General features: G+C 38.6%; 3 protein-coding genes across 5 annotated transcripts in view; 1 reads left to right on the top strand and 2 right to left on the bottom strand.

Moving 5' to 3' along the window:
- tox2 (TOX high mobility group box family member 2) overlaps positions 1-7,947 on the bottom strand; it is a 92,748-nt gene extending 84,801 nt beyond the window's left edge. Inside the window, exon 1 of one of the 3 annotated variants that reach the window (XM_034138988.1) lies at positions 7,899-7,947. Coding sequence is in view for 2 of the 3 variants with exons in the window: in XM_034138989.1 (XP_033994880.1) it covers positions 5,415-5,498 (84 nt within the window). In the remaining variant the exon portion in view is untranslated. Of the gene's footprint in view, positions 1-5,414; positions 5,577-7,898 lie in introns of those variants that run through there. The other 2 variants (XM_034138989.1, XM_034138987.1) reach the window with 2 other exon arrangements.
- A 30,839-nt stretch (positions 7,948-38,786) lies between these two features.
- st7l (suppression of tumorigenicity 7 like) lies at positions 38,787-53,765 on the top strand. The gene is made up of 15 exons (XM_034139424.1): positions 38,787-38,958; positions 39,385-39,467; positions 40,566-40,725; positions 40,811-40,865; positions 41,006-41,121; positions 41,358-41,436; positions 41,744-41,832; positions 42,191-42,291; positions 42,405-42,519; positions 42,632-42,704; positions 42,851-42,953; positions 49,117-49,267; positions 49,469-49,561; positions 49,689-49,828; positions 51,795-53,765. Exons 1-15 carry the CDS (start codon positions 38,790-38,792, stop codon positions 51,888-51,890), a joined length of 1,623 nt encoding a protein of 540 aa, XP_033995315.1. The 5' UTR covers positions 38,787-38,789; the 3' UTR covers positions 51,891-53,765.
- Positions 53,766-59,838: 6,073 nt separating this feature from the next.
- Positions 59,839-71,811, bottom strand: LOC117489356 (protein Wnt-2b-A-like). Its single transcript, XM_034138573.1, has 5 exons — positions 71,225-71,811; positions 67,220-67,440; positions 66,087-66,364; positions 64,340-64,604; positions 59,839-61,913 (listed from the first exon to the last, which is right to left on the bottom strand). The coding sequence occupies exons 1-5, from the start codon at positions 71,401-71,403 to the stop codon at positions 61,684-61,686; spliced, it is 1,173 nt and encodes a 390-aa protein (XP_033994464.1). The 5' UTR covers positions 71,404-71,811; the 3' UTR covers positions 59,839-61,683.
- Positions 71,812-72,089: the final 278 nt, after the last annotated feature.

Raw genomic sequence — 72,089 nt, 5'->3', positions numbered from 1 at the left:
TACGTTAGATTGCCATGCATGCCACCAATCCTGAAAACTAAGGCTCTCCGTCGTACCCTAAAAGCAGTTTTGTGATTTCTTATAATAAATTGACTTTCTGGCTGATAGATTGGGATGTGATAGCTGCATAGAAAGGATTTGGATAGCGTTAGTATATCACAAATGCGTATTTGGACGGGTTTTAAAAATGCAATGTCATGACTGAATTCTTTGCAGTTAATGCAATCAATCATCGGCATAAATAGCCCGTTTCTATGAACCTATGTGATTAAGTAGCTAACCAGGCAGGATAAACTATACTATCTATTTCCAGCCATACATGACTTATGACTGTCTTAACACCTCTAGTAGCTCTGAGTCAAGTCTGGTCTAGATTTTAAAGTACAGAGCAGAGAACTGTAGTCTTTGCTACCTTCACTATCGTGTAGGTGAAACCCGAGTCCACTGTAGTAAATCCCTCATACAGTATGGACAGTACAGTATCCCCTTGCATGTACTCTTAACAGTCAATTACTGTCCTCGAATTCCCGATGACATCTTATGGTGTAGCTACAGAATAGCAACCACTGTATCATTGATGCCAATTTGGGGATTTTTCCTATATGTGTTGTAACTGAAATAGGCAAATAAACATATTTCAAGAGAGGTGAACAATTCAAGTGTATGCAATTCACGTATTCACAATTTAGCCTTTTGATTCTGTTAAAAAATGTACTTCCATTCCTGTTTTTAAACAATTGATTAAAAAGGCAAATATGATAAATAGTTCAGTTTTTTACTACTCTAAGAGTCTGTGCACAGAACACAATATAAGCTCTGCTGCTCCAGAGAATAACACTGTAGCTACTTATCATTAACTCAAAGACACAATCAGCCCCAGGCGATCCGGCTTCCCTCCATAACCTTTTGACATTGCTGCTGGGAAGGTAAATGAGAGAAGAAGTTAGACACAAAGAGGGGGAGAGACGGGGAGACAGAAAGATTTGATTATGAATAGTGCCAGAAAATGGTTAGACCAAAAAACTTAACAAAGTAGACTGCTGAGGGGTTTTATAAAATACTAAACATTGTTTTCATGCCATGACTTCATTTTCGGTTATCTATTATTTGCTCTTAGTTAACTGCCTGGAACGGGATCGGAACAATAAACTGGCCACTTTGAGTATTCCCAGTACCAGCAGCTTTAGAATGTGTTTTCCTCTCTGGTGTGCATTAGTGCCATGCATGGGTTAACATTTTCCCAGTGAGAACGGTTGGGATATTGCAACTCGGACTGGCCAGTCAGCAGAATGTTATGAATGGGCACAATGAAAAACCCCAAGTCCACGCTGTCGACCCAAGAATGCTTGCCTCCATGTAATTAACTTTTCTCTGTGTACAGAATGAGGTACTGCTGGAATATCTCTTTATTGTTTTCTATTTCTATTACAGTCATGTTTTGAAGAGAAGAAAAAAAAAACACATTCTGAGAATTCTACATGGAAAGTATTTTTGCCTGTCCATACTTTGAAGTATCCCATGACTAATACAGTGATTATTAGGGTAGTGGTGGTAATGTAACGGACCATTTGAAAAGGGTTGGTACGTGCTCTGCAAAAGCCGGCCTCATTGCTCTTTGGGTGGACGAATGGCAGCTGCTTGTTACGTGCATTTATGTGAGGATGCAATATGAGGCAGTATGAAGTATAACATGTGGGAAAACCTGCATCAAGGTATAAACGAGGGTTATCTTGTTAAACATGTTTTATACATTCAGCCTCGAGGTATAAAAGCAATTAGGAATGCGTTAACTGCACACACACATGCACGCATACAGTCATACACAGTAATGCTTTGATTGAAAAATCACCTCTCTTAGAACTGCACAAACTGTGTATCAATAAAGAGTTTGCTCCGCACTGCGGTGAAAATGGCCCCAGCATATATAAATACGTACAGTAACTGGGAACAGACTTCAACTATGTAAAGAATAACATCTGCAAACCATTGGATTATAAACCTACAGAATAACTACAGTATAATTACTTGAGAACCTCTCTCTTGGGCACCATGTTGTTAGAGGAAAGAGGGATGAGGAGAAAGTGGAACAGCTACAGTAATCTATCCAACTTCATTTCACTGGAGTGATTCTGCCTGGGGGTATGCACAAGTCATAATGCATTTGACAAATAGTCTCTCGCTAAAACAGGCATTTGCGAAGAAGTGGCCTTCAGCGCTGGTATACACAGCTGAGTGTACGCTGAACAAACAAGCCTCCCACTCAGTGAGGAAAGATACAGAGAGCTTCAAAAAGATTAGGAGAAATCTTGGGCGAAAAGTAAAGATGACTCACAGTGATTGTGCAAGTGCAGGACAATGCAAGTTGGATGGAGTTGAGAAGAGCAACAGCGCCTTGGGGTTCACGGCAAAAATAAAAAAGCAACGCTTATCTCATGTGTTGTTCTTTGCGTTGTTCTGAAATGTGGATGCACAGGTTCTTTTATGAAATAATTTACAATGACATTCAGAGAAGTACAATGGCATTTTCATCTAACGCAATCTCATCATCATTTTGTAATTGAATCAAATTTGGGTTTGAAAAAGGAAATCAAAGTGTAAAGTACATTAGACTACCTTTGATTCCTACATTTAGAATGACTGTATTTTGTTGATGTTTAAGGTATAATTGAAGGAAACCCATTGCCTAAATTCGTAGGTCAAGTGCATTCATGGATTTGTGGTAATGACTTATTCTGTCAGTGTGATCCATATTCCTGGCAGCCATCAATCAATCATCAGACTGAATGTGGTAGATCAGTTCGAACTAGTTTCAACTTACACATTCCTTACGTTCCTCAATTATTAACCCCTTCAGGTAGAGAACAGCTTGAATATGAGCACACACACAAAGCCATTTTCACAAAGCCGAACAGTCACTGGCAGAAATAGATGTGTTTGCTAGAACAGGAAGTGCTGGGCTTTTATAAATGGACTGTCCCACTTAGTATTATACACACTTCCTGTTAGGTTAATTTATTACTGTACAGTAATGATGCAAAACCACACAAGTGAGTTTCATATAAGTCATTTATTCTAACTGTTTCAAGTGTAAATAAGGGTAAATGAAAAGCTAATACTATTTGAAAAAACTACATTTAAACCATGCATGCAATAGCTATAACCAACTTCATATAAAATGTGAAATACGAAAAAATTATATTTTCATCATCTTTATCTTTATCATCTTTGCAAGCTTCCCTATTAACACCTGCTCACACAGTGCAACTCCAGGGGGTCAACTCCATCTCGCTCACAAATTAAACTGCCATAGAGGATGAACTATTGGCCAAACGCCATATGAAGCTCCTGTATCATTATTCAACAGTTATGTGTGGTAGTCGGCACCGATCGGGCTCAGATAATGTGTCACTTTACATCTTAGTCACAGATGCTACTTTAGTAATGACAATGTTATACGATTCAGTCCTTGAAACCCAAATCTGCTTGGTAGCGGGCCAAAAACCTGAGAATCATGATAACTGCTGCAGTTCATTGTGTTGCGCTACAAGACCTGAGACATGGCCTCGGTCCGAGAGCCAGGTCTCATTGTGATCTTAAATACACATCCACAGCAGCTGTGCGTGCTTAATTTGCTTATAACATTATCACAAAGAGATTACAAAAACCCTTCAATGTGAGAATATTTTGCTTGTAATCACTTCATTAACAGGCTAATTTGAGGTGTGATTTAATATTATTCCACTTTAGGATCAGTTCATGTTGGGGTTTAAGTTGTTGTTACAGCAAGTTAGGGGTTAAGGAATGATTGTAGCCTCATATATTGTAATTCAAACCTCCCTCTGCAAAGTGGGTGTGAGAGTGTGTGTCTGTGTGTGTTGTTCGTTTATACATACAGGTGACTGTGTGTATGGACAGGGGAGATTAACAATTCAAATATTGTACTGTGCTATAATGTTTCACTTTGTCATCAGCAAATGTTAACTGCCTGCTGGCCTCCTTCCAGGTGCTAAGGCAAGCAAACCTATTTGTATGGCTGCGGGTATAATGCCTTCTTCTAGCTCTGCCAAATGTTTACACAAGTTTTACCCTGACCACATGAAAAAAATAGCCTTGTGGCATGTGACTTGTAATCTTGAAATATGTTGTGCATTTGCTTAAATGCAAAACCTTTATCAGTCAAAGTAAGGAGTCAGAGCCAGTGCACACTGCATTAAACGAGTGAGAAGGGGACAAAAAGTGATCTCTTTACAGTACCATGATGACATTCAACAGAAAAATCAGCAAAAATCAGTAAACTTGACAATATCCAAATATAGACTGATGTTAACTGATTTGGTGATTATTTTCCTCAAAAGGCAGCTTATCACAAATGATAATTCAACTGCAACTACTCCTACTTATACAAGTGACTGACGTTCCGGTAATATTGGATACGATTCCGTGCGTAAAAACGCATATGCAATTCCTAACTTCTCACCGATGTTGAGAATAGCTGATAAACAAATTCCAGTATGTGATACTTTAGAATTGCAAACCAAAACATTGGTTTCTATTTAGGTTGGAGGCGAATTAATTATTCCTAAAAAGTTATTATGTGTACTGTACAGTGATGAGATTGGATGTGTGCGCAAAAAGGTGTTAACCAAGCCTGTAGGCGAATGTATATTCTTCATGAAAAACACTTTTATCGAGCAATGAAACACATACAAAATATTATGCAGACTGTTCAGCTTATAACTGAACAATATACATCTTAGAATCACAAATACCCCGATCCCTAACCTGCAGTCAAGTTCACATTTAGAAGCAATCTTTACAGGTTTGTATTAGACTAATTGTGCATTGACCCATATGGGTACCTGTTTGGAGCAGATAAGATAGCACTTTTCCGCAGTTAGGTCTACACATTTTAAATAATATGGGTTAGATTGAGCTTTTTTTCATGTATTTAAGTAAGGGGAAAAAAGGCACAATCAATTTGTGTGTATTCAGTAGCTCCAGTGCGCTGGAGAGAGGGGTGCTCCAACTCAGCTCACAGGACAGCTACAGTACAACGTGCCCTTAGTTTATCCAGATTAACACATTACATTTATGCAAATTGAAGGGTGCACTAGCTCAGAACAGGTGTCATGTGTGCCTTTCTGCAGAGTTCAAAACAATCTGCTAATTAAAAATACAACAAAGTTCAAAGACAATGCAGCTCCAAGACGGCTCATTACATTCTAATTCATCCCGAGGGAAATACAAGTGCAGCACTCCCCAGTCATGCTCCTTCTACACATACATTATGCTCCTGCTCATATATATGGCACACCATGTGTAGGCTATGTAGCTACTTGTGCGCGCGTGCATCATCACACCAATTGCTGCACCTCTGACCGACTATAAGTCCGTAAAGTAGAAATCATTGTTACCTTGTTGGAGTGGTAATAGTCCAAACCGGAGTCAGTACATGAACCCACGCTTGAAGGGGGAGCTGGATAAAATCTGACGTCCATCTCAGAGTCCGCAAGACTGACGGCATGAAAGCGTAGCTCCACAAACCTGCGCGACTTCTCTCTCTCTCTCTCTCTCGCTCGCTCTCTCTCTCTCTCCTCTCTCTCTCTCTCTCTCTCTCTCTCTCTCTCTCTCTCTCTCTCTCTCTCTCTCTCTCTCTCTCTCTCTCTCTCTCTCTCTCTCTCTATCCCTCTCTCCTGCACACACTCTCTCCCTCTCTTTTTCTTTTAAATCGAACAAAAAGTAGAAGAAGAAAAAGAGGTCGTTCACACACGTCCTACACTTACTTTAGCACTATCTGGGCATTCAGCATGGTGATGCTCGGATATAACATCCCTATAAAGTTCACTTGGAAAGAGGGGGAAACAAGAGGGCAGCTGCACGCCTTAGTGGGCAAATAAAAAGCCAAACGGTCACTGAAGTTTGTTTGGTAGCGAGCCGAGCCGAGCTGGGCTGCAGGTAAAGGTGCAGAATGAGTCTTGTCGACGGTTTCTCCACAAAAACGCCCCGTGCTCCGTTCCCGGTTTCCAGACGCGCTGTAGCTTTGTCATGTGGGAGCGCTCAGACACATCCATGCGTTCCCGGACACAGAGGGGCTGCTCGGCTGCGACCTCTATCGGCCAGAACAGGGACAGCAGGAGAGGAGGTGTAGTGGACAATGATTCCCCCCACACTGGGGTCCCTCAGACTCTCCTCAGTTAGAGAGACAGTCTATTTGTTGTAGTGAAGACATCAACAATCTATCTCAAGTTCATTTAACAGTCTGATTTGTAGACATTTGTTGGCCATAAACGTGTTTAACTGTAATCTCTGACATTGTAATCAAGATCACGACCAATCAATCAATTGAAATTGGATGAATGGGTTTGTCCATTCCCTGTAATTTAAGAAATATACAGTAGTGGACGAAGTATTCCAATCAGTGAAAGTAGCAATACCACACTGTAAAGAATACTACTAATACTAAATAAGCATTTGAGAAAGTGTGTTTAAAGTATGGAAAGTACCTACTGTAAGGCAGCAACATGGCCCCTGTTTTTGATGCCATACTATTCTATTCTATTCTATTCTATTCTATTCTATTCATGGATTATCACTAACTTTCCTATAGTTGATCAAGGTCAAGCTACCTTTGAATGTTTTATATGGCGCTTGGTGGCTCAATTTAAAACAGGGCATTATATTTTATTAGATTAATATTTAGCAAGAAAATAGTTTTGTTTTTCTTCAAGGAAGCTTACTGTGGCAGTCATTAAATGTACTGTAGTTAATTTCCCTTTGAAGAGTTGTGGAATGATTTAGTTGTGAATACTTAAGTAGAAGTAGCTCAAAAATGTTCTACAGTAATTGAGAAAGGTAATAAAGTTACATTTAATTACTGGTCTACCACCAACATCACCACCACAGGGTAATTCTTGTTACATGTATAAGCTAAATAAACCATACAACACAAGAATATAACAAATGCAATATCTTAAGTTTAATTTGATGAAAATGTGAATATTTCTAAAACATGTCCCTCTGATGTAATACCAGGTTTGAATGCGTCACTCACGTAAACAGTATATATAGCTTCAGTGATGGAAATACCTGATAAATAATGTATCGTGTTACGTTGTTATACAATGTAAGCGGGAAAAAATGTAACTCTGAAGCTACTCAAAGGGAAACATTTTTAATAGAAAACCAAGGTTCAAGCTCTTAACAGCCTCATTAACTTTGTATGATTGGAGTGTGACTATAATCCAGATGAGAAAATCTAACATTTCCCTTTTGTTTCTTTATAATGTCACTGACTGGACTGTCAGGGATGACCATTAAAAGAGCTACAGGCTGAATGTTAGGAGGGATACAGCTAAAAAGGATAACCCTGCACATTTGGCCAGACATAGAAAGGCCAAATATCTTTTTATATATTGAATATAATAAGACTTCCTGTTTGTGATCATTTTAAGGCAACAGACTACGGGGTTAAAAAGCTAACTAATGTTTACATAAATGCAGACATTTGAGTTTTGCCATCCGTGTTAAACATTTAAATTACTTACATCACTTCCAACGCACTGGTTATGATGTGTAATACAGCTCTTAGTAAGACCATGAAGTTCACGCTTTGCTATAATTTATGGTAAAAATCAGTTTCACATGCTCCAAACCACTAAATCCACTGCCTTAAGCTATTTCGGAAATATACTTTTTCTACCTTACAGTATTTCATTTTGATGCCTGTCTTTCATCCAGCAGGCAGTTGAATACACACTGAGAATAGATATTCTCATGGTAGCTGACATAATATATATATATTGCTACTGTGCTCCAGCTTTGACCCTTACAGGCACACACACACACACATATACACATTCACATTTACACACAGCTGGACAAACGCAAAACATACTCACGCAGCGGTCGACACAACAGGATGTAAACACAGAACAATGTCCAACCAGAGCTTCAAATAGGTGCAGGGAGGGAAAATAACACCGCTCACAGCCAAATGTGTATCACACTGTTCCTAAGAATGGGGTGGAGTGGTGTTATGTGCTCACTCATACGTGTAGGGAAGTGTCATTAATTCGTTTTTTGCAAGGCAGAGCAACATGTAAGTTACGCATACCGGCCCAATTTGTGTATTTCTTGTTGTTCTGTGCTTTTGGTGCATATGTGGGAGTTTTTTTTTCTTTTTCGGTGTGTTTCTGTTACCAAAGCTGCCATTGTCAACCCAGTGGGTAACTTGTTGGCCCCCTCAGGACTGGGCCTATGTTCGCGTAGCTATTACGCAGCATGGAGGCTCTGGCCCTGGGGTGTGAGCTGCTTTAATACCAGGCACAGATGGGTCACACTGTGGGCTTGCTGTGGTGATCTGCCATCAGCTGCCAACTCAGCCTGTCCTGAATCCAAGCTTGTGAGGTTAACTGTCACAAAGACGCCGATTTCTCCTCATCCTGTACCTCTGTGTCGCTGTCTGTCTGACTCCTCTCTCCCCGTCTCTCACTGTCACTTGTTCACTCTGTTACTCAGTCACTGTTACAACAGCAGATACAGTACACAGGGGTATCTGGCACCGGCCCACTCATGGCTTCATGGGAAAGGAATGCGTGTCATTCTTTGTGTTGCAGCGCTGCGTTACACGAGGTATTGGCCAGACAGAAAGCAAATGATGCCACAGAGAAGGAAAGACGTTTCATCAAATAAAGAGGGGGTGTAAGATATTTAGTAAATGAAAAAAAAGAAAGAAGTGGAAGGGTGAAAGGATGAGACACCGGGTGGAATTAGTTGCGGGGGACTCAGACTGGTGTCACATGTAAATAAAGTGGAGATGACACAGTAACAGAAATATAAAGTCACACAAACTTTAAAGATGTGTAAAAAAGAACAACTAATTTCCAACGTGGGATGCAAATCATGTAGTCTTCCTTGCCATCTTGAAAATCATTTATCCACTAAGAGCAATTAGCAAGAACAAACACTTTTTATTGCCTTGGTAAGAGCTCCAGCTAGCACCAAAAAACGAGAGAAAATATAAAACAATATCTTCCATTAAGGGTTACGACCCAGCCGGTACTTGGATGATGTCAGCAGTACTGCTTTTATGACTTCTTCTGAGCTTAAGTGATTTTACTTTTCAGAAATATATAAGTATTTTTCTTTGAGACTTCTAAACGTGGTGACTCTGAGCCCTCAACAATTATTATCAAGTTAAAAGAACTCAGTAATACTCAGTAATGCTTTTTGCTTTCACAGGAGAAATTGGCTTTTGAGAGAAAAATGTCACTTTTTGTTAAATTGGTGTACAATTTACATCAGTGAAACATTTCCAGAGTGTGTCTCAAGACAAATAGAAAAAGGTTTTCTTCCGTTTCTACTTTGCACCTTACATTTTTCCTCTTGCACTTAAGTGAGCTGTTCATTTTCCTTACACTTGTAAATGTGCTATGATTACCTCCAACCAGCGATAAACACCAAATAAATCACTCTTCCCTCTATCTTAAGTGTGACTGTTTTTTCTTTGTGCAAATGTTCTGTCTTCGCTTGTTTGTTTTACATCAGTGTATATCATTAACGAGTGCTCTTATCACACTTTGAGATATTTGCTTCCCTTTCCTTGTCACAGTTTTTTTTGAAAATGTTAAGCAATATGTGTTACAAAGAACAGAGCACGAGTGTTAAATAATGTATATTAAATTGGTTGTGATAAAGACAAGAAGTCTTTTATCACAGAAAGAAGGAGACGAGCACTTACATTGGTCATAGACACTTCATACCGAAATTATTCATAATAACAAAATCCTAATTTAAATGTAATCTGTGTTTTTTTTCTGAAAATAATAGATTCAACGTTATATCTGCTCTTTATTATACTGTGGCATTGTGGAGCTTTGAGCTAGATACTAATGTCAACATGCTGATGTTTAGCAGGTATTTTTTAATTATAAAGTTTTAGTTCAAAAAAAGATAGAGAAGACTTAAAAGACAGACTCGGTTCTCTTGCAAGAACAGTTTCATAACAACTAAAAACACACATTATGTAAAATGTATGTTCATAAATGACATGTCTTTAATAAAGTGAAGTGTGTTGAACACTTCAACTATGTATGTAAAAATACTCAAGAAAGACAATTAAAAGCATAGGAAGTGGAAAAGAGAGGTGTCAACAGATACTGCAATGCACTGTACTTCAGAGGTACACTTATTCAACATGTCTTAAGTGGAATCCTTCTACTCTACACGAGAGAATACACATTAGCCTACTCTCTCATCTGTAAAAAAGAAGCAGTTATGCAAGTGTTATTTTTATGTCACTATAATAAGATCTTCAGTTCAGCGCTAGTTATGGGAAGTGAAGCTGTCAAGGTGCAGTTTCGTCAGACACAGCAGGACTTTCATTGTTGGTCATTTTGTGTAAAATATTAATGCTAATTCTGTTGTAAAACAGGTCAAAGCTTTCATGTTCAATAATTACTGTCAGGCGTTTACGAGGTCATGTTATTTCTTTGCTAACATCAGAGCAGCATGAGGTTATTTTTAACATGGATGTTGCATGGATGTTCTTTTCCTTTGAATCCAAATTGAAAGACCTAAATATTGCCTCTACTTTTGATTTAATTTAGCACTAATGTAAATGTTGTAACAGCGTCGCTTCCCTCCACCGATAGCAACTCCATATATGGTTGTTCTGAGAAAAGCAAACAGCAAAGTAATGGTAAACAGGAAATACATTAAGCAGAGATGATTCATTAATGACCTGAAAACACACTGTTTTCGCAGTACTGCAAAGACGCAGCAAATTTCTGGAAAAGAATATAACCCAGGGGAACTGATTATGCTGAAAAGATTGACCTTTGCTTTGATTTGTGTCATTTGTGTTATGTTGAGTATTGTGACAGAGCAGCTCATGAAAATGTTTTGTAAATGCCTCTATAAATGTCTTTGACTTACTTTATGTCAATTTAACCTAAATCAGACCGGTACTCAGGTGCTTAATATTTCACTTTCACATTTCCGCTTGTCTCCTGCTTCCTAACAATATTGAATGAAAAACCATTCAGCTCAGTAGGTTTGCTTTGTTCTCTTCAACCATGCACGTAAAATGATTTATATTACTTTGTTCAAAACTCTCATGATCATGAACGAAAGACAAGAATATGAATCTCAATTGGACTACGTGGAAGTTCTGTGAGGACAGACAATGAAAATGATGGCAGGACCTTGTTGGAACACAGTTCTGGGTTAACAAGGCAAATCATCTCTCCAGACGCAACATCCCGACAGACTTCATGTAGCCTCAACTGTCCCAACGACCAATGTCTTACAGAAGACCCCATTCTTGTCTGGGGACATTTTAATGCTGAGACCCACTGACCCCCAGTAAGTTTTTATTTGCTCCCCTATGAGATCATATTTCTGCACGTTCTTTCAGAGTGCACAACTGCCTATGGTAAGCAAAGACATACTCTACAAAAACCTGAAAGTAACTTAAGGAAACCGCAGACATTTCAAATGACAAAATGCAGGACTGAAATATTTTCTCGGGTGGCATCAACCACATTTCTATATTTATGCAAATAAACTAAATTGTGTGACAGTTCCAGAATAACAACAATTACATGGTGAATAATGCTTTGCAGAATTTGCACTTTTCTTTGCCCAAGCACAGTTGAGTTTTGTATCAAAGCTTGTGTGAATAAATTCTGTGCAAGGCCGTGGCAGGCTCTGCACAAAGGGCTGTTCAACGTTGAACCTTTGCTAACCTTTTCTAGCCACTGACCTTCAATAATGAGACTATGTTGTCTCTTGTTCCTTTGGACAATCGGCCATTGAAACAACTGCCATTCATGGAGTCTGCTCCACCCTCTGCGTGACCCTTTTCCATACTAGTAATTAGCTGCTGTTGCATTTCCACCAGATGCAAACCAACTACATACAATATTAACTATTCATATACAGATGTGACATTTTTATTAAATGATATATTGATTATTGTACCATTTCTATGACAAGTACAAGGACAACTGGGGCATCAAAAACGAAAATAATGTAAATCGAATTATTTTGACAATGTTGACTATTGGATAAAATGCTAACAGATGAGGGACGAAAACTGTGGAAATCTGGTTTTGCCTCTGATCGTTGCAGAACAATTCGAAAATGCATATTTTTAGCCTTTATATTTGTTCCTAAATAATGTAATTTCTAGTCATGTTTTCACAGCGCCATCATCCCCTCATCCTCCCATTCCACTCCTGAATAAACCCTCCTCTTCATCATCCTCTCATTCCCCGACCTTCTACTTATGTTGCACATGAGAAATGAGAGGGGGATGGGAGTGGAGATGAATGAAACAGGGAGTGGGGAATGAGAGGGAGGGGGAAAAGAAGAAGAGAGCAAGATTGGGAAAAATGCCCTTTGACTGGATTTAAAAGTCTGTGGCATTTCATTTTCAGAGAGAGGGGAGCTTCATCTCCTTCAGATCCTTTAAGGGCCAACCTAATTGATTAATGTTTCCATCTCATTGAGAAGAGGAGGGGGACCATTTGAAGCTTAACTGGAGCCTTTCACATTCCCAAGTCTTAAAACAGAACCACCACAGAGAGAGATGATGACAGAATGAAAGACAGAGTGATGAAACAAAAGTCTAAAATTCCAGTAGATGAGTGAAATATGTTGAAGGTCGAAATCGTTTCAATAATATACTGAACATAGAGGAATAGAGATGTGTCTTAGCCACTAGAAAAATATCTTCCTGTAATGAAGTAATGTACATGGTTTAGCAATGAGGTATTCAGTTTTCAAAGAGGCTGTTTAGGTTTCTGCACCTGTCACACAGGGAGCCGGCAGCATGCACTTTATGTGATTGGCAAATCTAATGTAAGAAAATCCATTGGCGTTCCAATGAAAGTGAAGTCTAAGGAGAAAGAAAAACACGCTAGTGACATTAAATCTGTAGTCAAAAGGGAACATATATATCTAAATCTAGATTATTTAGTGCTTTGAACATGTGACGCTTTCCCAGATAACAAAGTATTTTATTTTCCAATTCATGACACACGATACATAAGGTCTTACGCTAATTTCAAGCTTAGCATGCCTCGGACGCCAAGTCCCGAGAGCACGAAGCTGATCATGGCTGAATAGAAGTAATGGGAATTAATGAGAGGAGAAAGTAACAACATTATAGCTCTGCATGCTCAGGTGCAAGCTAATCAGCCTTGCGTGATTAGAAATCTCCAAAATCACTTATGGAAAACGCACCATGATTACCTGCCCTTTGCATGTTTTTGAAAGCGACAATATTTATATATCGAAGAGTCTGTGGGCATTTTCAATCTCACAACAAAACCAGTGGAGAGAAGCCAAAACAGTAATGACCTTTACCCGACATGGTATACTAAATATGAAAGGTCAGCTTGCATGGTGGGGGAGGCTGGCCCTGATGTCTAGTATAGCAGCAACAGACAAAATACTGTAATATCTATCAGGCAGATCCCCATGCTGCCTTTGGAGGTCATTTGAATGTGAAGTGTCAAGGCAAGAGGGAAGAAAAGATACATAGTTCAATCTCTCCTCAGCATCCTTCTGCTCTTCTTGAATTTGAGACGCGCTGCTCGGCAGCATATTGCTGTTTTTATAAACCTTATTAATCTTGCAGCTCGTAAAGCTGGTCGAAAAATACTGTCTGTATACTCCAATACTTACATGATTGGTCATTTGTTAACTGAAAATTAGGAATCTCCTAGAAAACAGCCATGCATTTTTTATTCAATATAATTAGGGCTTTGTTTTATAATTCACATGTCTGCTGAAACGGGAGACAGATACTCGGATGCCAATCACTCTCCCCATTACAGAAAACATTCACAAACAAAAATAATTACCTCCCATGAATTTAGTTTATCTTGCAGAATTAAGTACTGTAGTTTGAAAAGTAATTTGCATCTTTCTTAAAATTGGACTTGATAATACCATACAGTATCTTTAGGTGAAAATCAACCGCTGTGGCTTTAGTCCCATATGCAGCCCTTTCTTATAACATGCAACAGAGGCAGGATATTTATATCTTTTGGGTAAAAAAACATTGCCTACCAGCTTGGATTGAGTTGACACATGCATGCTATTCTGAAATGACACAAACGGCTTAGATCAGTCATTTATATGAATATCCTATTGAAAAATCTCTAGTGTTACCCATGACTTGCCGTCATACAACTGTAGAGTACATTTACCGAGGGTCTTTCATCATTTACTGAATCATTAATATCTTATTGACACTCTTTTTAAAATACTAATGACCTTGGTAAGAAATGTCTTTGGTGTGACTTACATTTAATATGAATTTCCTCTCTGTGGTTGTGCAGCCATTGTGAGAAGTGTTTTGAATTATATGGGCACAAGAATCCTAACCATGATCTCAAACTATCACAGCTCTGCACTGAACACTTAGAGCTAAAGCTGAGATCAAAGGAGGCCGGTCTCCCCGAGTTACTCATGAGCTGCGTCGCAGTTCAGGATGTGGATCCACTTTCAGAGCAGCATCTCAGAGAAGACCTCAAGATAGGTTTTTCACATTGCCACACAATTATCATGGCTACAATAATTGACAATATGCATTTTATAGCAATTGCTAGACATTTTGAACAAAAACAAAACAAATCAGTCAAATGTATCTAATGTAAAATGTATCTGATTGTTTTTTGCTTTTATTTTGGTAAATGAATTACTCAAAGACAAACAAGTCTGCATTGTTGTTATTGGGTCAAAAGAGTAAAAAAAAGAAAAAGGAAAGAAATAGAAAAGATTTGGGGATTCTGGATTATCCACAATATCATCAGATGTACTGTATATTTTTTACATTATACAAATGTTTAATTGTTCAAATATCAGTTTTTATTGTCACTGCTGCACCTCTACCTGAAGGTCAGCATTAATCTGCACATCCCTTAATAAGATGGTTAGCATCACAGAGATTTAAAATAAAAATGAATTCAGGTGGTTCAACTTTTAAACTCTAATATTTGTAAGTTTATCACAAGTAAGTGGCTTTCAAAACAATAACAGTGTGTTAAAGTGTAAATTGCAGTGTTAAAGCAGACTGTGGCAAGAGTCATGATAATGGTAGGGAAGTTTTCAAGTATGATATATATTTAAAGTAAAAGTTGAGATTGTTCACAATAATATCATAGAGAACTATCAAATAGTGCACCAATTAAACCCAATATGAGCTATCTAAAATATAGATTATTACAAATACTAATGTTTTGTGCTGAACATCATGTCCAAGCTTCCTTTTTAAAAACAACAGTGTGCATGCCTGGGTCCAGTACTTTCATTAGCCCAGTTAATGTGATGTATGATAACCATCTGAACGTACCTTGTAAATTCACCATTGTCATATAAGTATCACCTTAATAAGCCAATAAAAAACTGACTGGTCAACAATTAATTACGTGGGATGATTGTGCTGAAAATACACCAGTTGTGTCTTCCAAATTTGAGCAAAAGACAGTTGCATTTTTTGTTGTTTGGAGCTTTAAGCCAGACTAGCCCTGTTGCCTTTATAACACATTTTATGTAGAATTGCCGACTGGGGATGATCTAGCTCTGAAGTTGGTACATACTTTTTAATTGAGTTATTGTTTCCTAATTTCCACAACAACAAATGACAGGAGGACAAAAATAACTCAGTGACTTCCTGCCCAGTCTCTCGTGCCCATATTTACAACTTGTTGTTGAGTGTATGATTTTAAAAATATGAAAAATAGAAGTGATAAGGTATCAGTAAGTAAAGTATTGACCAATGAATGACTATATGGTGTTTGTCTTGATGGTTGTCCTGTTTTGATGCAGTGTGATACAACTCAGATTAAACATTGAGTTAAACCATGTTGACAGTCATAGTTTGACCATTTCCTGTCACACTTCCTCATTAACATGTGGTTTGAACTGTAAATAAAGAGGAATCTTCAGTATGTGTTCCTAAATAAACATGATGTTATTGCTTTCTTGGTAGAGTTAGCATGGCTACTAGCATAGCTATATAGCTAATATATGCATTCTGATTCTATTCTGCAAATAAAACAGTAAAAAAGCTAATGAAACATTATATTTCACTAAATCTTAAGTGACATATGATCTCCAACATGCCCAGAGTTAAATAAATGGACTTAGGGCATTGCCGGACACACCGGGATTTTGGCCGTCGATAGATGTCTGGCCATCGATGAGCGTCCTGTCGCCCTACTCAGATTGGTGTGTCCAGCACCGTCGTGTCTTTTCGGCCGTGCCGACACCTTCCGCTCCCGATTCAACATGTGGAGGCTGTCGGCAAAATAAATCACTCTGATTGGCTGTTCAGCTTAGCGAATCAGTGCATGAGAAGTGAAACGGAAGTGAAGAAGGCACACACAGACGGCTATTATCTTTCATTTTCCAGTACCGCACTAATCATGTTTTCGATTATAAGTCGTTATGTGAAACAGTCTGTGAAACAGTCGGTGATGGACGAGAGTGAAGATGGAACACACGCTATTTGTTGTTTGTGTATATCACGCAGTCTGTCTTCCGGTTGCCTCTTTTGAATTAAGAATACACACTACCGCCGCTTGCTGGTAAGGAGAGTTATTGCCACTCATGCATCTGCAGTGCGTACGTGCTACTTGGCCGTCGGCTGAAGTCTTTGCGGTGTGTTCCAGTGCGACTTTTTGTCCAAAGGAGACGTGAGGCGACACAACAATCGGGTCCGTCGGGACGTGTTCTTCGGTGTCAGTTTGGTGTGTTAGGGCCTTAAGATGTCTCCTAGTGGGTGAAGGCAGATTAGAAAATGAAAATGATTTAAGTGCAACACAATGGTCAACTTATCCAACACTAAACAAACCTCATCATTATTGACAACAATAACTCTCTGCATGGTGCAACATTGAATTTGATATGCCAATATTACTGAAATAAAATGTGCGTTTAAGCATGTACCGCTGTTGAAAAACACTTGGTAAGTTGTTTTTATAACCGGACTGGCCATCTGGAGAGCCTGCATTTGTCCCGGTGGCTAGCCGACCTGTGGGGCAGGCAGCGAGCCAAACAATGTAAAAAGATTTGTAACGTTCCCGACTGTAGCCTGGTCTGACAGCTAGAGTGCCAGGGAAGGGAGGCTGAAATAAGAGGAACAAAATTGGATATGATTGTAAAGAGAACATTTAATTAAATTGCACAAAATGATTTATTTATAAGGTTTGCAACAAGTGTTAAGTTGGCCAACGTTAACTTCCTGTTTGGCACATCAATCACACTGGGAAGTACATTGTATAAATGGTGAAACAATTATTAATAATATATAATAGACTGTTCTTCTCAAGCTGAACTCCCTTTAAAACAAACTGACAATCAACATTATGACACCTTTGATATGTTCACCATCTATGCAACTCTGGCAGAATACCCTACTGCTGCAAGCCATAGCCACATTATTGAATTAGCTTAGATTAGCTACTTTTGCATTATTATATAGCAGGAGCAGTTAATTTACAAATGGAACCACAAACTGTTTTTTTGGGTTTAATATGTGGCAACAGTTGCAATGACACTTCTGGGGTTTGCTACCTATACAGCTGCATCTCTTTATTGAGGTATAGGATTACTGGGATCTAATCGTCCAAAAACTATTCACATGTATGTCAGAAATGATTCTTTAATCAGAAAAAGAAGTCTCTCCTGATTGAAATGGCAATACATGTCCCAGATAATTATTAAAACACACTAAGGAGAGGTAAACAGTCCACCACACTCCTAGGTCTATGCATCGATGAAATGCCTTTGGCTAATGTAATATTGGGGCAACATTCCAATAACTCATGCAGACACATTCACAGTGACAGGTTTATCTTGTCTCCCAGGGATGGTGCTGAGTTATTTGCGGAAGCCACATTTTGTACAAATTATCCAGCAACATGATACAGACATTTAATTTCTCCCTGTATTTTTGTGAATTACCAATGAACAAGAAGCCATCAAGCTCTACTTTCATCAAATAACGTTCATTATGTGTGTGATGAATAAGAAACCATGAATTTTGAATATCTGAAATAAGGAACATCTTAATGTATGTTCTCCCCTGCATATGCACTGCATGCAGGGGCGCCGTAAGGGGGTGAAAAGTTAGGACGATTCTAAGGGCCCGTGACTGACAGGGGCCCAAACCATTTTAGAACATTAAGAAAAAAAAATGTAAGTAACCAATGTGATATCTTTTCATGGGGCCCAAAATCCCTGGCGGCGCCCCTGACTGCATGCATCATATTGTGATAATTGTGGTTATAACATTTGAACAAAAGACAGATTTCGGGAGACAAACATCCACTTAAGAGAAACTAATCTAATGCATGATAATCAAGGACCCTTTATCGCAGACTTTCCGCAAGCTATTTCCAGCAACACAAAAGATGTATCTTGGATTTGAGATAAGTGAAAAGAAAAGAGGATCTACAGACTTATACCATCTTGTAAAGTTACATAAGCCACTCCGAGCTCATGACATACTTAAATAAGCAAAGGTTACGTAACAGCTGTATAACTGCACTTTACCAGCGAGTAGCAAAGCAAATTAAGTAGGTGCATAGGAATTTACAAGTGAAGCAAAACATTGTACCAGATTCCTGCCTTTGTTCTCTGTGTGCATTAAGCCGTGTTTTCGCATAAAAATAAAGGTACAGCTGTAAAGTATTTCCTCCACCGCTGATGACTCACAGGAAGTTAAAGGGAAAAGCGAAAAATAAGTCAGAGCTGCACAAACACTGAGCATGCACGTGCATTCACACATGCACAGAGAAACTGTGTGTGTGACAGAAACACAGAGGGATGCGGCTGCCTGAGTTTTGTATCCTTCTAATAAAAGGAAAAGGGGTGTGGTTGGAAGAAGCTGGAAGAAGTTATTTATCACTATTCTGTGTAACTGTACCCTCTTATATATTCAGAAAGGCTGCTGTTATGAGTAAAGCCTTTCATGGAGTCATTAATATTTGAAATAAAACATGGCTTTTTTATCAGACGAACATTTGCACCATTTCTTTTCTCTTCTCTTGATGTGTCACAGTGCATTACAGGCTTTTGCTTTTATCTCGCTTGGTTCTATTACTGAATCAGTCAGACACCTCTTTGCATCCCATTCTCCCCCTCTGAGGTCATGAATTAAAATGTCTGCTTGCGTTAAAAGACAAAGCATTTAGTCTTTCTCTTTGAACTTTGATTCCATCTGCCTCGGTCAGCCTCCTCCTCAATCATAAAGGTTTCCTTTACCTCCTTTATCAAAACATCTACAGGCGTACCTCCATGATTTCAAACAGCTGCATCATTAATTACTGTATTTTATTCCTGCTCATACTCAATGGACATGGGGGTGGTATTGAAAACAGATGCAATAACAGCTTTACAGGATGTTCCTTGTGTTGCTAGAGAATGTAAATAACCTGTTCTGTTTACTGTGGTGTGTCAATGCGCCCTATAAATATAATGGATAGATCAGTGACTGTTCTGTACTGGACCCCGACCTGTATAAAGGGATGTTGAGCTTTTTCAACAAATATGAGCCACTATTGCACACTTTCACATAGACGTTTTAGAGTTGACCTGATTCGTTGATATGATAAGTGGCAATTAAAAATACATTTTTGCAGTAATTTGCTAAACAAAAATTACAAACATTTTTGCATGTCAACTTCTCAATTATTTGTTTTTTAATACAGGAAACTGTTACAAGGCCATTAAGACTGTGGGAAACTCTAATGGAAAGTGTTTAGTAGTAACTTAAAGTGGACCTATCATGCTATATCATAATAATATAGTGTAGGACCATACCTATATAAGGCATATTTATACTTTTTTTTTTTCAAAATACCAAACAGATCATGCATTTTAGCCATGCCTCATTTCGCTCAATTTGGACTTTTTTACCCCTGTTTTTGCAAAGGCTGATTCTGTGAGAACAGCACCACCTACAGGCCTGGCATATGTACTACAGCGTCTCCAGCGCTTTCGAACGGCAATGGTCGTGGCTGTCTCCTCCTGATTGGTGGAGTTGGCCCAATAGCCGTAGCGCCACCGTCCTGACGTCAGGACAGTGTTCAAATCTGGATCAGTTTTTATCAGATCCGTTGCAGCCCCTTTTTTAGAGATTTGGGTATGGAGGAAAATAGAGAGGGTTGTGTTTTCTGACACTTGGTGAGTTCCCTGGAACACCGGGGACACATATTCATGTATAAAAGACGTACAAAAGTGCATTTAGCATGATAGGTCCCCTTTAAACCATTGAGATAAAATAATCAGTTGGTGAAGCCCTACTATATATAACTGTCTCACAAAAAAGATGCTGAAAAAAATCCCCTATTATTTCTTCTCCTGCTTCTTTCCACTTAATTCACTGCTGTCCCCGTACAGTATATGAAACATTTGCAACAGATTCAAGGTTACATTTTGGATACATCCTGCCTCTAAATTATATCGTTATACTCTATTGTTATTGCCTGTACTAAATGAGCCTCTATAATGGCTGTATGTTCATTACCAGTCTACATATCTACTTGCAACATGATCAATGGTGTTATCATTAATCGATTTAGAAGACACAATAAAGGTTTTGCAGTATTCAGATGTTTCTCCTAATTGGAATGAAGAAGAATGATCTCCAGACTGGATGTTTGCTAACAAAATTAATTGAATCTATGGTTTTTTAACCAAAACTAAAAACACAGACAAAACACATCTCAATCCCTGAAAGCCTTATTCTTTATAAGCAGCTTGGCGAAAAAAGTAACATCAAATATTTATTACAAATAGCTGTATTAACCATAAATATTCATTGGCACTGGACGGTATTCCTATGAGAAAATGTATTGACAGAGCGGGCATAACATTCTCCAATTATTGGACGGAGCAGCCAGTCTACCAGAGAGGAGCCTGTCCACACCACGTCTTATTTATCTCACACGTCTTACTATTGGTTCGGATCTAATACATTCTCTGTATGCATCTCAGCTCCGGTGCCCTTTCCACAAATCAGGTGTTTAGTTTATATCCCAGCAGTAAACAAAATGGGAAAAAGTTCACAACTACGCAATCTATTTGTATGCCGGCTTCTTCCATTTGCACCACATATCCAGTAGTTTGTACTAATGAACTTTCTCATTCTGGTTTGAGAATGTATTTGTTTTGTTTGTCTTGTTATGGTGTTTTAGGAAGAATACAAGCTTACATTTTACCATCAGTAATATGATAGCAGAATAACAAAGCAATTCCAAACATGACAAATGGATTGTACAAGATAATAATGATCAGTGGTTTATTTAGAATTTTAAAATAATATATTGTAGTCCTTTTTCTAAGGACTTACTACAATAATATAGCAAAAATGAAAGATTCTTTAGCCATCAATTTTGTTTATCAGCTAACTAATATTGCGCTGTTATGTTGTAATGATTAATTTCTTTCATCTGATAAATATATATTCTCAGTTCAAAACCACACAATGTTTTATTCTCATATCTAGTCAGCAACAGGCTCACCGTAACAGCCTTTAATCTATTATGTCCTTCCATAATGTGCACAGGTGCAGCTTAATTCAATTTGAAGACGTTGCTGTGGTTATACACAAATGCGTTTTCATGTTACCAGTAAAGCCGTTGTCATGGAGATGATGAGGCTTATATAAGCTGAAATGTATTTTTGCTCAAAACTACTCTATTGTCTTCACTGTGCTCATTTAATTATGATTTGTTTGTACACACACGTATAACCGCAGTTGATTCAGCTGTCTGTGAGACAGACAGTGAATAAAGCAATACACTTTAACATATATTTTTCTTTTTTGTTGGATGGCTAAGGCATGAAGGATCTGTTCCCAGGCAGAGACATTTTATACCATCTGCAAAAGTTGATAACAGGGATTTTGCATTTCCCCTTCTGTATCACTTTCATCTGTATCACTGTCACAAGCAGAGCTTCAGCCTTGATATTAAAAACTGAGATGTCTGGTTTCACACAAAAAAAACAATGCATCCTTACCTTTAGCCAACTACGCTCCAGCGATGGAAAATGCTCTTTCAGTAGGAGGTGTGGGGGGGGGGGGGGGGGGGGGGGGGGGGGGGGGGGGTTGTCATTCACTTCACCTTTAACCTCCTGTCTGCATCTAGATCCAGCACCTACCAGCTTTCAGCAGAGGATTAAACAGCTATTGACAGAGGAGTGACGTGATTGACAAGTTAAGGTTTCCTTCCTTGTCAGACGGGCCTCTGTGTCTGTCTGGCACAAGTCTTCCCAAAACTCACATTTCACATTCCAGCGCAACTTGAACAACTTTTGAGTTTCTCTGCCATGAAATACGAGGGACATTTTTGGAGCTCTGCTTTTCACACTACTTGTCTAAAATGACTCCTGTACATTGACAGAGGGGGAATACAATTCTTGAATAAACTAGCATTTGAGTGCTATTTAAAGTTCTTACTTTATCGTTTGCGTGCCTTGAGCAGTGTTTCTCTCACGGAGTCTATGTCCAGTGTTCATCAGTGCAGCAATACCTACCGTCTGCACTCGTCTGAGATGAGGGAATTTTCAGCCTCAGAGAAACATGTGGGAGTAGGTACTTACTGTAAATTCATTTTAAGCCTTTGACGGTTTTTAAACTGAAAGACAAGCAGTTTGCGGTAGGTACAGTACTTCAAACAGAGAATCACAACAGGTTTTGAGTGACCTGTTTGGTTATGATTTTGTCTGGAGAGCCCCTGCATTCACATGTACAGCACTCATACTTCATTTATACAAAATGATAGGCATTGTGTTTCCTAACATTTTGACAGCTTAGTAGAGAGAAAACAGAAAGCTGGAGGGAAAAAATGAAGAACATTCCTCCTAATGTTCCTGTCAGATGCTACAATATGTATGGCAGGTAAGTTAGCTCTATATCAATACCCAGGGACAGAGAGTAATAGCATAAGGCGTAAAGCTGGAAGGACTTGTCTCTCTGTCTCTCTCCGTCATCTGGACCCACCTGTCCGCAGTCAGAGCCTCTCAGAAGATTTGCTGCTGGTTGGGGAATTCGTGGCTGAACGATGCGTCAGGGGTTGTCATATAAAATGTGAGTGCTTTCCCCTGAGTAATTTAATCACAGACTTTTATGGAGGCATCAGCCAGCAGACTGAGAGACAGAGTAAAAGGATTGTAATTGGACTTCTTTCATTCAAAGTAATATATGGAATATGTGGTATAATTACAGCGCCTGGTAATGGTCTGTGGACGACTGAAATGCTAACGCGCAGTGATTGGTTTAATGTGTTCACAGGGGGAATTTGCACCTTATTGACTTGAGACTCTTCTTTGGTGGTGTTTCATTTAGGCTTGTCAGACATTAATGTGTGGCTTTTCTAACCTCCCGACTACTCATTGTGACCGTTCAGGATGATAAAGTGATTGAAAACGTTGTCTTCTCAATAAATGAAACTTAGCAGAAATGCTCTTTTATGTGCCAAATGAGTAATTTGTGTGGGCGACATCTAAGGTCAACTCTACCATCATTTAAAGCTCTTGAATAGTCTGAAAGCCTTCTTATACCACAGTGCTGTTTGAATAGACATTTCTGTCCACTTCATGCCTTGTTAGCTAATTTAATTCTACCATCAGTGACATTTTTGTGACAGCAGATTGTTTTTGTACTGCATTTTCTTCCTACCACTTGCAGGAGGAATGATATCATATATGTGAAGGAGGAACACATAATGTCATCAGTGCATTTTGTGTTAATCCATACCATGAAGTGAGTTCATTATAGATCGGCAATTTGTTCAAATCTCCCAAATAATAACAGTGTGTATGAAAAGGCACATATTGTGTGTGTGTGTTTTACAAAATCAAAAAATATGAGTATAAAGATATATAACAAATATGAATAAAGATACAATTACTTACTCATGTGTGTTGGTACTGACTTATAGCACCAAGTCACTATTTTACCAAAAAATCAATCAATATTTGGCTGATCCTTATCAGTGTATGGTCTACCCCCAAACCGCTGTGACACCTAACTCCTTGTTCCTGACTAATCGTACATCAAACAATAACTGCATTTGTGGTGACAGAGAAATAATTTTTTACTGGAAACCAGGCAGTTCCTCTTTGGCTTGGGAGTTGTCACGGTGCATGCTACATGTTTACGGTACCATGGGCCTTTCCATTCGCATCAGCCAACTCATTTTTCCGTTTCGCAGCTAAACCAATCAGGTGAATCTGCTGTTCCACAAAGCCCCTGTACAGCTTCTGTGTGTGTGTGTGTGTGTGTGTGGTGTGTGTGTGTGTGTGTGTGTGTGTGTGTGTGTGTGTGTGTGTGTGTGTGTGTGTGTGTGTGTGTGTGTGTGTGTGCGTGTGTGAAAACTGAGTACAAGCATCATTTCAACCATTAAGTATACAGCACATTTTATGTAACAGGGATAGAAAACTCAACATGACAGAGTGGTGTTTTATAGTTTTTTTTCCTCCCCATGTCTAAGAGGTTTTTATTTGTGTCATGTGACCTCATCTAGATGAGCTCCAGACCTCTGCTTCACATACACAGGGACGAGGAATGCATGTTGCCTAACAATTAGCAGTGTAATGTAACCTGATGACGGCGCCACCCAAACGTTCAAAACATTAGGCCGAGTCACACTTTCCATCATCTCCCTCATCATGAAACATTACTGAAATGAGATCCAGCTCCATGATTGGGTGTGTGTGTGTGTGTGTGTGGTGTGTGTGTGTGTGTGTGTGTGTGTGTGTGTGTGTGTGTGTGTGTGTGTGTGTGTGTGTGTGTGTGTGTGTGTGTGTGTGTGTGTGTGTGTGTGTGTGTGTGTGTGTGTGTGTGTCTCTCACTGAGTGAAAGAGAGAGAGACACAGAAGAGGACAGCGTTTCACAATCCGCAGATAAACTCAATGTGACAAGATGGTTACTTTCTCCCTCTGCTGTGACAGTTAATTCTGGACTAGGAAAAATGTCAAAAATGTTTAGCTGTGCTTGAGCGGAGTTAATTACAGAGCCCAAGGCAAGTCAGACTAGGGCTGCTAATGGCCTTGACTTTACAGATAAAGCTCCATTTACCAAGACTACTTTTTTCTCAGCTACTGATCTAATTTGCTTATAATCAAAACATTTTGGCAGCCGCAATTAGATTGTCGGTTTTTAGATAAGATTTAGTTTACACAGCAGCCTTGTTATGTTTCACCTCCCATTAACCTGATGAATGTTTTTTACCATATTTATCAATTTGTAACACTGTACTGTATTGTGCACATTGTAATGCCAATAGGTCGGACAGATGCATGAGAAATGAAACCGCATATATGCAGAAACCGTTCTCAACACTAGTTTGACATTCATGCTCCAAACTGTCACCACCTGACATTTAGACCATCTGACCACCTATAAAACTGTGTGTGTGTGTTTGTGTGTGTGTGTTTGTGTGTGTGTGTGTGTCTTTGTCTCTTTCCTTCCTTTGAGGTAAGGGAACCACAGTGTTAGTGTTTATAAGCCGCCCTTACATGTCTTTGTGGTTGCATCACTTCCTTCTCACAGTTCCCTTCTGCGCTGCTGCATTGACACGTGAAAGTCTATGAAACAGCAATCAAGACATCAGTAGCACGGGGGCCAGAGCCGAGTGAACCCAGTCCCAGAGATCGGGACCCAGAGATGCCCCGTGAAATGAGTTGGAGTTAGAAAATCACCGGGGGGATATTCCACGCTCCACTGCCAATTTCACTATCATAATCAACCTCAGCTCGTAGAGCGATATTATGGGGCCAACTATTTTCGCTGACACTTTAACTGTGCATAGATTCTTCTGGTGCAGAAGATAAGAGGGCAGATAAGAAATAGTGTGGGGGCTGAATTGTAAAAAAAAAAAAAGGATAAGCGCTGATTTTTTGTTAATCTGATCTTTAATGTTCTTGTTTAAATTTGTACAATAGTTTTATGAGATTGAAGCTTGGTTTTCATATATTTATGCCATCCGTAGATGCTGACGCTGTGAAAAAAGTGCAGAGACAAAAGTTTGACAATTGGCAGTGTCTATCAATCTAAGAGGCCATTTTAAATCTCAATTGTTATCGATCAGAAGATCACAAAATATTACAGGTTATGACAACATTTTGAAATTCTTTGCAATCTGACTCAAATATACTAAAGATATATCTTATTCAGACTATAGAAATGTTATCTAACCATATACAATACGTATATCAATATATTCAGGTTTATTGACATCACATATACTGGGACTAACAAAAAACATATGAACATGTGGCACATCTAAGTCCGCCTGACAATAAATTATTTTTATGAGACATTGTTGCATTGTTAAAAAAGAAATAGTTCCTGGAAAAATAAATGTGAGCTCTCGAACGGAATCTCCATATCTTGAAAAGTACCTTGCAAGTGGTTTGTTTTTCTATGACAGTGTTCATGTAGGTTTGTGGTTCATTTTGAACCACAGCTGGGTAAAGCACAAGTTATAATTTCCCATGTTTGATATTGTTTTTGATTGATTTCAGAGAATTGAAACAGGACACAACTGGGGAAGTACCTAAAAACGCCTCAAGCTGTACCTGATGTTTCTGGTCCTGATATTAAATAAGAGACTGGTTATGTGTGTTGACTCATGGATGTGATTATAAATGGTAAAAAAGTCATTCAAATATGTGTTTTCTTTTTCTTTTTGATAAGAAATTCAGAGAAACATAAGGTAATGGAGAAGTAATAATGTTCCCTACAGTATGTTTCAGTAATTCACCTAGAGACAGAGCAAGCAGTAAGTAATGAGTTATTGTTTTTGTGCCAATAACACCTTATGCAGATTAATCAGGATAGATTTGGTGAGATTGCTTAGTATGCAGGTTCAAATATATTCAGGAAATGAACGTTAGACAATGGTTTATTAACATAATGTCCAGCAGTGTATTCTCAAGAAACATAATAAGAGTTATTAAGGATTGCTATTAATTAATTACAATGTAGTTGCTTATTTGTTCGTCCCACTGTACCTGCCCAGGTTCAAATAAAAAAGATATATATTTAAGTTTTTTTCAACTGATAAACAAGGTATATTTTTCTGCTGTTTTACCAGATACCACTATAAACACATCTTAAACAAAATCAATGAAAAGTATTATTGTATTTCTCTATTATTATTAATGACAGCCGGTTCCAAACACAAGTTTTAGGTTTCATTAGAGGGACGACACATTTGTTTACATTTGTATTACATATTACACCTTTGAGAAACGTATCAACCTTTTTTCACCATGTATTCAATCGCTTATACGCGAGGACAAAATTGACCTTTTACTTTTAGTGGTGGTTTCTCCTCATTGAAGCTTACACATGCATCTGGCCTTGTTGATGCACATATTTCATCTTAAACACTTAAACACTTAAGGTTAAAGCACAAGCAGCCTTGGTTCAGAAATGAAGCTGTGAGTGTATAATAAATTGTATACCAATGAATTATTCAGATCTTAGCAACATCTTAATCCCCACATCAGGTGTTGTACTGTTTTGTTTGCCAACCAAGAAGTCCTTGAATTTGATTCATACAGACCCTGAATCAGACCCTGTTTTCTTAAATTGGCCTAAGAAATAAGGCTAAAGATGGAGAGCTTTTGTTCACTATTATGACATTTGAATATATATATTTAAAGAATGTTTCACTAAACTTGATTATTAAAAAAATAACTCTGAAAAAATATGTTTTGCTATTAACGTCAGTCCAAAAATGTCTCTATGAATTCCTGTAAAGTGTTCACTATTGATTTGAAAGGAGGGAGACAGATCAATATACATCTATTATAAATTACAGAAGGAGACCTTTGAAAATCTATGTTAACCAGGGAATAGGCTCCTGTCTCAGTTTGTGTTAGAGAACGGCCTTTCTTACAGTAAATCTCCAGGACAGTGCACAGATCTCTGAGGCAGCCGAAGCCAGTCATCTTCATTCATTTGCAATGTACATCTGCCTTTGGTATGAATATGGCTGTCAGTCCTTTAAAGACCATCACAATAGAACACGCTCATTAGTATTGTGTTGCACTGTGCTTCAGCATCAAGCGCCTACCACCCTTGACTAATTTTCTGTTTGTATCAAGAAACAAAAGCTCTCCAAATCCCCCCGTGGGCTCCGGAGTGGCTTTACTGCACATCAAACTATGCTAATTACCTTTTGCACGATTAATTGGACCAATTAGAATTAGTAGAGGAAGAAAATGATTCTTGGCAAGGTGCGAAACATTAATTAGTCATAAAAAACGTTTATTAGTGTTCGAATTTAATCTCACAGAACACAATGGGATTAAGAGGAAAAAACTGTTAATATGTGGCGTGTTCAATCACTCTCGGCTGCAGATGGAATAATGAGTGTCACTGCTGGCATTGTGCTCCATCACACACACACACACACACACACACACACACACACACACACACACACACACACACACACACACACACACACACACACACACACACACACACACACACACACACACACACACACACACACACACGCACACAGCCTCCATCCCCTACCAGTGTTACTGTACTGTTAGAAAACACCCATCTTCATCCATCATACAAAGTGGCAGTTGTAACACAAACATTCCAGCTCTGATTGATGAGTCAAGACCATACAAACGACTTATACACAGTAATCCCATACAAGATTTATGGCCTGCAGGCGGTGCATTACAAATTTGCAATAACAAAATCAACAACAATAGCAGTGGCGGCAGCACCATCAGCTAATGGTGATTTAGCTGTGGCAGCATTTATAATGGTATGGCATGGCATTAGTAATAACAACGTTCTATACACTAGTTTACACACTGTGTCTGTAGCATGGGAAATGACAGCCGCAGGGCAGCTGTTCACCATGGTAAAAAAACAACAAGCAGGTATGGGAAGTGAGGAGTATGTGGGTGTTTGTCACAGTTTGAACATGCATGCAATAAAATAACACAGGGAGTGGCTTCACACTGAACTAAACATTGGCCTATTAAAATAACAACTACTCTGCAGACACACACTTTAGATATAAATGGTTGGTGTGTTGTGATCACTGCACTATGAAACATGGTTGCATATTAAGTGTATTAGAAATTGACTGCAGATGTAATTTTGTTATTTACTTTGTCTCTTTGCTTCATTTCAGGGGAAACACCCATGTATGTGGCCTAATGAAAAACTGAGAGTCAGAGGAAACATATGAAACCCAAATAAATCATACTTGAATGTACAAATAATACATCCAGACATCCAATACAATCTAACAAGCCAACTGCTTCAGTTACTGATGAAATACGTTTAGCAGCAGAATGTGTGGGGTTATGTTATTTTTGCACAAAAACTATACACCGTCCCACACTGTTATGTATGTGCTGTACAGTATATATGGAAAAATGTATCTACAACTAAGTGAGCAATGCATATGTCTCAAATGAGAACACTAACGTTTCTATGTGGTTTCCATGTGGTTTAAATGCACCAGTTAAACAAGAAGGGGTGTGCAATCATTGCCTTTATGTAAGTGTTTTATCAAGTCAACTTAAAAAAGATAATAATTGAATGAACTGCTCAGAGTTGATCAAAGCCTCTGTATTTTCATCTGGATTCTCAAATGTTTGTTGAAAGAACAATATTAAACATACATTATAGTTCAAAGCAGATTATTGATTATATATGTCTTAAAGCATGCCTGGAGGGGATCTTTCAGTTGAGTTCAAGTTCAGTGAACTTAACTCAGTTTGTTTTGCAAAGACTTGCAAAGACCAGCTGCAGTCATTTACAGTGTGGTAATCCTTCAAAAGACACTTTTTCAAAGCAATATGCAAGTTTTCATACAGCCTTTTCTTGAATTAATTAGTTTATCTCTACACATCTTGTAGTATATATATATAACACAATGAAAGCTACAGTGCATTCTCTGAACAGACAGTTTGAGAATATATTTTAAAAACAAGAGTAATTTAGTCCTCTGGGTGAATAGCTTTTTCTTTACATAAATAACTTGGTTTTGCAAGAATTTAACAGACAAATCAAAGTACTAAAAACACATTCTACAAAGCACTGTGTTACAAGGGAATGACCTGAATTAACCTTTGCATCAATGTGTATGCAGCAATTTGCTGATAGTTGGTTGAGGTAGAGCTATTTTATATTAAGTCAGGTAGCTTTGTCCAGTTGATACCAACCTATAGATTGGTCCCCTCCAAAGGATCGATGGATGAATCTGAAGGATTGCAAGATGATTAGTGTGAGGAAAGAATAAGAACAGAGAAAATAAGTTCTGAAACACAAAGTTATTATTCTTTTTTATCGTTTCTCAAAGGTTTTGCCCTCTTTGGGCGTTAAACTGTTAATTTTATGAAACTAATTTCAAGTGAAACTGACAACTCATACACATCCGAAACAAGGCAGTGGCAAGGAGATACAAGTACACAAGGATATTTTTGTAAGAGGTCACAAGCCAAAAAAGTTCTGGGCCATTCTATCAATATTTAAGATTTTACCTTTAAAAAAATAATGATATACAATGTAATGTTGTGGAGTAGAAGTATAACGTAGCCTAAAATTAAAATACTCAAGTTAAGTATGAGCACCTCAGAATTGTACTTAAGTACACCACTTGAGTACTAACTTACTTACTACATACTTATGACAACAGTGCCAACAGTGTCATCATTTAACACAGTTTTCAGCAGAGTGGATCTAAACGGTCAAATGTTATTTTACACAATGAAGTCACTAGTAAAGATTGCCAGCAAATCAGTTCCTATATCTCATCCATTTTTCTGTTTTATGTGACTTATATGAAAATCTTTTGAGCAGAAGTGATATAGTAGAGCAATAATGTCCAGCACTAATTTAATACCTTATTACCATAAGCCTAGTGCAATGCATGCATAATAAATTGTTGTATCTTTTACACGGCTCAGGCATATGGTTGGAAGACCGGATTCTCTTCAAACTGCACCGAATTTGCATGATAGGATGTGAGAGTTGGATGGATTTGGGGATTATATGAAACACAGCTTCCATTTCCAGTTCATTGTACTAAGGAGAGGTATCACATTTACACAGATGGCAAGGAACTTGGAAATGCACAGCTTCTGTGAAACACAAAATGTGCACAGAAAAATCACTTCAAAGACAGAATCTATACTGCTTTTTACCACCCCCTAAAGAAAATGTGGTGTTTGTTTTTTAACGTTCTGTATTTTTATTTAATTGGCTGCAGCTCTCTGAAGCTCAGGTGGAGCTGATCAATGTAGTTAGTTGTTTTTACCGGTCACAGTATCACAATGTGTTTCAAGAGCGATTCTAGAGACCCTACCAGGACAATCATGTCTAAAACTAGATTATTCTGGAGGTCAGTACACTGCACGGTCGACTGGCTTCACCCTGCCTATCTACAACCATCCAACTGTACTCTGATGACAGTGGGCATTAATATGCATGTTACAAGAATAGTGGGGGTTTATTGTTTGAAACCCTTTTTTTTTTATATATATATATATATATATATATACTTATCCGTGGTAAAAACGTTCAAATGTATTTAATTGTATTCCTACTTTCTATACTTCAAATTACATAATTGTATTGTTTTGCTTCCATGCTGTCAATCATGTAATATGGCATGGAGTGCAGTTTTTACAGCACAGATTATCTTCTTCCAAAAGCTTTCTGCTTTGTTTGGCTGTCATTATGTTTTCTGCTTTCAGTTAAAGTTCAACTTTATTGTGGATTTATTTATTTGTTATCTCTCCAACAATGGGGTATCTAAGGGGATTGGGGAAGGGACATACTTGTAAATATAAGCCTGTATCTCCCTCTGGCTCCCGTACATATGGTAAATGTTTTTCTGAAATGTTTTGCCCAACATATATTCCAAGAGAGCAGAAATGGTGACCATTCATGGGCAGTTATATATAACATTTACTGAATTGAATATTCTTGTTTTTATTGATATATGTATATTGATAATCTCATGGAGAGCCACAACTATATGTGTTTGGTATGTAACAGTTGTGCTTAATTTATTTAGTAACCCTTAAAATGCATGCTTTCCAGCCTGACCCCCCATTAGGAAATTGTATAACACTGTCACTGGAAAAAACAAAACGGTCACAATTAACTCACCGACACTTCAGATAGATTTTGCTGCTGGGTTTGAAGAGCATGATCTTTACTTCGCCCCAGATTGTAGTTTCACGTATTAAAAAACAAAAAGAAAAGACTCCCACGCATATGAAAGGTAACCTCTCTCCCACATGCTGTCAGTTTGAATCTGGTTATTCTTAACGTCTGACTCTGTGTTCAATCTCAAATACCATTTGCCAGGTAACGTTGATTTGTAGTGACGTCAGGGACAGGGGATTAGCCCTGTTAATCGGCAGTGTTTTCTCCAGGTGACACTAACGTCTCTCGTTACGCTGTAAAAGGTCAGACACGCAGCGGTGGAACTAGCTGTGGTTCAATTTGTTGTTTGGTTTTCTGTCAGTATCCAACAGCCCTTTCTTAAACTGTCCGCAGTGCTGGCAAGAGAGTGTCAGAGATGGCTGTGTTTTAATAGAACTGCAGTGTCTAACTGAAAGTCCTAATATTTATAGAAATGTATCAAAATATAATTGATAACCTAAAGTTAATTCCCACTGTTCCTCTCTCTTTGTTTTGTTGCTTTTTCCTGGAATTGGAGTCTTGGAGTCTTGGACTTTTGAGATGGTGGATACAAATTACTTCAATGATTAAAAAAAAGTTTGTGGTTAAATGTTTCGTATTTGATTCATATGATATTAGAGTGTTTTGGGGGTTTCTTTTATCCTCAAAAGTTGAATTGTGACATTGAATGATCAAACATATTCAAGTTCTCTTAACCATCCAGATTCTGCTAATTCATTTTGCAAACAGGAAAATAAGGACACATGTGGGTTGTATCTCAAAATGAAATTCCCAAATTCTAATTACCAACATCACCCCACAGTTATTTGCTTGTACTGAAAATATTGGTCATCACTGAAATAATTTGTAAGTCACAGCTCCTATAGTTTATAAGTAAGAGCAGTCAAGTTGTTAATGATTCCAAAGCACAGCTGTGTATGTGACGTGTGCACTTCATCTTTGCCTCTTGTGCACACACACAAACAGCTTGACATTGCAAAACATTTACTTCATTTAATGTGTTTTTATTTAGATAACGTGCCTAAAACAGGAAATCCAGTGAATAGATTTGTCTGTGTTTTTTTTTTGTTTTTTTTAAATGAATATAGCCTAAATTTGAAAAGAAAATTCATATTTAGTAAAACAACAATATGCATTCCCAATAAATGAATCACTAAATAATAGTTGCTGCATTATTTGGAACAGCTGCCTGTTGTAAGTGTCAGTCTGTACGTTTCTGCAGCTTCTATAATAAAATGGTACTTCACGACAGAGCCACAGCAACAGATAAACGTATGGCTAGATATTTATTGTAAAGACACAGGTAGCAACAGTCGGTAGCATTAGACAAACCTGTAGCTTGTGGTATCTCGTGATAAACACATCTTGTCCTGTGCAAATAAACTTTTTATTTGACTTCAATTATTCATAGTGCATTGTGGCCGTTTCTTTTCACCTCTCTTCTACTCGCCATGTGCACTTGGAGTGGGGGTTGGTCTTGTTACATCTGTCTTAAATTACTGTCAGTAAAGGCCACACAGCCCCTCTATCCAAATCATCACATTTCAGATACTACATATGGGTGAGTGTTAGGTCTACCTAAAGATGTAGTAAAACCACTGAGCAGGCAGTAGTGTGAATCATGTCAATCACATTTAAATATTCAAAGATTGCTTCTTAAATTCAAGGCTGTTTTCTTTTCCTTTTTCCATTGAGGCTGAACATGCGACTATTATTGTGTAAGGCAGCTGAGTGTGCCTCTTTCTTTGTCTGTGTCACTGTGTTTCATGTTTTATAATTGTATACTTCAAGGCCAATCTAAAGCACAAAGCCCTCTAAAATTAGCTAGTCTGTGAGTCATCTTTGAAACCATCCCATAAAGGTTACATGATTCTCAACGGCAGCAACTGCAATCAGGGTCTGTTGAATGAGATGGCGACTTAAACCACAGAGACCCAAGTGCTGTCGTGTTCTTTCACATGCTCTCAGTCAAACCTCATCAGGGTCTGTGAAAGGAGTCAGTTACATAATTATGGTTTAAAGTGAAGGTTTGTGAGTCTCTGAATAGTATTATCTATCACCTGATGGTATTGTTATGATGTGCTACAAACGGGTTGTGCTACGAATTCTGTAGCACAACCTGTTTTAACCTTGTTGATGACAATACTAGCATGACAAATGACTGTTGTTTGGTTGTTTCAGGTTTTGATATTTCAACATTTTGGAAATGGATTGCCATGGAATTTTGTAAAGACATTCATTGTTCCCATAAGATAGTTCCTACCAACTTCAGTATTCCTCTAACTTTTCACCTGATGCCATCTGACATCTGTGGTTTTGTAACTTTACCTTACAAATACAAACATTCACAGCCTCAGTTGTATTTTGTGTTCAGTATTGAAAATAAAATGGCACTGTAGCATTCCAAAACACTGAACTGCGTACCTACCATGCTAACCATGCTGTCAATAGCATTCGCCGGAAAATGCACATGTGCTTAAGTATAGCCATTTGAATGGCTGTGTTACTTTTATAGTGACTACAGTGTTTTCAGTGGGAATAACAACCAAAGTGATACAACACCCAATAATAAGAAGTACATATATGTATCTGTAACTTGTTTTGCACTATGTATGTTTGTATTAATGTTTGGAAAATATGTATGTATATGTTGGGATTTTGGATTTAAACATTCAACATGTGCCCATATCCGCTTGCTCAACAGTGTGTAGCACAACAACTGACCTATTGAGTTAAGAGAATGTGTTTGAAAAAACGGTGTCAAAGAAAATAAAGAATGTGGACACAGTTCCTCAACTTGCCAATGACGTCAGTCATGTCCTCTCAGCACAAACAAAGGCAGCCTTATTAACTTTAGGAGAGCAGGTTTTGCTCTATCTTTGCAGCTTTCATTTAAACTGCATAAAGACTTTCATTACTGTTGTTGTGTGCAGTAAAAAAGCTATTTAACACCTTTCAGAAAGTACTGTAACACCTTTTAAGCTCCTGCAACCATTGAAGCACCCATGTTCGTGAACAATATCTGCGTTTTTTATATGAGCACCTTGCCTTTTATCTTATTGTTTCTAAAAATGATGTTCTTGCAGCAGAGGGGAGTGGAAAAAAAGACCCTGACTGCATGAAGGTAATTCATATGTATTATTCATCTCTGCCTCTTCCATTTATACTTACAGTTGGCTGCAGTTGTATACAATGAAACAGCTAGTGTACACACTGGATGAGAGGCTGCTTGCTGCACTCTTATGCTGTTATTGCATGTTTTGCATTTTTACATTCCCACAAATACATTATATTCCATTCTATCAAAATGAGGACAGTCATAACATAGGTGAATGTATGCATGAAATGTATCTTCTTGGCTGCTGTTTCAACGGTGTGTATCCTCTCTGCTGAAGCATAATGTGGTGTAAATTAGTCATCATTGTAGTTATGAAACAGCAGCAGAGCCTGTCCACTCTTCTTCACAGATTTACAGAGAAAAAGGTTGAAATGTTGCTGCATGGTCCGTGAGCCTGTCATGGAGGAAGTCATTTTTCTGCGGCACCATAGCTTTCAGATGTGGTCAAACGGCACGTTCTCCTAATGCAAAAAAAGAACACACATTTTTGAAAATGAAGTGTTTTGAGAGAAATGACTTGTGGGGGGAGAGTCCCTTCATGGAGACGAGTAATATAAACTCACAGAGAGAAAGCTGTGTGGGAGACAAGAACCAGTTTCATAAAGTTTTCCATCAGCAGGGACCACCAAATACAGAGCTGACAAACGACCAAACTTTATTACTCATTAAAATTGTATTGTATATAAATCTCTGCTCAGGTTTTACTAAAATGTTTCCCTAACAGCAAGCAGATTTAATTAGAATTTTTATGTGAAGTAATGAAATTACAGCATTTGCTGGAAACGCTCTGAAATATTAATAAATGTTTTGTATATTCTTTGTCTTAAACATCCTCATTTATTGAAACAGCTGGCTTTGTAAAAAATACGATCAACAGAACGCCGGGTATTTTCGAGCCTTAAAGAGCAGCCTCTTAAGTAATAATGAGAGTGAGAAATGCAGTGCATTTAAGTGAAAACCCCGATTAATTATGTATGATTAGAGGACTCTTAAAAGCTTTGGGGAGAGAAAAGAAAGAAACTACATAAACAGAACATGAAGTCCAGAATGGCAGAAAGGATAAGAGACGTGAAATTGTAAATGAACCTTAAGTATACAGGTGACTGCAGAATGATGAGAGATATTGCTTCTGCATGACTGGACACCGGCTGACCGGTTGTGTACAGGTCATGTCCCACTTACTGAGGTCCATTGCTTGCAATTTTTGTATCAATGTTTTATATTTGAAATGTATTGTATATAATTTGTATTTATAATATAAAATGTTTTATAATAACATGTGTTTCAGATACATAAAGACATTCTGCAAATGTCCTTGCATTCATCTAAATATTTATCTTATTTGACTGCTGTTGAGATCCAACCGATAAAAGTGGTGGTGTGTTAATACAAGAGGAGATAACAGTGTTTACCCAGTATATTCTTGGAGCTACATGTATGTTTTATCAAAGAATGAGTCACTGAGCAGAGGTCATTTGGAAATATGATTTCAGCAGGAAATACATTCAGACATGCAGGTCATGCTTTACAACCCCGATAACTTCTACAGACCTCTGTTGCTTTTATTCCTCCTTTCTTTTCCTCACTCTTCCTTCCTGTCAGTGGCATCATGCATGTTTTCACCTCTAAAGTGATTGTACCTGATTTATATGACAGGCCTTTAACCCCGCGTGTGCTTGTCCATCAGCATCAGGCAGAAAACACCCAAGGGCATGTGTGAGCAGGACCAAATCTGGCTCTCTGTCATTCAATGGCTGTAACCTCCAACTAGAATGCACTCCAACAAATCACATTTATTCCTGCACTGGTGGGATGTGAGTCAATCGCACAAGGTGAGAAGTGCTACGGGTTGTATGCATCCAAAAATATATTTCTACCTGATAGCAACGATCTTAGTGAACTGTTTATTTTAGACAAAGTACATTTTTTGTTATGTAAATCATAGGAATAGAGAGTATCCTGAATGTACAATCATTGGCAATTCAACAAAATCCCACCCTTTGATTCAAATTTTAATTTTTTAGATTAGGCCTGCACAAATTAATTGGTAGAGAAAATCGGGCCGAAAAAAGAGGGCACTTGCATGCATTTCTTCAATATTGTAATGAATCTCAATACTAAGAGGGAGAAAACCAAATGTAATGTTGTCTCCACCTGCAGTCAGTTGATGGCAACAGAAGTAAAAGTTTCAATGTGGTAATGGCCCCTCCTACTGGTCATGAATAGTATTACCAGCTAAAATGAGCTTCTGGAGGTTATCCATCATTAATATAAGGCCTATATTACGAATAGTTATGTTAATGAAATGAATTAGGTGAATTAAATAATCAATTAGGTGTCAGTTAATTAGTTGGTGAACAAACATGCCAACAACATTGGCCCCAGCTTCACAAATCTGATGATTTGGCCATTCTCTCTGAATGATAGTGTAATTAATGGATTTTCTTTTGGATTTCAACTGTTGGTTATGCAAAACAAGCAACTGAAGCGATCGTCTTCTAGGATTGCCAAGTGTTTTCTCAAATGTTAAAAACGAAATGCTTCTTGGTGTAATACAATATTATTACAACAGCTAGATCATTGTTGCCTTATATTAACAGCTGACTGTTAGAGGAGTAAGATTAGGCAACATAATTTAATGCATGACACAAAAATGCATCATAGTACTAGTTTTTTCTTTTTTTCCCTACGCATTAAAAGTAGAACAAAATAGATAAAAGCAAAGCTCAGGTAGCCTATGGTGGGCTGCAACAGTGGTGTCTAAGAGTAAGATATCATGCTTATATTATAACACAACACTACAATGTAAGTGAATAATTTATAATTGGTCCCAATCTAATTGATATTTATTACACCAATCATATTTGGGGGATATTTCATCATTTACTCAGTCTCTATTCCATATAAGCTTATGTTTATGCTATGATATGGACTATTTAATAGGGAAAAAGTGGAGAATTTACATATCCCAAAGACGACCATCCCTTGTTTGACTGTGTTTCTATACACCGATTGAATAGGTGTGTATGGACACATGTATGTGTGTATGTGTATTGTATTGATATGTATGCATATGTACATGTAGACATTTGCCATTTCAAACAACCCCTGTGTACTTTTTCGTTTTTATTTTATTTTTGACTAATTTTGTTTGCTATTTCATTTGTCATTTTCGGGTCTCTAAAAATATATTATTTGAAAAACTGTACTTTTAATATAATGTGACCCCAAATAAATTAAAAATTAAAAAATTAAAAAGATATAGACTATTTACATATTAATTAACATATATTTGAGTTTAGACAATGAGTACATTTTTTCCAAAATATAAATAAAGTTTTTCTGTAGTTCCCGGAAATGGGTTTTTGTGGAGATTTCAAAATAGAAGTCATTTTACTTGGTGATCACGTGACTCCTCTGTTTACAGGCATCCGGAGAAACATGGAGGACACCGCTGGCAGTAATCCCCAATCTCTCGGATTTACAGAGAAATTAAAGTCTTGGCTCTCCTGGTCATGGACCTACGTGTGCTTCATTTGGTTCGGCATGGTTCTGATCATGATATACGTCCTGTGGAGCCCGCTGAAACTGCAGGAAACTCTTACCTCAGGTGAATGAAAGCAAGTGCTAGCTAGCTATTGTTAGCATCGGCTAGCTGGCTTTAGCTGACAGCAAGCGGGAGCTGTTCGTTTGACAGTCCGGTTTCTGACTCATTCATGCACAAATAAAGAAATGTTTTGGTTAGTTCGTAGTCGACTCTTTACATACGTATGTTACATCTGCGTTGTTTTATTTTCAAACAGCAGCGTGTATCGGATGTATTCATGATTGGGTAGTTTATTGTTGTGTGCTAATTTTTGCACAATGTAACCGGGAAAAGGTATAAGGCTACATGCCACCGGCTTTACTAATCTTATTGCCATGCTTTTCTGTTGAAATGTGGTTTGGTGCATGTTTTTTTTAATTGCACGGTCCCAACATAGGACACCTGGTAGCATTATGGCAGAATACTAACTGTCTCCCCTTCTTCTTTCAGCCTCAGTGTTTCTGAATACACTGACCCCCAAGTTCTATGTGGCTCTCACTGGAACCTCCTCTCTCATCTCTGGACTCATCCTTGTAAGTTATTCCTTGCACCGTCAAACCTCTGTTTAATAGTAACCATTTTTACAAATATATTTGATGGTAAGCCACTTACTTCAATACAATCAAATCGTCCCATATTCTGTATTCTTTTTCAAAAATCCAAGATTAAACACAGTGGTTGAAGCCTAGTTTAAGTAAGGAGTGACACAATTAAATTAAATGCTCTAATGAAAAATAAATTATAGTACACCTGGTGCATTTGTTTTTAAACTGAGGGGGTGAAAACACTTTGCGAGAGTGGAGCAGAACAAAGGTTGAATAAATCAGAATAATTTAGAAGCAATAAACAAACGAGTTATCTTATGTTGGCAAGGCTATGTAGAATACAGTTATCAAGATGTATGTACTGAGAATAATGGCATGCAGGGAGCAAAATTATCTTTTGCCAAATGGCTAGTTAAGGTTAACATTTGTCCAGCCACTCAATAAATTACCATTTTATACGTTTTCTTTGCGATTATGGCAAGTGTGCAGTCATCTTTGAACCATAAGGTTGTGGGTTCTATCCCATTCCGTGCAGTCAATATGTCGATGTATCTTTGGGAAAGATACTTAACCTTCAATTGCTCCTGATTTGCCAAAAGTGTGTGATTTTTGTGTGTGGATGTTGGTTCCCTAGAGCAAGTGACACTGCTCTGTATGAATGAGTGTGAACGGGTGAATGACTCGTAGTATGTAAAGCGCTTTGAGGGGTGGAAAAGACCTGATAAAGCGCTTTATAAGTAGTTAATTTACCATTAATGTTGTGCACTGATGTAATGTAGATTAACAGATTTTTCGCAGGGGAGAAAATAAAAAGATTTTACTTTCCAAACAAAAATACCAGCTCACGTTTATCGTCAGTATAGCGACAGAGCCTTATCTTCTCTTTTAAATGGTATTTTGGGCAGAGATTAAACTCCATTATTGCATTAAATTAGTTTTTGGACGCTTCCATGGGCATGACAAAATATTGTAAGAAGAACCACTGTCTAGTGTAGTGATATGAAATAAATTACCACGAAAAGATCACTTACCTAGCTTTTATTTTCTTATTGCATACTTTATAAAAACATGTTTTTTCTTCCGCAGATATTTGAGTGGTGGTATTTTCGTAAATATGGGACCTCGTTCATTGAACAAGTGTCAGTGAGCCACCTGCGTCCTCTGCTGGGGGGAGTGGAGAGCAGCTCCACCACTGGTCTGTTTGCTTCAGTTAATGGAGAGGCAGAGCCCAGGCCCAGTGTTTCTGGTAAATATGCATATAATACAAACTATCACAGCAATGCGACTCATAATAATACTAGCACTAATAGAAACTGTCTTTCTTTCGATAGAGTGTAAGGTCTGGAGGAACCCTTTAAATCTGTTCAGAGGAGCAGAATACAACAGGTATGTGTAATTCAGATTTAGCAGTATGGAGTGCATCTCATAGTGTGTCTTTGTCCAAGAAAATTGCTTTATTTCTGTTCATACATTGTGGATCATAAAACTGCAGCTGAACTGTTATTATTTTATATTTTACACTACAGGTACACCTGGGTGACCGGGAAGGAACCCTTAACCTACTACGATATGAACCTGTCTGCTCAAGACCATCAGACCTTCTTCACAGGAGACACTCCACAATTACGGCCAGAAGATGCTGGTAAGTTTTACTCCGTGACTAGCAATCAAACAAAGATGTAATATTTTTTTGTTTTTAAGAATGTTCAAGCAAAAGACTGCTCCTTGGAAGAGATATCTCTGGTTCCTTGTAAATGTTCAAACAGAAATGTTTCTTTGGTCTTTTCTTTGAGTTTTTGACTTGGAAAAGTTAATTGATTGAATTGTCAGGATTGCGAGTCAACATGTATACTAACCTTGAGTTTCATCTCATTACAGTTATGCAGAAAGCCTGGAGAGAGAGAAATCCTCAAGCCAGGATCAGAGCAGCCTACCAGGCCATTGAAATGAACCAGGAGTGAGTCCTCCTCTTACTCAGTGTTATACGGTCTCTTTAAATATTGTATTAATAAGTATAACTCTGTATCTTCTAAACATTATTTACTGTACTGTTGTAATGCATTTAAAATGGTAGTACGCAAACGTTTTTTGTAATTCTGCTTGCTTTAATTACATAAATAAACAAATAAATGTTATGATATTATGGCCTTTTAATTTGGGCTTTCGTGTTCAAATGATTTCCTTAATGCTCTACATTTTTGAAGTGCATGCAAACAGGACGGGCTGTTGAAATCTGTCTCTTTGTGTCTTTTATTTGTGTGCAGATGTGCTGCAGCCTATGTGCTCCTAGCAGAGGAAGAAGCAACAACTATCACAGAAGCTGAACGCCTCTTCAAAAAAGCATTAATTATTGGTAAGAATGGATTAACATAAACATTAAGTAATGCATATTAAACCACGAGGCCCAATAGCTGAATGATAGCTAACTAGTTTAGGAATAACTACACCCACTTTTATAAATAGTAATGCAACATGCCATGCCACACCCTGTGCAGTGCCAGCAGCGCAGAACGGCTATAAATAGATCAGACCACATCTGTCCACAACCTCTTGTGATGAAGGATGTAGTCACAGGTGCAATATGCCATCAATGCATCAATGCTTTTCCTCTACGCAAGACCACAAGCTGTATCCATGATATTCATGTTTCAAAATTGATTGACTGATAAGTGTTGATTAATCGTCTCATATCTTCTGTTTGCCATCCACAGCTGGAAAAGATATCAACTTACTGGTGTACATTAAACGTAGAATGGCAATGTGTGCACGCAAGCTGGGCCGGATTAAAGAAGCAGTTAAAATGATGAGAGATGTGAGTGTAATTTTTTATATAAGCATGCAACATGTACTATTCTTAACACATTGGTCTTAAAGAAGTACAAAACAAAATCCATATTTATTGTGTGATATTTTCAATTTTCACAGTTAATGAAGGAGTTCCCACTGTTGGGAATGTTAAATATACACGAAAACCTCTTGGAGGCACTTCTAGAGCTTCAGGCATATGCTGATGTCCAAGCAGTCCTCGCCAAATATGACGGTAAAACGCAAGAAATCTGAAGAAATTCTACTATGTTTGCACTGAAATTTGCTCATTGCTTGGCAAAATATGAGATATGTCACATGACCCCCAATTTCCTCTGCCACTGTAGACATCAGCTTGCCAAAATCAGCCACTATATGCTACACATCAGCACTATTGAAAGCACGGGCTGTATCAGATAAGTATGTGTCCTTTTGGTTTTAAATATCCTTTGAATCTTGCATACCACTCAGTATCTTTTCAAACCTGTTTTGTATGTCAGCACTAAGAGCAGCTTTAACAACAATGTGAGCTGCTACAGTGTGTCATCTGAGGTGATTTGTCTCAGGTTCTCTCCAGAGGCCGCGTCACGGCGAGGGCTCAGCACGGCAGAGATGAATGCTGTGGAGGCCATACACAGAGCTGTTGAGTTCAATCCACACGTGCCAAAGGTCAGTCACCACACTAATACACCTCACACTGAATCTGATGGTTGCTGCGGGTCACGAAAAACCAATCATGACTTTGTGTTGTGCCTAGGCCTGTCACAATAATTACTTCTGTTGGAGGATATATAACCTTGTGATAAATGATAGTATTGCCATTTTCTGCTGCTGTTATAATGATAATATTTGCATACCCTTTTTATCAGCAATGAACTTTTAATTCTTAAGACTATTCAAACATTGAAATCTGAATTTGATATCCTTAACCTCTTAAGCCCCTTAAATAAAGCATAAAATCAGACAACCAAAGAAAATCAATAACATTTACTCTCTAGCTCCGTTGACTACAATGTGTAAGGTCCACACAATTCCCAAGTCTTATTTTCATTGGGAAAAGCCTGTTGTTTATTCTGGCAACATGCTGGCATGTACGATAAGTGGATCAAGTAATTATCGGGACAGACCTTGTTGTGCCTGTTCCTGTTCCTCATTTGTTTGGACTAGCCCTCTGTTTGGCCTGCATGCATCCTGTTACACACACATAGTGAAACATATAAAGTCTGTTTTCATCCATGCAGCTGCTATGCTGGAAATGGATTGGGTGGATTTGGGTAGAATTTCTATATTTAGTCAAATGGCACCATTTCACCTGCCATGCATAACTGTCACACAGAAATAATCATGAATAACTGGCAGACAGATAAACTATCAGTCCTAAAACGTATAGGTGATTTATGTCAGCAGTAACAGGTGCTGTAACATACAAATAAAGCGCTCTCATTATTCCAGACATGCTATGTACTGGCTCACCAGCAGGTGACGGTGTGGGTCTTTAAACGGGAACTCTTAATTCCTTTTATCACACCTGAATTCTCAGAATTAGACAATAAAGCTTGTTTTTTATGCATATTTTGTTTCCTATATCAATGATTTGGGTGATTATTGTAATTAGTATTAATTAGTCAAAATAAAATCCAACACTTTTAAATGTGAAATGGCTGAATTCCACCTTTTTATCAACTACACTTACAAGACAACACGATATTTTTGGAATCATACAGCATTGTGTGTTTTTACAGGTAGTATAGTTTGGATTCCACATGTAGGTCCCTAGGAATACTGTAAAGGTATGACGGATTAGTTTCAGTTTTGCGTAATAAGAAATGAGCTCTTTAAACAACTGAACCATGAGGAACATATCACTGGATATCCATCTGGCCTCTCACATCAGTTCCCACAGGATTAGATGTCACACGTGCACACACCGAGTTATACACAAGTATTGCTGCCGAGTTGTGTCTCAGTTTGGCCTTTGTAGTGTGGTGTTGTTTCATCTCGCTGACTCTATTTCTGAGAAAGAGAATCAGTGTGTTTGTGTGTGTGTGTGTGTGTGTGTGTGGGAGCGGGGTGTCAGCCAGCACTTTGATCCAGCCTTTGATTTTAAAGTGAGGGCCCTCATTTCCACTGTCTTTCCAGCGGCTCCCTCCCCCACTGTGCCCAGAGGCAGCCATCCTCTCTCCTCTCATCACGTACCCTCATCCTGTTTCTTATCCTCTCATGTTCCCTCATCCCCCGTTCGAGCCAAACAGAGAGTCTGATGTTGGCCACCACTGCCAACTTTAGGACATTTGTAGCACACCTTTCACAGGGAATTATTGCTAGGCTCATCTTTCAGCCTTTGACTGGCATCTGGTGCTTAATCAGGCCTAAACCAGAGTTGTGTTACGTTTTGACTTGCTGAATGTAAATGTAACAGTTGGGAAGAAGGGGGGTTGTTGCTTTGTCTTGTCTGCTATGATGAGTGCACCTGTGACTTCTGCCTTTTAAACACAGGCTGGTCTGTCGCCCCCTTAAGTAGGATTTGCAAAGGGCTTTTGTCCAAAAGTTCACTAATTCTGTGGTCTTGTAGATTTAATTCTAGCTGACTAAATAGTGTACAAATGTGGGCATACTTAAGCAAAAGGTCAGTCTTAGGTTAGAAAGTTATCAGCCAATCATATAGGACTTCATCTAATGGATACTTTCGATAGTAAATCATCTATTATTCTTTTCTGTACAGCATAATCAAATAACTGGTTGATTTTAAAACAGCTTAATTTCATATGGCGTCAGAGGAATGTATTTTCCTTATAGATGAGAAGTTATAGTTAAGCAATTATCTGAGGTGATAAGTAACTAAGTACAGTTACTCAAGCACTATACTTAAGTACAATTTTGAGATAGTTGTACTTCACTTGAGTATTTCCATTGTATGGTACTTTGTACTTCTACTCCATGACAATTCAGAGGTAAATTATGTACTTTTAATACACTCAATTCTATTAGTAGCTTAAATTACTTAACAGATTTTGATGACTAATGTGAAATATAATCAACACTTAAATAAGACTTTAGTTACACCTGTAGTAATACAGCATACAAAGTCATTAAAACTAGCTGCACCTTTGCCAGCTTTGATAACACATTAATGCATTAATAATTATAATGAATACATATGATATATATTATTCTTAAATGGGCCAATCTGCATAGCGAATACTTTTACTTTGAGTAATTTAAGTATATGCTGATGCTTATACCTGCTACACTGAGCTGGAGTAGAGTCTAGTAGCATTGACAAATCTGAATCCATGGGAATATAGTATATTTTTAACCATCATCATCATCATCATCATCATCATCATCAATGTACCAGTTATCCATTGGTTTCAAGAAACGTACCTGTGTCTGTGTGAGTGTAAGCACGGCATGTTTTAACATCAAGTTAAGGTTGAAAAAATAAAGGAAAAGCTGAATGGACACGTGGAGTAATGAGGGAACAATGGTGGGTCAAGTATTAAGTGTGTGGGTGTGTTATCAAGCATGCCAAGGAGATTATATATGAATTTCATACTAGGCTGCATCACATGAGCTTATTCAAACTGCTGTATAGCTATACACACACTAAACCCACATCCGCACACACATGCTTCAGTCTGGTTCAGTGCACACCGCCCTCCTCCCAAACGACCCTTTCCCTCGCAAGCTCTCCATCTTGCCCCTATTTACTTCCCCCAACCTTCTATTTGCCTCCAGTCCTCATCTTCTTGTCCTTCTCTATTTATCCCCCTCCTCCACATTTAGTTTTTTCCATCTGTCTGTCTGTTCCAATCAGCCTCTCAAGCAGCCAGCGGTTTAAAAACTGACAGTTTTCTGGATGCTTGGACAGCTGATCAATTGTTCCTGCTATCTAAATCTGTTGTACATTGAAATGTACCACCACTTAGGTCCATGCACGGTTATTTTGAAGCAGTTTGGGTGACCTGATCCCATCTACCTTGCTAGTTTACTCCACTTTGGAAGGCGGTTTCTCATCTCACCCAATTCTGGTTGACATGTTCTCCTCTAGATCACATGTCAAGCCTTAAAAATGCGGACCTTTTCTTAGTTTACCTCTGAAATTGCCTTTTTGGTTTGTAAATTGATACAGAGCAGCAGTCGTGGGTTTGTTCTGTATTAAGATGGATGAGGTTTGATTCAGACAAGGCAAAGGGAGGGAGTAGTAAGGAATGGCCCACTTTAGAATAAACGCTGTGAGCTGTGAGCGGTCTGCCACTGTCCTCAGTCGAGGTTGGAGTAGCTAGCTGAGCCTTTTACTCACTGTATGAGATTCTTAATCTGCCACACCTGTTTGTCTTTATGTTCCTTCGCCGAACACGTGTATGTTTGTCCGACCCTTATAGAGCCACTACAAGGCTGATGTCATTGTTGCCTGTGTGTCCCATTGTGAGCAGCAAAGTGCCGCAGATTAGAATCAGAAGGCAGCTTATGAGTTATGCTCTGGGCTTATGACTGCCCAGGGATAAAAGGAGAACACATGAAACCCAATCCCTTCATCAAAGAGGCGACAGGGAGTGGAGAAGCAGGCCGAAGAACGAGAGGGTGGGGGGGGGGGGGTCGGCCGGCACAGAGGACTGAGGTGTCACCAGGTCTAATACTGTGGCATGCGAGGAAGGACAGCTGAGCAGCCAGCCCCTCTAAATGGTTAATCTTAAAACACAGGGGACCCACACCTACAAGGGTGCCATTTACTGGTTATTCAATATAGCAAACAGACTCAAACTGAGGTAAAGATATGTGTAATACTGTTAAATCAGAATACCTTTATTCCTCCCACAGAGGGGACATTTACATTTGTTAAAGCAGAAAAGAGCCAAAGACAGCTTAATGTTTACTAAGAAGCATGCATGCATTTTTTCTTTTTATTAAATAAAAAAGAATTACACAATTACAAATAAATATCGAATTTTAACCAAAATAACAAATTTGCTTGCTAACGGATTGTCCATATCCTATGCCCTAAATTAAAGCCAGCTTCCTACTCATCCTGGGTTCTCTTAAAGTGTGTATGTAAAACAAAATGTATATTATTTGTCAGAAACTGGTAGTTTTGCTTCTAGAGCTGGCTGACTGCCTTGACTCTGGTGCCGGCGGAGTCGAGGATGGCGAATGGTTTGTGATCGAAAGAAAGGAGACCAAAATGGTGGGGAGGATGAAGCCTGGCAGTCAAGTGTCTTGGCTGGAGCAGAGAGAGCTGAGTTAAGTCAGTCAGACAGAGGATAAGTGAGAAGGTCAAACCAGCAGCTTCTGGTCGTCCTTAGCTGCCGATCCTTGTAACGTCGACAGAGGATGTCAAGATGGAAAGAGAAGAGGCTAGAAGATAAGTGAGGAGGAGTGTTCACACCTGTTTGGAAGTGGCGAGCTGTCACCCATTAGGGTCAGAGATTCAGGAGGTGGCCAGCGGGAGACAGATGGGTAGGGTGGGCTGTCTGCAGAGAGCATAATACACAGAAATATGTTTGAATATGGCTAGAATACAACAATGATGATATTGGCAGGAGCAGGAAAGCGAGGATGAGGAGAAAGACGGGGATGAGCCAGGCCGTAGTTGCTGTAGCTGTGATCATGAGGGGTGAGAGTGGAGAAGGAGGGTAAGGCAGGGGGAGATGGGTGAAGCATCACGGTCTGGCCGGCCAGATGGATGGATGGCTGGCTGAGCCTGTGACCATGGAAGGGATTAGACAGGATTAGCTGTGGGGTAACCTTCCCAAAGTGTCAGTCTGAGATCCAGAGCGCTGTGAAGCTGGCCGCCTGGGAATCCAGCCCAGGGGGCCCCGCAAACACACGCACACACACATACACACACTCCTGCCACACTGGGCACCACAGACATATATTTCGTAGAGTGGCATGTTCAGCAAAGCCAACGCACACCCATTATTGACTCATGTTTGGACAGAGGTAGGCCTTAACTTAAAATAGATATTGAAGAAATGCAGTACACTTAATTCTGTTTTTTTTATTTCTAGATGTCTGTTTACTGTAATATCAGAAAGCATACCCGTTCTACATGTTTTAACTCTGGGATGTGGGCCTTGGTCAGCAGAGTGAACCGACTGACTCACTGGGACAAACTTACACAGTAGGGGAGGAGAGGGGGGGGGTGAGCATTCATGGAATGAGTGTACTGTACTGTAACAATAACACACACTCGCAGAGCTTTGGAAAGCTTTTCCTTCCCACCTTGAACAATTGCAAAATAACGCCGACAACAAATACTTCACATGAAGAAAATATGTTTTAGTCTGCAGGGAGATGGCTAGAGGGAATTGCACAATGAAATAAGTGAAGTGCTGACTGAGATACAGGGAGAAGATGTGAATGAAACCATTAGAGTGGAATGAATTGGCTTTTAACCATAGGCGGAAAACCAAACCTTCATCTGAAGGTTTTAGGCTGACAGTTGCTTATTTCTCATTCAGAAACATCCCATTTCAGTAGTCTTTTTTTCACAAAGAAATATATATTTGGTCTCCTTTGCCTGCTTTATGGTCATTTTTTGCCGGCACTTTGCATTTATGCTCTTAAACACTATATAGAGAACGAGTATGGTGACAGCAAATGTTTGCACACGATGGACGTTGCAATTGTTTGCCACTATTTCTTTAAATAATTGAATCGACTGTAGCTTGAGTTTTTTAGCCAAGAGATCAGACTCTGCACACTTTCATAATGTTTGACTGCAGTATAAAGTGCTGCAATAAAATACTTCTCTGTCATTCTTTTCAAGGTCAGAAGCCAAAAAGCATTATGGCACTGACGTCCTATTTCTTCCTCTTTCTGTCTGCAGTACTTATTAGAGATGAAGAGCCTGATCCTTCCTCCAGAGCACATCTTGAAGAGGGGTGACAGCGAGGCAGTGGCATATGCTTTCTTCCACCTGCAGCACTGGAAGAGGGCAGAAGGAGCCTTAAACCTACTACACTGCACCTGGGAGGGCAGTACGTACCACTATCACCTTCTCTATTCAATCCCACTGCTTTGAATATTACATTTTTGTTTTGTTAACAGTTTTGAAATCATACTTTCTCTTTGGTATTGTTGAATACCAAAACACATAATTATATGTATGGTCAAAATTCACAATAACATACTTGTTGTGTTTGTCATCTTAATTCAATTTCCCATTTTTGCTTTTCCAGCCTTCCGGATAATTCCCTACCCACTGGAGAAGGGTCACCTGTTTTACCCCTACCCAGGATGCACAGAAACAGCAGATAGAGAACTGCTGCCCTGTAAGTGTAATAGCTACGCATAGCTGTACAAAGTTGCTATTGATTTGCTTCAGTTTTTCTTGTTCATCTGCACTGGTTATGACTTTATCTCTCTTTCTTTTCCTGACCATGCTCACTTTCTCTCCAGCGTTCCACGAGGTGTCTGTGTACCCAAAGAAAGAGCTTCCCTTCTTCATCCTCTTCACAGCAGGCCTTTGCTCCTTCACTGCCATGCTGGCCATGCTCACACATCAGTTCCCTGAGCTCATGGGTGTCTTTGCCAAAGCAGTAAGTACTTTAATTACACATCAAATGTATATCCAAAGTTGCTGTTGTATAAAAGCTGATTAAGATAATCCACTTTTAGTCATTACACAAGAACACATTGTATGATCTTAATAGGGTAATTTTTAAATGGCAGGTTCTGAAATGAACCTTTTAACCCATGTCGTAATTGCTGCCTTCTATCACTGTCTGAAACACTGGAGGCTCATGGGAGTCGTAGGCTTGTAAAGTCCATGTTTACCGCCAAAACAAGCTGTTACCCAACTAAAGCTATCAGTGTCTACAGCTGAATAACGCAAACATAACAGTGTATCTTAACAGCCTCAAAGGTTTAGGAACTTTGAATGACTTGCTCTTACTGTTTATTTATGATAGAAGTGTTGTGTTATCTGTTTTTGCTAGTTTGGCAAACTCCTTACTTCGGCTAATCCTTTGTTTATGACCCTGCTGGTGCGTCCTGCCTTAACATAGACTTGTAGCAAAACAAGGCCACAGAGAACATCTAGTGCTCTTCTTTTTGTTATGGGAAAGATTGAGGGGAGATAGGATTTTTACAGCAGCCCCGGCGAGCCTGGTTTGTGTAATGTTCAGATGGAGTGCATGAAAACCATTGAGGGAGGAACACAGCGATCCTCACTGCCTTCTGAGGAAAAACAGATTTATGTGAATCTGCTGCTCTTCAACAGAAGATGCAAGCTACACAAGACAGTGGAGGGGTGGCAGCCTGCCTTTCCTTTGTTTATGGAAACCAGACATGCAAGCATAGTAGTTGAATATGTTTCATATATAGACCGGGTTAGAGGAGCACTTGATTTGCACTTGTCTGGCCGGGCTGATACGTCCACTTATGAGACTATTAAAGTGTCAAGTGTATCAAGCGCACCTCAAGTGGTTTCAGAGAGAAGCCATATTGTAATATTTTAGAGGACATTTCGATATTACTAGCTAACTTAAATCACTAACATGTGCGTATGTATGCTCTATTTGACCTAATATCTTAGATCTGAATCTTAGATGTTAGTGGTTATATGCCCGGCTGGAAATCATAAAATGGGTGTTTGAGTTGATCCTTTTAGTTTCCTAGCATAAGATGTACATGTTTTTTTTTTACCTACAGCAGAAAATAATAAAAAGTTATGATAATTGATTTGTGTAAATGCCACAACGTTGAGTTAAAGTATAGGGTTTATGCAATTGTATTACGTATGTATACATTGTCATAGGTGACCCTTATCAAAGCAAAATGTTGTATCATACTGTAGCAACATACTGTATATCTGTCATGATTATAAGGCTCTTTACTCTTAATAGTGTCCGTCCGAGAACCATACTCGTATATCATACATCAGATTTAAGGATCCTTTAAGAATGTCCTTTTGCACATTTTGTATGTAAACAAATCCCATATATTTATTCCATTTTCACTATTTATAAAATGAAAGAGAAACTGAAAGTCAACATGATTGATTTGATGTATAAAAGTATGTTGATATTTCAATCATGGATAATATAAAGTGTATTCCTGTATCAGACTATATATGTCATGCTGTTACTACAAACATTTAAAAAAAATGATACCTGTTTTTGTATTCCGTCTGCACTGCTACAAATCAAATGCGCTCTCAGCAACTAATGTTCATGCCTTCTTACTGCCTCCTTGTTTTAAAAAATTGAGCAAGATCAGTTATTTTATTGTCACACCTGTCTTGTTTACAGACCAATAGGCTTAATAGTAAAACACACCAAACACAATGTTTTCCAAGCACTTTACCTACCATTGTGTTTCTGTTTGATTCACTATTTTTGTAAATGTTTTACTTTACTTTACAGGACAGAAATATAAGTTCCATAACAATGATTTAGTGAACTTGTGTGCAGGGATTTATTTTTTAACATTATCTAAGAATGGATGGGAAGAGTTTTTACTGACGTTCAACTGAAGGCTCATTCGGCTTTTTCTCTCTTTCAGTTCTTCAGCACACTCTTTGCACCCCTGGGCTTCTTCGCAGACAAGATGGAAAGCTTCATGCCGTCCAGTTTTTGGCACCAGCTGACTCGAATCTGACCCCAACACACAAACAGCACACAAAGACACACACATACACACACCAATACCACTCCAAACCCTCAGACATAAAGTGTTTGCTCTCCTGTCTTCAGCATTACTGTCCACTTGCTGCATTGTTACTGATTATGTTGGCAGAGGTTGTATCAACACGGCAATACGCTGTTCAGATCCTCTCCTACACTGTTCCAGCAGCCACAGTTTTCCAAAAGCACATTTACTGAACACTATATTAAACAATTTCACAGGGTCGTTCACCTGTCATTATGTCAGCACTGGGCAAATGGAAGTTTTTGAGTTCCCTACAAAACCTGGCTGTAGATTACTTAGTCCAAAAATAAAGTAAGTATTGAAAAAGCTTAAATGGGATGTTTTTAATACTTCTATGACTACTGTCTAATCAGATAAGTTTTAACAAGTGTCTTACTGACAACAGGAAACAGAAACATAATGTGTACATTAAAATGTCAAATGTAGACAATTTTGCCCAATATGATACTAATTCCCGGCTCAATCATGTCTGTGTATCACAAACGATCCCTCCGTGTATTTGGAATGAGTGCTTTTGGGTGAGATTCGGAGCCCCGCAGACATCCAATGTGGCAGATTTAAACTTCTGCAAGACCTCCTAAAAACAGCTGTGATTCACAGCCCTGAAGGGCCTGCAGTGTATACAACGCCTCTGCAGTTTAACAGTTGTTACCATGCCATGACACCTCAGCACTATATCACTGGGGCAACAGACGCCCCCTCAACATCATATTTTAAATGGTATTATCGCTGGTCACAGTTAGGCCTCATGGCATTACTCAATTCTGTTGATTGCAGTACAGATACAGAATGTTATTCGTTCGTTTCGTCAACTTCTCTATTCCCCAAACAATAATGAGAGGCAAACATTGCAGTACTCGTAGAGAATATACCAGCACAGGAAATGTAATTATACCTGTAACAAATTAGATTACTGTTTAAAGTACACGATAAGCCCTTAAAGGAGAGATGGGTGGCCAAATGAACAGACAGGCAAAGAAAATTAATGTACCATGTGATAATTATTCTATCGGACTAAAGATGCCAGCATCCCCTTGTTTTAAATTATAATGTAAAAACTGACTGTGCCCGGTTTGAAATCTTAAAGCCTGTAATGTAATATAATCCTATACTCTATGTGAAATGTAATGATTGAAGTTATGAAAAAAGGTAAAGACATACACCACTTATTTGTGAAAGATTCGAAAATAATGCCGCATCCTCCTAAATGTCAAGTTAGGTTACATGATGTTTATTACATTATATAGATACAATACAATATAGAGTACGAAAATGTACTTAAGTCTCCACACCTTATTTAATTTTGTAGAACTTGTAAAAAAAGTGCCTTGAAGTACATCCCAATACTTACTACTTACTGCAGCAACAATACTGGTATCTGTTTAGTGGCAACTCTGGTCAACATTGGATGGATTCAATTTGATAGAGCATTCACAAACTGTGATTTAACTTATTTGTTGATTGTTCAATGGTTAGCATAATTAGATACAGCAGCCAGGTAACAATGGCAAACACATTAGTGAAAAAGTAGAAAAGGTCCAGCTGGTAATTATGTAATGACGTTTAAAAAAAATGGTGTTACTACAGTATGTTGCAAATTTAGATTATATTTGTAATATGATCTACTATAAACTACAACGATTCTGTTTTGCATCCGGTCTGTAGTGTCTGTTTAAATTTGTGACATTTGAAATGTGAAATATTGTAATGTGCAGCCGAAATGTATAAGAGTACATGCTGAAGACAGGAGAATGTTTGAAAATTTGAACTCCCCTTGGATGAGTTTGGAAGCAAAACTCACAATAAATTCCTCTTTCAGTGTAATCTCCGTCTGTGACTTTTTGTTATGTTGTGGAGATCTTTTTATCTTATTCTTCTTGAAATGCAAAATTGGAATTTTTTAATGATTTTGTACACAGTGAATAATTTACTTTAGTTGCAAGTAACTGCATTTAAACAAAAAGTGGTGTAAAAAAACGTTATGTGTGATCCAAAATGACTACAAGAATGCCAAACAGGTAAACTCGTAATTGAACGGCTTTCTGAGTAATGTGGGGGAAATATTTAAATAATGTTCCTTTTAATGGTGTTTGCAATTTCCCTACATATTTTAAGATCACTTCTGTATTGATAGGAAGTTCTTATCTTGTTCAAGGGCAAACTGCTGCCTCGGTCTGCCACCCTGCTGCCGCTCCTGGATTATATAAAGCCAAGTGCCATCATTATGATTATACCACTCCACCACCATCAGCAGATGTTCCCAGTGAACCACTGGTAACATAATCATACTCCATACACTCGCGCTCAAGTACTGAGCAGCTGTAATGAAAAATCGCTGTTAAGGACTGTTGATGGGTGCTCAAGTGTTTGCTCCCAGTGCCAGAGCCAGATTCATTCTGCAAGTTGAAACATGAATTGTTCACTGACCTCCGACTGACCTCAAAGTCATGGTAAGAGACAAAAATACAGAAATTACAGGGTAAACATGACCATTATGGTCAAATTAGAGATACGGCAGTTTATTGTATACCCCTCTCATGCCCTTAATTTAAAAAAGAATATAAGATATGTTTGAAACATTTACAACCTTTACATTTACGGCCACTGCCACTAGGGTTAGTAAGAAAATAAAAAAACGAAATTATGATTCTGAGAATACTACTTGTGTGGGAAAGCCATGCAGTTGGTAAATTATGTACCGACACTTAAACATTCCAGTGGAAAGATGCAGCCCTGACAGTTGACTCACAAAAAAAAGTCTCACTTAAAGAGTTTTTATGTGTAAATGCCCTGCTGCGCTGCCAGTGCACTAAGTTCACCAGCACGATGAATTAATGAACTAGTTGTGGCTAGGGATCTTTGCCAAATGTGTCCCTGAGGTTTCATACAGTAAAGTACGTGTGTTTGACTAAAATTCGTCCTTAAAGGTAGGGTAGGTAAGGAAAGAATGGAGAAATCAGCTCGAGTGCGCTAGAATTTGAAAGTACCCAGCCGAAAAAAATCTGCCCCTTCCTTCAGACTTCCTTACAGAGCCCCTCCTCCAACACACACGAACGCGCACATGACCAATGAGGGCACGAGATAAGTTTGTGCACGAGATGGAAGGCTGACAGGCAGGGTGAAATAACTGGTCATGCTTTTTACAGCACCACGGCTTCCGCAGATAACATTTTTGTATGTATTTATTGTCAAAGCATTTCATATATTCATTGCTATCGGAATGTTAAGAGCATTCCATGGAATATAACAAAAAGTGTTTCTGAAGTGAATTACCTACCCCCACCTTTAAAGTTTGAGAAACCGGCTCGAGATACACTTGTTATATATTCCATGGAATGCTCTTAACATCCCGATAGCAATGAATATCTTAAGTGCTTTGACAAAAAATCCATAAACAAATGTCATCTGTGGAAGCCGTAGTACTGTAAAAAGTACGACCAATCATTTTAGCCGGCCCGGCTAAAATACCTGGATGGCCTACCTGGCTGTCAGCTTTCCATCTGTGCACAAACTTATCTCGTGCCCTCATTGGTCATGTGCGCGTTCGTGTGTGTTGGAGGAGGGGCTCTGTAAGGAAGTGGCAGATTTTTTCAGGTTATCTATTTTCAAATTCTAGCGCACTCGAGCTGGTTTCTCCAAAATTACCTACCCCACCTTTAAGTAAAACAAAACACTGCTCACATAGCCTACAGTTGGTACTATGTTTCCATGATGTGATCCTTCTAAGAATGAGGTGAATGAAATGTACTTTTATTGTTTTTTTAATATATCAGTCTTGTATAAATAACTGATGATGGTTATTTAGCCTTTTTAATTGCAGATTTTGCACATGCAACTAAAGACTACTGTCTGCCTTTTGCAAAGAAACAAAAAATAGACACTAAATATATATATATTATGTCCTTGTTATTTTACAGTGACATGTTGTTACGGCTGGAATACAAATGGAACGCACCCTTTGTGTCAGGGCGGGCTATTTAAAATGCCAGTGCCCACTGGCTTGATGTTAGCCTGCTGCTAACATTGCTCGATTGCTAACAACACTTCTAAATCAACTTGTTGCTAATGTTGCGTTTCAACTAGATGCTAACATGTTTACCCTGACGTCCTGTTTGACTTTGGTGCAGCAGTCATTAGACAATAATTCCATCCTTTGTGCTGTTGCTGCCTGAAATGAACATCTCCACTGCAATGTCCTTCTTTAGCTGTGGGCCTAAAACGCCATTTAACACCGGAAGCAGTTTTCCGTCAGCTGTGGGACCATGGAAACTACTCCCAAAGATGTTGTACTGCTGAGACTGCTGAGACTGCTGCGACTGCTGCTTCACGTTACCAAAGTAAGCCCTGCCTTTGTTAACATGCTCAGTGAAGTCTTTGCTGCTGTTTCTCTGCTTGGCTGATTTATGAGTTATGAAACTGTTAATGCTGCTGGCTTTCATGTTGTTACCATAGACTGTATCTATAAAGGGTTGTTACCCTGCAAGTGTGTGAGCAGCATGCTACTTTTATATACCTCTGGGCCTACATTTTATGCTAGGGTTGTAGTTTTTATTTTTGTTTGGCACAGTCAATTACAATGCTTTTTAGATCTTTAGTTGAGCATGATATTGTGTATTGGCTCAAGAAAGGCAAACATAATGTTTATTCTTACTAAATCCTCATACTGTAGGCTTCATGGTAATCTCACTTAAAAGGTAATCTCGTCTACATTTTCTCCATAGTAAACTACAGTACTTCTAGTCAATAGGTTAAGATGACCGCTTTCTTTAGGGTTTCATATTATTACGGCTAACCTCCTGTGCTGACACCGGTGGGTCCTGTGCTGTGCCTGTAGTTTATGCATCACTCCCTCTTATCCATGTATTGTTTTTTTTTACTTCTCTTTGTGTATGAGATTTCATAAACTGACATTCTATAATCATGCCATTCATTTTTTTGCAAGTTTATAATGCACTGCCTGTCTTAATCTGCTGCTGCTGCTGCTGTACATCAGGGGGATTGTTGTTAGTAGATTAACTCATTTTGGTTCACTAGAAAGTAATTTCCCTTCATGGTCTATTGTGCCCATTGGGAAATTAGCACAGAGCAGCAGGTGCTTGTGGCTAAATTAAATAAACTTCACATAATGGCAGGTGTTAGGGAAATATTTGTCTCTGCTCTGCTGGTCTATGGTTGTGGAGTAAAGCAGCGTCAAGATGCCAAAAGCAGTTCTGTAAAACTTTGTTTGAACATGATCCATTTGCTGAACAAGTGTTTGCTGAATGAATTCAAGAATTGTGCATTTCCTTAAACATTTGTGTCATTAATAGGGTTGCGCAATGTCTTGTTTTTTTAAGGCCTGTGTGTGGTCAAAAAGGTAGAACTGATAAGTACACTTCAATATCTGTTTATTTATTATATCATCTCATGCTGCAATATTCAACAATGTTATCGCATATTTTCCTAGTATCGTATAACTCTATTCAATAGCTGTGTGATATGCTGAAAAACAGACACTGATATGCTCATTTATTTTATTTCACTGGGGACTAGTGTCAGCTTGATGCCCAGACTGTAATGGTCTTGGGTATTGCTGTGAAAAAGATAATTTACATTGTATAGTCTTTAGTTTATGGGAGTCTTCTCCTTTGTCTAAGCTATATTGAAACATACTGTATGTGAGATTTATAGCTGGATTCTCCAAGTAACAAATGGTAATGATGTCACTTGGCAAGTATAATAAATCCACTATACGTTTAGCAGCTTTAGTCAGGTCTATTCCCTGTCCACAAGGAGCTCTTAATTACTGCTGATAGGGTCATAAGGGGGCATCCTCTCTTCCAAGAAAAACATTGAAACTATGGACAGATTTTCAACACTTTTCCTAAATAGTCTAGAGAGCAATAATTTCCCAATATATACATATCAACATGTTTCCCATCTTGCTGTACTTCATAGATATTAATCATATGATTACAGTGTTTTGAACCAGCCAGACAAGTTTAATGATAATATTAAACTTGTTTAGTATAACACTGACACAACTCTGAATAGTTTTTGACGTATTACGAATTGTAATGTGGGATTACAACATTTCTCTCTTCTGGTTTGAATGTGAAACATCCGTGTGGACCACACGGTAAGTCTCTCCCTCGGGCCAATTTTAGCTCTGCAATGTTGTCAAATTGAGATGCCCATTTGATATCACTATGATGGCAAGGAATGCTTGCAATGCCTCTCCTGTTATATTTACAGAGTTCAACTGGATCACACATTGTGGGGAACAAAGCAGCACAGATATTTTGTCAGATTTTTAAACGGCGGTGAAGTATTATTAATCTACTCTCTGTATACAGTTTAGCTAATTGCTTGACATTTCTTTTCAATAGTAAATCCCCTGATTTTAAGATGTCTAATATTTCAACTGTAGAGGTGTTTGTTATGATAATTATGTTGCTATCTAAGCCCACCATCTGCCAGTCCCTTTACATTTCTGGAAAATTGGCTGAGCTTTCAAACACCAACATGGTTGGTTTAATAATTTTTGTCCTCTCCCTGCCATACACTGAATCAGGGCTAAAACACAAGGGACCATGAAAGCTGTGAGAGAACGGAAGACCTCTAATAGGAGTTGCAGAGGGAGGATCAACTAGGTTTAATATAGAGCCAGTAAGGTATTTTGGGACCTGCATTTCAAAGGTAAAAATACCTCCCTAGACACTATTACAAACTAGGACACCATTGCTCTAAAACAATGATTTAAGAAAAAACATGGAGTTAAAAATGTAGCATCCGGCTGAAATTGACGGTCAAACATTCATAGGATCAGTAAAATATACAAATAATAATTTTTGAAATGTAACAAAAAAACCTCTGAATACTTAAATCCATCAAAGCAATACCATTAGGAATAGACCTCTCAAAAAGGAATTATTTTATTATCGGCAGATTTTATTTTTCTTAATTAATCAATTAATTGTTTGGTTTTTAAATGTCATAAAATATTGAAAAATATCCATCCAAGTTTCTCAGTTTTCTTAAAGTCCAGTTTCTGATGTCTTTTTTTTTTTTAAATTACTCTAATGATGAATCCATTATCCAAATGATTGGCCATTGGGAATTTTTTGACTTGGCTAGGCAGTTCTACAATCCAAATCTATAAACGGATCAGTGAAGGCCCAGGGGTTTCCCATGTGTTTTTTAGGATTAAAATGTGAAGTATACTGATATCGTCAGTGTTGTGCTCTATCACAGTCAGAAGGGGAATAGAAATATGAACTTTTGAGGTCGGCCCCCCCTGTATGTGAACAGCTCTCACCTTTCTAATCTTCAAGAAAAACACAGCCAACAGGCTCTTCATTTACATTAAAAACAGACTCCTTTGTTTGCAATTAACTTTTGACTTGTGAACGTTTGACACAGTGTGTCATTTGGCCTTGTTCAAAGCACTTAGCTTTGGCTCCCCTCCTCATTACGTGGGCTTGAAAACATTTGTTGACTCTCAGCATCCACAGCTTGTTGTCAGATTCATTTAGATCTATAAACCCCTCTGAGGGTTGTGTCTCCAATGGCCTAGCATGATGTCTGGCTGTGTTACCAGATGTTGAAAAGTCAAATTCGGGGTCTGCCGCTACCTCTCCTCTCTTTCTGCAACTTCTTGGCCCGCTTTCATTAAATACTTCACTTCTCACAAACTAGCCTGAGCCAGTGAATGTGTTCACAAAGGACTGAAGGCACTGTTGCATAAGTTTTGCATTGTGAACTTTTTCTGTCACAACAAAAGTGGTTGACAGAAAAAACATGCTATGCTTGCAACTGCAACGAAGACCAAGTGATGATGAGAAAAGCTGAATCGGTTTGAAACAAGACCTCATACAGATATAAGCATAAACAGAAACGTTGTGTTTTCATAGGGTGCTTTATAATTAGGATCTTCACCTTTACAGTATGTATCTTGCTGTTCAGTTTTATTAAGGATCTATTACAATTTAGCAGCATATAAATGAACTTTAAATGTATTTTGTAAGGCCTTCTTATTTGAGGGCATATAATGTTATCAGCAGCATAAACAGCTGCGGTGTCTGTGGAAGATGGTAATCACAGTGATGCTAATACAAAATGAGCTCTATACCACCATAATTAACTGACATCATGAATAAGTTCATCATCTTTAAATCTATGATATGTGTGTCACCATAATCCATTGCTTTAAAAGCTGTCTTGAACTTAGGACAGCATCAATACAGAATGTAAGGAGGTTATTTTTATACAGAAACAAAATAAAGAAGCTGCATCTGATCAAGCATTAAGGAAGATGCCAAAGAACATTTCCACAGCTTTCTGGAGATTACTGTCGTCAAACAAGAGGCATGAGGGTTGAATAAAAAAATTGAAACAACTACGACAAAGAGACAATTTAAGTCGGTAAACTTTTGGGTAAAGAGGACTTTGGGTATGCCTAACTGGGGGTTCAGATTGAAAACAGCTGCATGCATGTTGTTTAAGGTTGACATTATATAAGATCCAGGAGGGGCAGTTTCTTAATAATAAATCCATGAGTTTGAAGACTAACCAGAGACAAAATCAATACACAGCAGTTTGTGTGGAACTGGATTTCACAGCTTTTGGAAGTCATCATCAAATCGTTTTTTTTTTGTTCTCTGATGATCAGGTAAACAGTTGAATTTCTGGTAAAGTCAAATGTGAACTTGCACCTACAGTATATGATCTACATAGGCCCTTGTGTTGCAGTAATGTCTTTACAGACAGAGAATACATTTTTTGCCGGATTGACCTAATTAAATGGTATTAGGTATTTACGCATTGCTGTTTTCTGTCTGAAAACCGCCCAAGCACAATTGATTGAAGCTGTTGGCATAGCACTGAAACAAAACCTGAAAACAAAGACAAAGAACCAGAGGTAGAAATAATAAAGTTTACATTAAGGCAAAACAGACAGAATGTGTTAGACCAATTGCAGACCGTCAAACATGCGAACATTTAACCCTTTTAGAAAACATTCCAAATGAAGTTTAATTTTTCCTGTCCTTTTTCTCCCCAAAACGTGCTAAATACAGCTCTGCAGCAACTATACGGCCACTTTAACTGATGGACTGAAGTTGTCTCTTGTTTGTCGTTCCTTTCGGTTCACAGTGTGATTGTCTGATCTTGTTCCTTTAGTTAACTTCTTCACCAGCGCCCTCTCCACTCATTAGCAGCAACTGTCTTTTGTATTTTAAATGATTTGTAGCAGAACCATTCCAATATCATTTAAATGATACAAAGTCAGTGTTTTTACAATATCTTAAAACATTCCCCCATCTTTCGTTCTGTATCTTTTTCTCTTCAGGTGAAATAGTTGTTGTTATGATCATCAGTATAGCAGTATGTCAAGTTCTCACACATTTTACACATTGTAAAACAAGCAGACAGTATTGTTCATATCACTTCTTTAAACTAGGGTGCATTTACAACAGAATAATATGATGTTCAGCCATTTTGTATCAAAGATTCAAAGTTTGTGTTAAAAAAAGCTCAACAAATTCTCAGAAACACTATTAAAGCAGCAGACAATCAGGAACTGGGCCTAATTTCCAGTTTAGCATCAAGGTCTGTGAAGTCTCTGCTCCAGGGAGTGTCAGAAGATCAAAAGCAGGAGGTATTACAGTCAGGAAATCCCAATTATATATCCTCTAATAAATTGCAGTCATTAGCACGCAGGTTATTGAGTCAGTGGCGACTTGTGATTGGCCAAGCCTACTCGTTAGGTTATGTCCAGCCAATCGGGTCGCTTGTGGGGTTTGCAGGTGTGAACGTCCACCAAGTCCTCGCAGTCTTGGCACTCCACAGCGCAGCACCACTTGAATTTACACTCGCACTTGGTGACCTGTTTGACTCGCATGGTGTCGTAGCCCCGCCCACAGCACATGACCTCACAGCCGTCTGTGCCTCTCGAGGACTTGTTGCACACTCTACCTGCTGTGCCCAACGACCCTGTAAGAAAATGCATATACTTTTTTAAATGCTTGCATAATCAAACCACAAATGTGGTTCACAACAATGTTGGTCAGTATAGATTATGGCCCTTATTAGCCCACCATACATTGTAAAAACCTTTTCGGGGCTGACATTTTTATTTTATACTTTTTCATATCAATTTAAAAATGAGTACATTTAAAAAAAAAACAAGACATGCTTATTTAGCTGCTTAAAGGTAGGGTAGGTAAGAATGGAGAAACCAGCTCGAGTGCGCTAGAATTTGAAAGTACACAACCGGAAAAAATCTGCCCCTTCCTTCAGACTTCCTTACAGAGCCCCTCCTCCAACACACACAAACGTGCACATGACCAATGAGGGCACGAGATAAGTTTGTGCACGAGATGGAAGGCTGACAGGCAGGTAGGCCATTCAGTTATTTTAGACATTTTTTTATGTATTTATTGTCAAAGCATTTCATTTATTCATTGCTATCGGGATGTTAAGAGCATTCCATGGAATATAACAAAAAGTGTTTCTGAAGTGAATTACCTACCCTACCTTTAATAACCGTGTGCTGTAGGTTCAGTACCTACTACGGTTTGATTATGTGAGCTTTTTGCTGAATACTGATTCATGGCACTGCCATAATAAAGTTGGAAATAAGGTTTATGATATTTGTGGTTATCCTTTATACAATTGTATATCATTAGTATTGTATTGTAACAGTTGCCTCATGAGACAACACTTTGATCAAACATTCTTTTTTAAATAACACTTTCAAGTGTTGCAGGTTTTGAGGTTAACATATCAGCCTGAATTCAGTCAGTTTAAAATCACACACATTTCTATTTTCAAATATATGCTCATCTTTCATTTTATAGACCAAACAATTAATTGATGTGTGTAAAATATTATGCAGATTCATCGATAAGGAAAATAATCTTTAGTTACAATTCCAATTTGAGCCAATGATACAAATGTGTGCAGCTTTAAAGGCATTCGAAACCTCTTTTTGAAGTGTAAACAATATGTATCTTTTATATTGCACATACAGTAACTCTAGTCACTCTTCTTCTCTTTCATGGGTTATTATCAGATCAACTTTGAGTTGCTAATGTTGGCAGGTGACCACCTCTCAACACTCTGAAACTATTTTTCCAAAACAAAACATTATGATTCCCACACTGTTCTGCAGAGTATTGGCTTACAGGCAGACACGCTGACAGAATAGTCTCACAAACACAAAGGTGTCCATGTACTCAGGTGTAAAATGTAAGCCTAGGATCAGATGCCAAATCTAATAACAGAGTCTCCCTGAAGTAAAGGAAAAAAGATAAGAGGAGATATTCCCCTCAGGCTCTGGGGAGTGGAATACTGACCAAAGGAAGGATTTGAAAAATAACCCTGCATGTATCCTAAGGCTATGAATTCCTATACAATGGAGATTAGTAAGGAGGGTCATAAGCTTCTTTTAAGATCACCTTTTAACAAGGAAAGAGGGCACTTCCTTTGAGTGAACACACCTACATTACTCCTTGGTTGTCAAGCTGCAAACAAACTAACAGAAGGGAGGAGCGGGAGAATCTGGAAGTACCATATGCACAACGCTATCTTACCTAACCTATTAACAGTAAGCTAGTGAACTCCTTCACGCTCTGTTGAAGGGGAGTGGAGGAGAGACCAGAGCTTAACAAGGTAAAGCAAACTCTGAGAATTAAAGGAGATGTTAAAGGTCAAATCATTGAACGTTAAGCTGGGAAGGAAACCTTCAGTAGGTCTTAAAGCAGATTTTCAGGAAGAACCACCAGTTTGACAACATTTAATTGTACAATGTTTTGCTGATGTAAAAAATAGGTGTATGTATTAATTAAGAAATAATCAACACACTACTGTAGGAATGTCACTATCACCAAGTTGTTTTGGCCCCAATCCCAGTCCAAGTACCTTTTTAATATTGGGTTTTTTTGGTAAAAAAAGTACAATTGCCTTTGTTTTAGCTGATACCGATTCATTTAAATATGCCAGGATCCCCCTTAGGTGGAATTTGGTGATATTGGCTTATTGCACATTCGTATTGGCATGTATATATTTGCGGAAAAAGGGAAAAATCAATAATTTTAGAAATGGTGAAATAACAGTTTTTCCTACAGAGAGCACTGACAAGTTTTTTTTTTTTTTACTTAAGCATAGCTACAAATGAAGGAATGCAGGGGAAGATATGTCTGACTCTTTAAAAGTAATGTTGATTTAAAAAGTGAAACTGAGCTATAAATGTGTCTATATACATTTACAGACTACATTGTATCACATTATTTTTGACCCTCTATGTGCAAGTATCAAACATATTACACTTTGCAAAGAGCTCCTCATTAGTCCCCCTTTTTCACCTAAACAACCATAGTCTCAACCTACTGTACTTCTTCATTCACTCCTTCACTCACCTGCGGGGCGGTCCGTGAGACAGTAATCTGGTGAGTTCTCGACGTAAACCAACTCATTCTTGGTGCTTCCCTTGAAGTCCTTGTCAGCCACCATGAAGCCCGTCCCATCCTGGTTCATGGTCACCTCGATGGCTGTGTTGTACTTCTTGCGCAGGTAGTCCCCAGTTCGCCTGAAGTCAGCCATGGCCAGCCAGCAGGTCCTCAGAGAACAGGAGCCACTGACCCCGTGACACTTGCACTCCAGCTTCATAAAGCGCTTCACTGCCTGGAGCAGAGGTCAGAGGTGACAGGGTGTTAATCCTAAAATGCTGCCAGTGGCCTGATGAAGGTGTGATCAGTCCTGCGTCACTGTGACTGGAGTTTACTTTAAGTTAAGTTCCTTCAGAGATCTGATGAAATTACCTGTCTTGTCTGGGTTTAACTAAAACTACTGATAAAGCTATTCACACTTTATGCTATTGGGATATTTGATCTCACTTTGTTGCCCGTGCCATTGCCTGTACAAAATCCCAGATCATTATTATACTCTTGTTCTATTAAATGTCAGATCTTTAACTTTAAGATTACACTCAGAATCTTTGTAGGACTACGTAAATTAAAAGTTCCCTAATGGTGTTTATTTGTTTATAGTGCGATATTCATGATTTTAATATATGTTGTGAAAGGGAATTTACTAGAAATTTGTTTAAGATTGGATCTTCTAGCTGAAATGCTCATTCAACGGAAATCTAACCAGCCACTTTTTTAATTAACGTTACTGCCCATATTCAAGCAAAACTACATTTCATTCTATCCTTCAGCATCTGCAATACAGATAAAGCTTTCTTTCTTTAAGGCTTATTGGACAAAAACAAATAAAGAGACAATATGTACATCATGGTTTTAGAGACAAAGATAAATCAATGAAGTGATAAATAAATGGCAGTAATTATTATAGACACATGCATTTCCAAACATTTGGTCTACCTATGCTGTAAAATGTATTATCTCTTCGATTTACACACGGCATCTATTACACGTCTGTCCGTCCTGGGAGAGGGATCCCTCCTCTGTTGCTCTCCCTGAGGTTTCTCCCATGTTCCCCTTTAAACTGTGGGTTTTTCTTTGGAAGTGTTTCCTTGTACGATGTGAGGGTCTAAGGACAGAGGGTGTCGTATTGTCATACTGATATTCTGTACAAACTGTGAAGTCCACTGAGACAAATGTAACATTTGTGATATTGGGCTATATAAATAAACATTGATTGATTGATTGATTGATTGATTGACTTTATGTAAAATCACCTGTTGGGAAAGCCTATCTTTTCCCTATCCAGTTAAATAAATGTCTGACAAATAAATGTGTTATCATATTAATGCAAAACTCAAGAACATATAGCTTTCATATGTAATTCTTCTGGAAACTCTTGAATAAGCTAAGAAAATACTAGAATATTGAAGATATCAAAAATGGATTTTCATGCTGAAGTTTGATTTGCAAGACTGATTACAATGGTTTAACTAACTTAAGTATTAAAGGCATGTCTAATGGGATACTTGATTGATACCATTTAAACCACTTACATTACCCAAGCCTATATTTCCTGAAAATAATTGATGGTGTCCATCCAATATAAGGAGGTGATATATGGTGAAATGTGCTCTTGTCTCTCATAGTCACTTATAGTCAAACACATGTTTAAAGTCTAGAAATACGTCTCTCAACTGCAAAACAGTGGCTAAGCTCAAGTATTAAAGCTGCTGCTCACCATACGACCGCAGCGGTTGTTGTGCAGGTTCATCAGCGCACGAGCGTCTTTCACCATCCTCTCTCGAGCGTCTACGAAAGCCTTGGCAAATTTGATGCCGTAGTTGATGTTGTCGCTGCATCCACCCCAGTCGAAGTTGCCCCTGTCGTCACTGGCTTGCCCCCGCTTCTGGCCGTCGCAGTTGCAGATCTTTAGCTCCCCCTGGCTGCAGGCCCTGGTAATGGCGTAGACCACTCCCGCCGAAGAGATTGCGTACACGAACGCTGCCTCACGGCTGCCTGGGTGAGCAAAAAAGAGAGATGGTGAAGTTAAAAGCTTTAGAAAATGGTTTAATATGTTTAATGGAAGATTGTTTGCAGATTTTTGTAGTGCTATACTCTCTATTTGATGTGTGTTCAAAACTTCTCAGAAACGCCATGACTGGTTTCGTCTCTCTCTCTTTGGTAAGATTCAAGCTATTCTTTTTGTGCCCAGGTTCAAGGTGTTCCTGATGAGTAAAGCAGCCTTCGTCTAATATATTCCAGACAGCAGGAGCTCAGAAACCAGTCCATTTATGGTGGATGGACCAGCAGCATGTCAACTATAACATCACAGTCTAGTCAACTCTACTTTCACCTTTTATTTTGCACAGATGGCATCTTTCTCAGTCACTGGGCTGTGTTTTCATTTCAGACAAGAGGAGATTTTTGGGGGTTATTTGGTCTGGCTTTCCCACCCACCTCCTGCTCTCATTCCTACTCACGCAATGAAGCAGAACACAGGCGATATGTCAGGGAGTAAAGCTTTGTCTGGCTGCCAGAAACATCTACCCAAATATTTACATCTCCTATTACTGTTTATACATCCCCAGTGTGGATCTCTCGATCTGCTACTTGTTTTTCGGGAAAACGTTCACTTTCCCAATCTTCTCTCATTCCAGGGAAGGTAAAACACGCACAGCAATTTCTCTTTCTGTTTGTATTCTAGGGAAAAGTTGAATTAATAAGATCCCTATTAATTTTCTGCTTATCTTGTAACAGCGGAGACATTTACGAGGATGATTAACTGGAGTGTCACTGACATAAACAAACACTGTCACGCACGTACAAAGAACCACACAGATAGAAATCCCATTCAAACATTTGCAGACTCACTTCGCAGCATCACCCTGCCAAACACCGTGTGGTCTCGGTCTAGCGTGCTGCAGTTCCAGCGGTGGTTCCTGAACTGGTGCTGGCACTCTTTGATCCACTCTTTGGCTCCCTCTCCGATGGACTGCATCAGGTCTGGGTGCCGCTGGCAGAGCTGCCGCTGCTTGTTCACCAGGCCGGGAATGTTGTCGCAGATCACTCGAGCACCTAGCGCCCCAATGTACCTGCAGACACATAATAGTTCACGATGAGTTCAAGAGGTAGGGTTAGAGTCACACACAATGTTTGTTTGTCATATTAGCCTGTACTAAATGGTATAGTCTTATCTTCTGTCTCAAGTTTGAGAAAAATACATTAAGACATACAAATAATGTCTTCATTGTTTTCTCAGATGGGTCTTATGACGTATACCCTTGCTGCCAATAGAGTGGTGCAGGGATGACGTATTTACCCGGAAATAAGCTGCGCATGGGTTCCATGGATGTAAGAACTGGATACAGCGTGGGAGGCGGGGCCTCGTTCATTCCTATGAGAGTTGCTCATTGGTGCATGAAGACAAAATGGCCCAACTTTTGAGAGAGCGAAACGTCACGAAAGTATTCATATAATCATATAATCCGTACTTATTGTGCATCCATGGGTAAAGGTACAACTCATGTAGTACTGAACACGTCACATGAACGTGCCGGGCGGCGCGGTCCCATGGGTTAGATTCGCGTTCATAATGCAGAGGAAAATAACTCTCATAACGTTATTAGCACATTTTACAACTTGAGGACCGAATGTTTTTAATAAGGGCTATACAAATGTTCATACTGGGTAGTTTATTTAGTTTAAAAAAAATTATCCAACGATTTACAGACGTCTCTTTCCCAATGTTAGTCAATGGGAAAAAGTATTTCCGGGCCCAGCGACTGATACGGAAGTGTAGTACCACCGTTTGGCCACAACGAATATTTTCCTCAGAGTCCGGCGCACTTCCTGGGAGCTTGATGGGTTCTCTCGACAAAAAAGCAATGGGATTTCTCCATAGGATTTTGGAAAATAGCTCGAAATAAGGTCTGTGGATAACGAACCTGTTAGATAAATGCACGTTTTGTTCAGCCGGATAATCTCCACATGTCTACCCTACTTTTATAATTTTCTAATCATAAATCGAATCGCCAGAAGCAAAATGCTAATGTTATGCTATAAACGAACTACAGCCGAGTAGGCTACAGCAGGGTAGCACGACTTCAACGTCACGCCAACTTAAGATCGATATTCAAAAATACAGATTCAAAATGGTTGAAAGTTTAAGTGTTTGTTTTAACAGTTTGCAAGAGCGCAGGTACTTGCTTTCAAGCAGAACAGGGAAAACTTAGCGGGAGTGTTTACTGTTCGGCGTAATGACGTACAACGTCCTCGACAACTTCTCTAGTCCTATTCAGCCACTTGTTAACAACCATCGTTTTTCAGACACGTAAACTCTTTAAAAAATCACCAGTGGGGTCACTGCTGATGTATTTAATGTCGTAGAACAAAATGTGATCTGTCTCTTAAATTTGTGTCAACCACAGACCTTATTTCTAGCTATTTTCCAAAATCCTATGGAGAAATCCCATTGACTCTGAGACGAGGGAACCGGTAGTGGTAAAATGCTAACTCACTTCCGGGTTTTAGGACTCGTCACTGCACCACTCTATAGATAGTCTTAATAAGCTACATGTATGTGTTGAAGTGGTACATTAACGTTAAGTAAATCCAAATCCAAATAGTTTTCCTCATTTTAAATAGCTAAATCAATGTCATTTATTTTAACATATGATTTAATGTAAGTATTACAGTCAGCAATTATGTTATTTCAGCCATTTCTCTACGGTTTGTTGACTTTTCTGTAGTTCTTTAGACCATTTGAATCTGCTAGATATTCCTGATATCTACAACTTCTTGGTTGGGACTAGTTGCACTAAGTGGCACTTGCTGACTTTTCTAACTTTGGTTTTTGTAGTTACCAAGGAAAATACAATGTGTTCGTGAGATTGGCAGTCACGGTAGGCAGATTTTGTTATTTTTGAACAGAGATTGTAAATGGTTCCCAATCTTTATGCTAAGCTAGTTTAGCCTTCAGCTGTTTATAGGTTTATATTTAGTGTACAGAAAAGAGAGCCATATCAATCTTCAAATCAAACTCTTAGCAAGAAAGCGAATAACGGTATCTCTCAAAATGTCCAACTCTTTCAAACGAGATTAGCATTAGCATTGAACTGCTACTAGCATGCCTTTTTTTTCACATCCATACCCCTCTCTCTACTTGAGACTCAGATATTCAAGACAGAAGAGATTATTAAATTCCTCCCGTTCAGTGAAAACCTCTCTCCCTGTGACAGGCTTTAGCTTCCTGCTCTATTCAGACATAATCCCTTACTTTTGTAGCAACTCTTAAAAGGTTGGATCACATGCTGGTGATACTGTGACACTGGGGGGGGCCTCTTATCAACAGGACATGAGGACAGTCATCTACAGTGCAAGTGACCGCTCAGGCCTTTCCCTCCCAACCACACAGATGAACCATATGCAGACGCCCCCACCCGCCCCCCACCTCCCTCTCTAAGCCTGCACGCTCCACTCTCCACTCTCCATCCGGATATCATTATAGTCCTTAATCGCAGCCACATTTGTGTCGCCTGGCCACCGAGACAGAAACGGACGTAGCAGGCAGTTTCCACTCCTGTTATGGCTGTCCCAGGCCCGTTTCACTACGACTATTTGCCTGAGCAGTAAAGCAGAGCAGAAGCACTACTTGTGTTTATTGTGTGTTGTACACATCGGCTGTGCCAAAAGACCCCTGACTGTCTCCAAGAGGACACACACATAGAAGGGGAGAGGGAAGGGGTCCTGTACAGCAAGACACATGGTTCTCATCTAAATTATCAATGGTTAAAAATAGGACCCAACAATGAGAAGCTGGATTAAATAAGTATTAATCAGAGACAAAGTTTATTTTCTTTCAAAGTGTTTCCTCGTCTTTCTCTCTCTCTGGAATGTCTAAGTTATTTAATCGTAGTTTTTTTCACAATGTATTTGCATAAGACAGAATTACACAATGGAAAATAGGATAACATATGCTTTCGGCTCTCTTGGGAAATTACCATTCATAACTCTATTTACAAAGGGTGCATGTTTAATCTAAATCCGTCTGTAAATCAGAAGCTAATTGGTATGGGGTGCAGGGCCATAATTCAAACATAAAGGAAGAACATGTACAAATGTGTACTGCTTCACTGTGGTTGGTTTGATATAAAGTAGGCCTACACATCAAATATAATTTGAAAACTGTGTCCTGAGACGTGAGAACAACTATTTCAGGTGGGTGGGATAAGGGGGGGGCCTACTTTTTTTTTTCCTCCTCTGAGACTTTAAAACCTCAAGAGCAATCATCAAGGGGCATTTATTCATGCACCAGCGCCTGCACCTGCCACTTGCTCTGGGCAAGATTGATGGATAGGGGAGATTCCCCCCAATACCATTAATCTTCATAAACACACACACACTTTGCTGCACTGAAGATTTCACTTTGCAATGATATTTAAAAGAAATAATTAAATAACATCAGCAACAAAAAAATCCCCTTGCAGATGAAAGCGTTGCATTTGATCCTTTTATTGGACTACACAAGTATTTTTTTGGAGGTTTGTTTGCAAGAAAAAAACAACTGAATCCTTTTCAATGACAGAAATAAAAAAACTGTTTTAAAATAATCTAAAAAAGTTAGGTACACACACCCTTTTTGTCTTTCAATGTTTTTTTTTTCATTTAACTGACAAAAAAAATAATGGATACACTTGAGAGTATAGCCTATATTTATGAATTTGGTTAGACATTTTGCATTAGGACCTTTTTGCATCTATAACGTTTCTCAGGTTACGTTTTACATACTTTTATCAGATAAGTGTATGTAATCTAACACATGGTTGTTATTAAACTCATCTCAGTATCAGCAATATAAAAGTCAGAAATTTCACTCACCACCACGATGAATCCACCCTCGGTGTGAATATGAGCAGCAGGAAAATAAATATGAAGTGTATTTTAGAAATAGGTTTGGAGTGATGTTGGACTTTTGTCCCATGTCTGATCCTCATAGTCCTGCTGCTGTCTGATAAACTCCGAGATTTCGTCAGACAAAACATGTTTTTTCCTTTCATTTGTTGGCAAAAGCTGCACAACCAGGTGTGAAAGTCCTTGAAGATTGTTTGCCGTCCATCATCGGGAAAATAAAAAACCGTCACAAGGAGGGACAGTGTTTTATGCTCCTCCAATTACTTTTTACTAATGCCAAATATGTTTTCTGTCAGTACATCCATACTCTTCATTGGCGTCGGGAATTCTAATTAATAAACGAGCAGAATAATCCTTGGTTTCAGATGTCTCTAAAAGTCATACATTCATCTTTTTGCCTCAGTCGTTGGGTACCGAATTTAATGCCCCAAAACTTCAGATTACAAGTGCAGAATCCGATGCTGTAACACAGAAGCAAAATCCGTAAAAGTCGCTTAAAAAGAGATACAAGTCGATTGAAAGACCAATTTCTGAGGATGCCGACATTGTGCGCACCTTCCCTCCTGTAGTCCGGAATGAAGATGCGCACCGAAACTCGCAGCGCTCCGCTCCGGTGCGTCAGCTGTCTGCGACCCGCTACCTCCCCCCCACCCCCACCCCTTTGTCTGAAAATTACAAGTAGCGGTATGTAGACCAACAGACAGCAGTATGGGAGATGTTTATATTTAGTTTGATGGACAAATGTCGAGGGTTAAAAACCAAGGCATCCAACTTGTTGCCACTTTAGAACAACCATTAAAGCATGATGGACCATAATATACAGTATGCCAGC

Source organism: Trematomus bernacchii, unplaced genomic scaffold, assembly GCF_902827165.1.
Source record: "Trematomus bernacchii unplaced genomic scaffold, fTreBer1.1, whole genome shotgun sequence".
Taxonomy (NCBI): Eukaryota; Metazoa; Chordata; class Actinopteri; order Perciformes; family Nototheniidae; genus Trematomus; species Trematomus bernacchii.
Note: the sequence above shows the minus strand (reverse complement) of the source record. Positions and strands in the feature narration are given on the sequence as shown.

Coding starts and splice junctions, on each gene's coding strand:
- LOC117489356 (XM_034138573.1), bottom strand. CDS start 71,403: ATGAAAGGAAAAAACATGTTTTGTCTGACGAAATCTCGGAGTTTATCA. Junction 66,365..67,219: donor TGGCAGGGTGATGCTGCGAA/GTGAGTCTGCAA, acceptor TTGCTCACCCAG/GCAGCCGTGAGGCAGCGTTC. Junction 64,605..66,086: donor ACAACCGCTGCGGTCGTATG/GTGAGCAGCAGC, acceptor CCTCTGCTCCAG/GCAGTGAAGCGCTTTATGAA.
- st7l (XM_034139424.1), top strand. CDS start 38,790: ATGGAGGACACCGCTGGCAGTAATCCCCAATCTCTCGGATTTACAGAG. Junction 41,437..41,743: donor GCCATTGAAATGAACCAGGA/GTGAGTCCTCCT, acceptor ATTTGTGTGCAG/ATGTGCTGCAGCCTATGTGC. Junction 42,292..42,404: donor CAGTTAAAATGATGAGAGAT/GTGAGTGTAATT, acceptor CAATTTTCACAG/TTAATGAAGGAGTTCCCACT.